Source organism: Ziziphus jujuba, chromosome 3, assembly GCF_031755915.1.
Source record: "Ziziphus jujuba cultivar Dongzao chromosome 3, ASM3175591v1".
NCBI classification, from domain to species: Eukaryota; Viridiplantae; Streptophyta; class Magnoliopsida; order Rosales; family Rhamnaceae; genus Ziziphus; species Ziziphus jujuba.
Window position 1 is genome coordinate 1,384,639 of NC_083381.1, and position 72,089 is coordinate 1,456,727.

General features: G+C 30.6%; 5 protein-coding genes across 17 annotated transcripts; 1 reads left to right on the top strand and 4 right to left on the bottom strand.

Moving 5' to 3' along the window:
- Window positions 1-8,591: 8,591 nt before the first annotated feature.
- Window positions 8,592-12,142, bottom strand: LOC125423617 (prefoldin subunit 5). Its single transcript, XM_048478308.2, has 3 exons — window positions 11,752-12,142; window positions 10,783-10,860; window positions 8,592-8,841 (listed from the first exon to the last, which is right to left on the bottom strand). Exons 1-3 carry the CDS (start codon window positions 12,076-12,078, stop codon window positions 8,758-8,760), a joined length of 489 nt encoding a protein of 162 aa, XP_048334265.1. The 5' UTR covers window positions 12,079-12,142; the 3' UTR covers window positions 8,592-8,757.
- A 6,449-nt stretch (window positions 12,143-18,591) lies between these two features.
- Window positions 18,592-22,459, top strand: LOC107410147 (transcription factor TCP7). 6 transcript variants are annotated; one of them, XM_060815941.1, is made up of 4 exons: window positions 18,593-20,704; window positions 21,229-21,285; window positions 21,745-21,841; window positions 22,247-22,459. In XM_060815941.1, the coding sequence occupies exon 1, from the start codon at window positions 18,880-18,882 to the stop codon at window positions 19,687-19,689; it is 810 nt and encodes a 269-aa protein (XP_060671924.1). In that variant the 5' UTR covers window positions 18,593-18,879; the 3' UTR covers window positions 19,690-20,704; window positions 21,229-21,285; window positions 21,745-21,841; window positions 22,247-22,459. The 6 variants fall into 6 exon arrangements, with proteins under 6 accessions (XP_048333958.1, XP_060671924.1, XP_060671925.1 ...); XM_048478001.2 differs by lacking the exon at window positions 22,247-22,459 and having other exon boundaries at window positions 18,592-19,766; window positions 21,745-21,915; XM_060815942.1 differs by lacking the exon at window positions 21,229-21,285 and having other exon boundaries at window positions 22,247-22,457.
- A 4,872-nt stretch (window positions 22,460-27,331) lies between these two features.
- LOC107407522 (uncharacterized) lies at window positions 27,332-31,542 on the bottom strand. The gene is made up of 3 exons (XM_048478283.2): window positions 31,404-31,542; window positions 30,646-30,811; window positions 27,332-27,677 (listed from the first exon to the last, which is right to left on the bottom strand). The coding sequence occupies exons 1-3, from the start codon at window positions 31,432-31,434 to the stop codon at window positions 27,422-27,424; spliced, it is 453 nt and encodes a 150-aa protein (XP_048334240.2). The 5' UTR covers window positions 31,435-31,542; the 3' UTR covers window positions 27,332-27,421.
- Window positions 31,543-33,583: 2,041 nt separating this feature from the next.
- Window positions 33,584-35,423, bottom strand: LOC107407521 (probable strigolactone esterase DAD2). 2 transcript variants are annotated; one of them, XM_025069813.3, is made up of 3 exons: window positions 35,190-35,423; window positions 34,516-34,961; window positions 33,584-34,414 (listed from the first exon to the last, which is right to left on the bottom strand). In XM_025069813.3, the coding sequence occupies exons 2-3, from the start codon at window positions 34,884-34,886 to the stop codon at window positions 33,985-33,987; spliced, it is 801 nt and encodes a 266-aa protein (XP_024925581.3). In that variant the 5' UTR covers window positions 34,887-34,961; window positions 35,190-35,423; the 3' UTR covers window positions 33,584-33,984. The 2 variants fall into 2 exon arrangements, with proteins under 2 accessions (XP_024925581.3, XP_015870295.3); XM_016014809.4 differs by having other exon boundaries at window positions 34,516-34,893; window positions 35,190-35,420.
- A 24,208-nt stretch (window positions 35,424-59,631) lies between these two features.
- On the bottom strand, window positions 59,632-68,399 carry LOC107407208 (putative pentatricopeptide repeat-containing protein At5g08310, mitochondrial). 7 transcript variants are annotated; one of them, XR_007242095.2, is made up of 3 exons: window positions 67,846-68,397; window positions 61,758-65,216; window positions 59,632-59,913 (listed from the first exon to the last, which is right to left on the bottom strand). XR_007242095.2 is itself a non-coding variant. In XM_048477485.2 (3 exons), the coding sequence occupies exons 2-3, from the start codon at window positions 65,123-65,125 to the stop codon at window positions 59,909-59,911; spliced, it is 2,547 nt and encodes an 848-aa protein (XP_048333442.2). In that variant the 5' UTR covers window positions 65,126-65,216; window positions 67,846-68,399; the 3' UTR covers window positions 59,632-59,908. The 7 variants fall into 7 exon arrangements, 6 of the variants coding, with proteins under 6 accessions (XP_048333442.2, XP_048333441.2, XP_048333440.2 ...); XM_048477485.2 differs by having other exon boundaries at window positions 62,584-65,216; window positions 67,846-68,399; XM_048477484.2 differs by adding an exon at window positions 67,582-67,672 and having other exon boundaries at window positions 59,632-65,216.
- Between the last annotated feature and the right edge of the window lie 3,690 nt (window positions 68,400-72,089).

Consider the following 72,089-nt stretch of genomic DNA (forward strand, 5'->3'; position numbering starts at 1 on the left):
TGAACAAGGGTAAGCAATCTTGGTTAACAGTTGTGAAGGCTCCAAGGGCTAAAAGTTTTTATTTGGTGTTTGAAGGACACCAAACAGGAGTTTTCACCTCATGGAAAGCTTGTCATCCACATGTAAATACATATAAATGAGATATATATAAAAGTTCTAATGATCTAGAAGAAGCTAAAAAAGCCTATCAAGAAAAGTTAATAATCAAGTTTTAGAAATAAAACAAAACCTTTCTCCAAATATTCCCGATTCCTTTAATCTAGAAATACTAGAAAATATATATGAACATTTAAATGGAGTATGAAAAAGTCATATCCAAGGAAATAGTAAAGGAAGTAGAAAAGTATTCTGAGTTCAAATAAGTAAACTAGCCCAAGGAATAGCCGAACAAACTGTGAAAATAAATAAGATTAAAAAACAAAATTATAGATTAAAAGAAATATCTTTCCAAATAACTACCCAAATGAATTAGAATGAAGATTTTTTTGTTAACAAATCAATAATTTTCTTAATTTAATTTCTTTCATAGAAAGTGATAATCAATCACCTTTCTTTGAAAAAATTAAAAGAATATGTCTATTTGAAAAATCTAGACAAGCTCTGCCTTGGCATTTATTTGTGTCAATTCAAGATAGGATTAAGAATATATTATTTAATACGCAACTAATATAAATACTACTGATAATCTCCAACCAAAACTCTATTTTTTCATAAACCATTTATACCTTGGAATTTAACATCTATTGAATGAGGAATTACTAATTTAATAATCTTTCAAAGCTTAGCTTTTGATCAACTTAAAATTTTTTTCCAAATGATCAAATCAATGGTTTATCATTTGGTAAAAAACCATAAGAAAATAAAATATTTGACATTCTCAATCGCTAGCACCGTTGGATGGCGACATAGAGAAATTTTTTTTTCAATTCTATCATATATGGTTGCTGACTGAAACAATAGAAGGGGAAATGAAGGAGGAACAACATCTGGATAATTTAATTTTTACTCAAAGTGTACATCCACAAGAATACTAGATCAACAGAGTAGAACATTTAATTGAAGCGGCAAGAGATTTCAAAGAAAATAATTTATTCAAAGTTACAGATAACAGAAGAATTTTCTTAATGCATCTACCAATAAATTATTTTTCTTCCAATGAACAAAAAATAAAGCTCAAAATCTATTGGAAAAGATAGCGTAGCATCTAGGTACTTTGGACGTTCTAGAAGATTTAGCGATAGAGGTAGAGAAAAAATCCATCTCAAGCTTATGTCAAATCAACAATTTCCGACACTATCTTTTTTACTCCATAGCAGTTCTTTTATAAATTATTGGTTTGACTCTAATTATTATATCATGATTTATTTAACTTTAATGAACAAAATCAAGGTGATTTATTCTATAGTTTTAAATGATTTTCTTCAAAATTTTCTCTAACAATATTATGAACACAATGGTTTTGAGCTATAACATCAATTATTTTTATCATTTCTTTTTTCTTTATTGGAAAAAATCCTTTTGAGCATTTGTGTTTATGGTAAGATAAAAAATTTATTTCAATTTTATTTTTTCTAAAGTTATACTTTCTTTATTGAAAGTTATGGGGAGATATTTTTCCATAAAATTATTTTCTAAAATAAAATCTTCATGCATTTCAAGAAAGACTATTACTTTTACAATAATAAATTTTTTGTTATTTATCCATATAGCTATGTTTTTAGCTTTATATTGTTTTTATAGATGATTGACTTTATATTCCAGTAATTCTTATGAGTGTTTTATCCATTTTTCTAGTAGAAACTGGGGTACTGACCTGATATGGATAAAGACTGAGCCGGTATGGCTTATGATGAGAATCTGTCCATACCCGCACAACTGACTAGCCACTGGGGTACTGACCTGATATGGATAAAGACTAAGCCGGTCACTAGGGTTCAAGCTAAGAGGTTCAAAGACAACCTTACTGCCTTCATATAGGGTGTAATTCATTCCCAAAAAGGCTTGTCCATACCTAAAGATACAAGATCTGTTTTGACCAGACAAGTGGTAGAGGCCGACACAAATTCGGATAGCTGCTTTCTTGTAAATATGGATCCTGGATAGCAACAAATGGTTCCAATTCTTCATGGATTCAATGAATATCGCTAAGAGGTCATGGAATCAAGTCAATGCAGCATCAAAGGCAAACAAAATGGGCTTGTGCGCATAGGAGGAGTTTTGGACTATTTTACTGTATTTTGCTGAGTTGGCTTTTCCTCTTTGATCCAAGCAAGCGCAACATGTGGGATTCAATGATCATCCTATTTTGTATCCTATAAGGTATATGGGGGCTGATTTGAAGCTAAAATTGGTCAAAGATTGGTCAAAGACAACTTAGTCAAAAAGATAGTATTTTAGTTTCCTACTTTGATTTTGACTTTTTTGTTTTAGGATATTAGTCTTTTATTTATTTATTTGCTGGACAAATCAACTTAGGAAAGTTATTATTTTCATTGTAAATTAATTAATTCCTAATTCAAACTAAAGAAATTAATTAATGCAAATTAGTTTAGGAAAGTATGTAAATTTCGACCAAGCTAGGTTTCTTAATCTTCGGTGGTAGGTTTTTGTTTCAATTTTTAGAGTTTTATTGTTTGTGACTCTAGCCTATTTAAAGGCTTATTTTTTAGGAAGAACACACCTTCAATATTATTCAAAAAATTAATTATGAGATAGAATTCTCTTAGTTCTCTTTAAACACTTAAAACACCATTAGAGAGTGAGTATTTTAGTTTTGATTTATCAATAGGGCTTCCATAACCTATTTTGGTGTCTTCATGATACCAAGGTTTCTAATCACAAGGTGGTTAGGGGTTAAGGTTTTTCCATAAGAACTTGAACTTAATTGAGATCAAGGCTGATATAATACGGATTTAGGCACGAGTCGACCTAAGTTCAAATCAGCTTATATCCTTGAAAATTGAAATTTCATAATACATAATATTGTTTAGATTTTCCTATTTCAAGAGAAAATATTATTCTTTATTTTTTTCTTTAAAATGAAATATTGTAGATTTCACTCATTTTTATTTCTTTGTTTCATAAGTAGTTTGTTCTTGGCATAACGGATATCTCACTATGACTAATTCTTGGTTGAATTTCATCATTTTTGAATGTTTCACCTTCTTTCTATTTTCCCTTTAATTTCAAATGTTTAAAATTTTCTAGTTATTTTGAAATAGGAATTTTTTTTTTCCATTTTAGGGACCTTTTATAATACAAATTATTTTCAGATGATTGAATTTCAATAATATTATATTGTAATTTTGTAGATTTTCCTGTAAGATTAGTTATTAACCATGGTTTTGGTATTTTTAAATCTTTCCAATTTAATAATTTTTTTTTTTATTTCAGCATCATATGATTGAGGTTCATATAGTTCAACTACACTTTTATCATATGATTTTATGGATGTTTTAGTTGTTTCTGCTAATTCATGAATTGTTCTTAATTGTATAGATAAATCTTATTGTTTATTATCTATACTTAAATTTTTTTATATGGATTTTTATTTTTATAGAATTTTCTAAATTTTTATTTGAAAGAGACATAAAATAGTTAGATTTTATATTGAATCCGTACTACTCCATTAACAAGATTAGATTGTATTTTGTCAATTAAAGCTTGAATTGGATTTTTTAATCTATTATCAAAGAGTATTGCTAAAATAGGAGTATCTAGACCTAGTCTAAAAAATGCTAGTTATTTTTATTTGAATTAGTCCCATATGTGCATATTTTACTTTTGGATTTTTTTTAACTCATCTTAAAATTTTTTGTTTGTTTAACAGAGGTATTTCAGCTGTCCATTCTTGGCTATATTTAGCTTGTGTATTGCTACTAAAGTGTTCAAATATTCTTGCAGAAAACATATTAAATTTTGGGATTTTATAAATACCCTTTTTTCTTTTATTTTTAACCTTTCTTTTTTTAAACGGTTAATTTCTTCTTGAGAAAGAGTTTTTCCTTCAACGTCTATTAAAGTTATTGTTTCATTTTCTTGATCATCTATTTATTCTGATTGAAGCATAAAAGTTAATTCTTCTTCAAAATCAGAAGTATCTTCTTCAAATTCTATTTAATAAAGTAATTCATCCTCATCTGAAATTTTTTCTCCAAATAATACTTCAGGATTTTTCTGATTCAAGTTTTCTAATTATTTTTTTGGTACTTTTCACTTTTTAGGATATTTTGATACGTAATGACCTTATTCATTACAAATAAAACATTTACATTTCTTTTTTGATTGTGAAGACTTTTTTTCTTATATATTTTTTATTTTTGGAAAAAAGTTTCCTTTCCTTTTTTCTTAAAAAGTTTCCATCTATATTTTCTAGATTATATTTTTGTTGTTTGTGGTTTTGTACATCCCATCTTTCAATTTTTTTGAAGAATTTTATCACAATATTTTTTATTTATAGGACTTTTTACCTGTTTTTTTAGCTTTCAATTCTAAGTATCTTTCATTAATTAGTTTTAGAACAAAGTTTATTCTTAATCCTATGTTGTCTAATTTGGCTATTTTCTTTAACTAGTTATCACAATTTTTAATGGCTAGTTCATCTTATGGGTTTGATAATTTATGGAAAAATTGTTGTACCCAATAATTGTTTGATCATAAAGTAAACTATAAAAATCTTTTTTATATAATTTATAATAGTCTTCAAAATAGCATATATACATTATTCTAGCTTAGATAGCATGTATGCAATATCTGGTACGGTTGTTTCATCTACCGTACCACAAAATTATTTTTTTACTAATTTATTTAAGGCTTCTAATAGTTTAGCCCATGTTTCTTCTTTTAACATATTTTCTTTTTGAGCTCTTCCTAAAGTTGTAGATTCCCATTGTTTTAACCAATGGAGGACTTCTTGAAATGTTCCAGCTAAATAATCTAAAATTTTTTATTTTATCCATATTGTTTGATAATTATTTATTAGAACAAACATTGATTGTGTTTATTCATCTATAACTTTTGCTACCTGTTTAAAAGGAATATTATCTAAGTTTAAATAAATTCGTCCTGCTATAGATTGTTTATTTAAATCATCTCTTCTTTGTGTAACAATAGTGGGTGTAGATTCACCGTGTAACTTTACTCCTCATGTTTCTCCTGTTTTAATCTACAATTCTTTCATTTTTTTCTTCTCATTCGAATTCATTTTTAAATTCTTTAATTGATTCTTCAGCTTTTCTTTTTCTAGGATTTTTCTCATCATCTGTTGATTTAGATGAAGTTCATTTTCAGATTCTGAAATTTTTTTGTAATGAATTAATTTCTTCAAAAGTTTGTTCTTCTTCTAATTTAAAGACGTTATCTGAGTGTTCTAAAAGTTCTTCATATTCTAGACAAACTTGTTTTATTTGTTCTAATATTTTGTTTCTTTCTTCTATGTTTAATTTTGGATCTTTGTAAAGCTTTCGCCAATAGTTCAATACTTTTTTTTTATATTTCGAGATTCAACTTGATTAAAATTTTTTACGAGAGTAGTTTCTCCACTAATATAGGATTTGGTTTATAATTAGTTGGTTCTAATATTTTAAGATCAGTTTTAAAATTTTTAAATCGAGCATTCATATTTTTTATAGTATAAAAGACGAGATTAGTAATATTATTTAAGCTACTTCAATATGCATAATATGAGAACATTTTATATTTCCTTGACATTCTAATTTTTTACCTTTATCCTCTTCCATTAATTATGGTACCTAAAACCTCTTAGTTTTCTAAAGGTGCTTAAAACCAGTTTTTTTAGAGTTCATAAATTCAACAAAATAGAAGACTAGACATTGAAATATGAGCTTTATAGAAAACTAAGTTTATGGTACGGGTGGGCAAAAATCGAACTGGATCGACCAAATCGATATATTTTGTTTGGTTTGGGTTGGTTTTAACCTATTAATCAGTTTGGTTCGGTTAAATATATATTAAAAAAAAAAACCGAAACAGTCAGTTTGAGTTGCAGGTTGGATGAAATTTTACCCAACCCAACCTGTACCAAACCAATCATCAATTAAACTAACATTTTATTTTACTTTTATATATAAATATAGTGTATAATTATAAAATAAAACTATTATTTTATTTATTGTGAGAATGAGATTGAAGAGTGCGGAAGAAGACTATTTAAAATAATTTTCATTTTTATGGATTGTTAATTTATTTAATTATAAGTTCCTTTTGAAATTTAAGATTTCAAATATGGATTGTATTCTATTTTATAATTAATAATGGTTGTAGATTTATTGTAGAATTTATTTGTTGGTGTATGATATATTTGTATAATTAGGTTGTAGTTGTAGACTTAGATTATAGTTGTATGGTTTTATGTTGTATTATTTCACTTGTATTGTAGTTGTATGGTTTTATATTGTATTGTAGTTAATAGTTATTTTATTTTATTTTATTTTTGCTAGGTGAGTGTATGTTAAAATTATTTAATTTCGATAATAGCTTGAAAAAGATACTTAATTCAAAATATAATGCATGAATATTATTGAAGATTGATAATTAAAAAGATCTAAAAAAACTTTATACAATTTTAAACCTAATGTATACAATTTCTATCTCAAAATAGTATAAATAAAAAAATTTGGGCCGAAGCCCAATATGAGGCCCAAACTGGCCCAAACCATTAACCCAACCCAAATCGACCAATGACCATCGATTTGGTTCGGTTTCGAGTTGAACGTAGCAGTCGGTTCGATTCGGCTTCATACCCAACCTAAACCGAGTTGGTCGACTCAATTTAAAAAAGCCCATAAAACCGAACCGACCCACATCGACACCCCTAGTATATGGGTTTTAAATTAATAACAGAGGATAAAGTTAAACTGGAATACAAAAAAAACATAAACAAATATATTAAAAATATTTAGAGAATTAAAACATACCTTTATAAAATAAAGGTTTTCTTGCATTGATACATATATATAAGGTTACACACACAATAATATAAGAAATCTCAACACATGAGATAATTTATAAGGCACAAATATCTTACAGGTTCTGATACTAATTACAAAAGAGAGATCTTACAAGAATAAAAAGGGATATTACAAGAGAAAGTTAAGGCTTATAAGAGAAAGCTAGGGCAACAGGAGTGTATTTAATTTGTTAGGCAAGTACTTTCCTTTTATTTTTTTGTTTTTAATTTATTATTACAAATTTTGTAGGGATGACAATTTACCTATTTGGCCAATTCTCATGGGAATCCATCCTTAATCGATGAGGTCCCCCATTTAAACAATGCAAGGGCATAGCGTGGGCTAAAAAAGCTTGTTTGGGATTAGAGTGGCAATATGTTCTTTGCCATGCATGTATTATTTTAATTTTTCTTATATTTTTATTTAAATATATGTAACAATATTTTAAGACACGCTTGGTTCACATAGTTATTTATGAAAATAAAAATATATATATTTTTTTCAATCAAGCTAAAAACACGCTTTTTTTTCACAAATTCTTCATGATTCAAACATCACTTAACAAAAATTTTGATAATAGCATTTGGACAACAAATCAAAGTGTTTTAAGTGAAATTGGCAATGACGAAATACCAAGAAAATTTTTTTCTAATCAAAATGCTTTGGGGCGAAATTGGTACTCATGAAAACTCCATATAATTATTCGGTTGTGAAGTTTTTAACATCTTTGAAATGTTTTAGTTGTTTATTTTTGAATATAATCAAATTTTGGAAAACTCAGCTAAACTCCCTATTGATAGATCTCTTAAACGAGAAGGAATATTGACAAATGGAGCATGGAAATGGATTCAAATGGTTTAAAAATGAGAGAAAATGTGTATGAATTAGCCTAAAACAGTCCGAAAAAGCCAAACGGTCATCATCAGCTTCAAATGGCCAATCCTAAAGCTTCGACCGGTGACTTGGCTAGAAATTTGGCCAGATTGGTTGCCGGAGGTGGCTTGTTCGAGGTCAGGCACATGCAAATCTATCGAAAAAATAGCCAAATGGGGATAACCCAATTTGGGAGTTAAAAAGGCTCAGGTCAACCCGTGGGTCTGGAGAGAGACTTCTCAAGTTTGGGGAACAAAATGATATTTTGAAATATGTTCACTGTTGGACACACTTACCAACGCTTATATAAAGTCTTGGATTGCTAGCATACAAAAATCAAGAATTGTTTTGGACATTGATATAAAACTGATGTTGAAAGCTTTTCAAAACCATAACTTTTTATCCATAACTCAAAATTTGACGTGCTATCAATTTATGAACTCATACTAACAAGCTCCACACACTAATACATTAATCGAACTAAAACCTGATCATTGAAAAAATCAACCTGAAACCCATATACAGCCCACTTCATCAAACTCGATCAAACTTGTACAACATGAATATTTTAATATAGGTTGTTACATAAAGCATAATCACCAAATAAAGGAAACTAAAATAAGAATTTCATGTCTATTTGCCTTTATACAAAAGGAATCCTGGCAACATAAGATCAGGAAAATTAGAAGAACACCTATCAAAAAGCAATTGATAAAATTAAATTAGAGAGTCAGAGGGCAAACAGAGAAATAATGTGGCAAACAAAATTTAATTGAGTCATATCGATTAAACTCTATGACAATTTCAAATTTTTAGTGAAAATATACATCTCTTTCGTCATGGTCTAGAAACATTTCTTTAGCTTGATCCTATGAATTTCATGTCATACAAAACCATTACAAAGATCATCGACTCCCTACCCGCTAGGGGACAACTGCTTCAATTTTGCTTGCAAAATTGCTCCAGCTTCATCTGATATGCTTTTCTTTTTAGAAGCAACCTGCATTTCAAATTTCGCAATTCTTAATTAGCAACAAACAATATCTATCCAGAAGAGTAAACCCTAATGATCAAAATTCACCAAAGCCACAACTCTGGTATAGTTTTGTGAGAACAATTGGGAAGAAAACAAACTTCAGGCCAGATCTCAAACATTCCCATGAAACATATGATATGCTAGTATCAATCAAACAAGAAAAACCATTTTCCACCCAAGTCATACTTGTTGAAGATACTTCGGGAAAGGTCCTCAATGAGCTGCCAATTAAATTGCTTCAAACGGCACTAATAGCTACTACTAATACTAAAAAAATATAAAAGTGATTTCAGATTCCACTCAACTTTTGGTCAGCAAGTGTCGGTTTCTAATCTAGAATAAATAATAGAGAACCTCACCTATATGAGAACCTAATTCTTACTGAATCGTGTCAAAATATGATAATCATATGCAAGAAACTCTAGTAGTACTAGTTGCATCTGATACTGAAAAGTTTGTTTTGGACAATAAATTTTGTAACTATAAGACTTCAACAAGGAAAGATCTTCCCGCATAGGTCATGCAACATTTTGACATAAATAGAATTGTATCATCACTAGCATAACAAAAAGAACTTTCTTCACTAACGTAAGAAAAGCAAATTATGGAGTTTCTGTACCATTAAAATAAAAAAATTAAAAAAAAAAAGAAAAAGAAAGAAAAGGAAAGAAAAGAAAAAGAAATATACATTAGTCCAAAATTTTTCGAATAGACCAGTCCAAGAATAAAAGTCAATTCGTCTAAGCCTTCATCTCAAGTATTTGGGTCAAAAGCAAACTATAGGATCACTAAGTATTTTCAAAGACACAGTAACTTTGGTAACTGTAATTCCAAAAGAATGAGGTTTGTCTCACACAGACTGAGAATTATGCATGCTCTGACCCCTTAAGGCCCCACCAAGAAGACCTTCAAAAGTTATGCTAGATTTTTTAGATTCACACATTATTAACTTCCATAACTGTGCGTTTGCTACTTAAACAATGAGGCCAATTTAGCACATATCCTCAAAGAAGAACTAAAAACAACCAAAGAACCCAACTGATTTATTAACAAGGATGGATGTGTTTTGAATACACATTCGGATTGTTGATGCAGGTCACTCTTAGAAACGAAAATAATATGTATCATACTATTTTAATCCGTTATTGTTCACAATTGCACTACAGAAAATGCATATGTCTCAACAGATTGGTTAGGTCTTTACATCCTTAGAGATATGGGGATAATAGACCTAAGAATAGACTTGGTTAGTAAAGCTAATGACTACCTAAGTATGTGCATATATTACAAAGTTACATGTTAGTTTTATAATTATTGGATTCTCTTTGGGTTTCTACTTTATATGTTGTTTCTCTTTTTCGCTCTACTTTTCATATGCCGGCAGTGCATTTCCTTGACATCTTTTTGTCTGAGTTTTAATTGTAAGAAGAATTAATTGATTCTCATTATTCCCACTATATCTCTTATTAGGCATTGCTTTTTCCTTAAAGCTCTTATTTGGAAATTTAACAAAACCAAATAATAACCCACACATCCAGAATGAAAACAAGGCTCACTAGAAAGTTTATGTTATTCCCCTCTAACTCCTATTAGACAAAACTAAGATAAAGATAAAACCCAACATTCAAAAGGTTTGAAGTTAAGGTGTCTGTCAGAGCTGTGAAAACATGCATAAAAATGAAGTTAATTCAAATTTAGTAATTAAGAGACTTTACCTCTCAAGATGATGGAACTTTTCTGATTCTATGTCTATCTTTAAAGTATATCTCTCATATGCATAGACCGCTTGCTAAACAATCTAATCATATTTTGCTTCACAGCTTGTACATTCATTAAAGATGATTTAAGCAGATATTAAATTTAACCATCAAGAAAAATTAGCAGTAGTTATTGTAGGAAACACACCTCAAGAAGTTGGTCAAAATTTGATTTCAGCAAGTTGATCTTCCGTTCACAATAGTCTTTGCCTTCAGCCATTGTTTTCTGATGCAGAGACAATCAATCATCCATATCAAGGATAGCAAATCCAAAATAACTATTGCAAAAAACATATCCAAAAACAACAAATACATATGCAACATGTGTGGAAGTGGAATTTTCTAAGATCAGGGTGCATACATATATATATATATATATACATTCAAACAAACAAGAGATCCTTTCTAATATCAGTTTATAACTTTAATATGAAGTTTATACTCAATGATTTCACCGCAATGCAATATTCCCAGTTGGTCTCTTTCAAAAGTTAAAATTGACAAAACAGAAAAGAAACCAAGATAAAATCGAATAAGTTAAAAGAGATTTTCTTGAAGAATGAACTATCTACATTCGCGCATACAAGAAAATCCTCCTTTCTAATATTAGGATTTGTAACATCAAATATGTACATCCCAGTTGAAACCTATGCCCATTGGATTAACCCCAAATGCAAAACACTCAGTTGGTTCTCTTCCTAAAGTTAAAATTAACAAAAACCAACAGAAAATAAATAAATAAATAAAATACAATAATGCTAAATATAATATGACGATAGGTTTCATATGACAATATTAATATGGAGATCTCATTTCAAAATAACCCCATCTAATTAACACCGAATTCAAAACATTCAAATGGATTTCTTTAAAGTGAAGTTTGACAATGATACACGAAGAATGAATTATTTACATACTATACACATTGACATAGACAATTAGGGTTTATAATCATCAGGGTTTAGTGTAATTATCAATTGGGTTTCTTTCAGAATTCAAAATTTAGCAAAAACAGAAAAGAACCCAACAGGAAAAAAAATAATAATAATAAAATAAAACAAAAAACGGATCTTCAACAGCAAAAAAAAGAAAAAAGAAAAAATAGAAGAAGACGGACCTCTATGAAATAACCAGTACCAACATCGACCAAGACTTTATCCGCGTCGTCGAGAGTACCAGCGACGTAAAGCGAGGCGGTGAGAGGAACGAGCATCTTCTTGCCTTGGGGACGGAGAGAGAGGTCGTTGAGAGCAGTAGAGGCGAGGTCGAGTCGGGTAGTGGCGGTTCGGATATTGTTGAGGCTGTCCTGCAGAAGATTGACTTCGAGATCCGTTTGCTCTTTCACCGCTTTCAGTTGCTCCACGCTCAGCTTCTCCAGCTCCGCCACTGCTACTCCTCCTCCTCCTCTGCTTGGGTTCCCGATTTCCACTTTCGACGACGCCATTTTTCTTTTTTGTTGTTTGCGATTTGGGAGAAAACGCAGCAAGACGGAGTTATCGGACTGAAAATGTTTCGGTTGGTGGTTAACTTTATACAAACGATGTCGTTTGGAGTGAGTTGATAGCTACTTCACACCCAAAAATTGATATTATTATTATTATTATTATTTTGCATTTGCACGCTTTGCAGTGCTTATGTAAAAGTAATTTTCTGTTTCTTTTTTCAGGAAAAAAAAAAAAAAAACTGTTAGGTTGCTTATATTTTGATAATATTTGATTTTTGGGTTTTGCTTATTTATTTATTTAGTTGTTTATTTAAATCATAACATTAAGGAAGGAGGATTTTTTATCCGGGTCAAGGTTGGAGGGTACTTCTATTTTGGTAATATTTGTGTTTTTTGCTTATTATTTATTTATTTTTATTACAATTTTGGAGGAAGAAGATTTTTCATATCTAGATCAAAGTTGGAACCTTAATGATTTACCAATGAGAATAAGCCTAGAAGTATACAAGTTTTTTCTTTCTAGTTAAGAAATCAAACATATATTATGAGAAGTTATTATATAATTTTTCTATAATTGGCATCAAAGCCCAATTTATGATGAGTAACTTACATATCTTTTTACAATTTTTTCTTTACATTTCATCATATTTAATAGGATGAATGGAAAACTGGCATCCATAGTAAAATTGTTGGTCAATTATACAAGATGAAAAGAAAAATTTTATTGTGAAAATGAACTTCATTTTATAATAAATAGAATTACCTTACAAAATAAATAAAATTAAAATGATGATTTTTCTTTTTAGAAAAAAAAAATCTATTAAACATTCAAATGATCTTTCTTTTATCTTTTATAAAAAGATAAAGTATTTATCCATATAGAAATCATTAAAGAAAAACAAAGGGTAAGAAATTTTATTTATTTATTATTATTTTTTTTTCTGGTTGAATGTTATGGTACTTTTTGCATCAAATATGTTTTAGCCACACATCTATCACAATACTTTAATATTGTAACCTACCATATGCATGAAAATGAATTTCAAAATCTGCCACACTTTTAATTTCGTTATATTAAGTGTGTACTTCTTTAAAATTATAGCATTAATAGCTTAACTACTTCAATTAGTGATTAAGTTTCAGTGAACATATCTAGCATAGTTTTCTCTGAAAAAATTACAACAATATTCAATCGGATTTTTGACTGTCTTGGCATATATAATGATGATTGTTGTTGTCATTATTCATTTTCAAAATTAAAATAAAAATAACATTATCCATTTCTTTCTCAAATATCTAATAGTCTCTAATCCCATGCCTTGACTTTCTAGTTTCTACAAGAAATTCCCAGAAAAAAAAAAAAAAAAAGTTATAAGAAATAATAAAAGGCCTACGTCATGAGAAATATAGGCTAAAGAAAGGTCTACGACGGATAACATACAAACAGTGGTATTTACCGTCAGATTCGTCCAGTATAAAGTGGACGGCTTAGATCATCATGTGTGATAATCCGAAACATTCGCGTAGGTCATCATTGTAGGGAAGTAACAGGTGGCGTGGCTAATTCGTAATTACCAGTCGAACCGAAACCATGAAGGTGGCAAATTACGTAAATAAAGGAGAGTCTAGGTGTGCTTTTTATTCTACTCCAACTTACTTACTGCTGGACTTCTTTAAAGCCAAAAGACTTGCCCTTCACGCGCTCCAAGTCGGAGTGTATTTTCACGCTACTCGCATATCACGTTTTTCTTTCTTTTGTAAGTTTTTATTTTCTATTTTCTTTTTTTTTAATAAAATTTATTTTAAATTCAATACTCATTAATGGTGCAAACTGCAAAAGCACGTGTGTATATATATATATATGTCTATTTTTTTTTATAATTATTAAAAAAAAATCAGATATTACGATTTTCTATGTTTAAGTACTCAGAGGATTTATTGTTGTAAAAAAAATAAAAAAAAATACACGGAGAAAGAATAATATGGGTTGTGCTAAATAATTAAGTTATCTATAAAATTAAGGTAAAAAACAAAAACACAAAATTAAATGCAATTTGTTATATATGTTTTTATTTTTGTTTTTTCTTTTTTTTTTAATAACCTGTCTGGTAAAAAAAAAAATATTGAAGGAAATTAATTTTCAAAAATTAGTTTTATGATATTTAGTTTTTCGAAAATATGTTTTGTTGGAATTTTTTTTATAGTATTTGGTTGATTATAGAAGAAAATAAAACTTATAAATAATTAAATAAGTTTGTGTATAAAAATTAAAAAGTAAAATTATATTTTAAAAAATACGTAAAATTAATTTTCCAAAAAAATTTAAAATAATACTTTTTTGGGAGGATTTACTTTTCATTTTATTTTTCTACATTATGAGATTTATTTTCTGCTAGAGCTCATAAATTTTTCTTTTTAAAAATTATCCAAATAAAAAAAATTCACTTTCGTAGAGAATTTTAGATTCATACTAACTTTACTATTACCCAAACACTCCATAAAAGTTTTTAGTTGTTTCAAATGTTTAACAAACTTCTATTTACTAATATTTAACATAAGTCAATTACACAAAATTAATTAGAAAAATAAAAAGTAGAAACTAAAAACTAATCCTCTTACTAAATAGCACTTTAATAAAGAATATATTATCCAAATTAGGAATGACGATGAAGCAACATACAAATCTCTTTCCCTATACCTTTTATGTGTTAGCTAGCTAGGCCTTAAAGTTTTAATTTATTATATTTTTCTCCAATCAAATTTTTGGGTAAATGGCAGTTAATGTAGGTTAAATTTAATAGAATTATTCAAATGCAAATATCTAAAATGGTAAGGTTTAAATTACAATAAATCGGACTAATTTGTATTTTAATCTTAATAAAGTAGGACATAACTATTAACCACTATTAATTAAAAAATCCAATTAAATTCAAGTGCATCAAATTAAAATTTGAGGGTCTATAATATTGCAACATTTTTTTAAAGAAAAAAGGGGGTTCAAATTACAATTTTTTCAAACTAGAGGATATTATAGGGTGACCATCCCAAATAAAATCTCGTTAAATTACAATAAAGAGGTATTCTAAACACTCTACAAAAGAATCACCAAAAGCCTAAATCCCAGTAAGAATAATTACATAAGGAAACACTCCTATCAATTGGGTGCAAAGAATTATCACATTGTTATTCCAAATTTATAATGAAACGTATCAACCAAAAATATAGGGAAAAAAAAATCTTGTTAATCTATCCAAAGAGGAAAGCAAATTCAAAATATCAAATTCCCATCTATCTTTTTCTCTAAAAAACTAAATATATATATATATATGCAAAAAGAAAAAAAAATACTGATAATAACAATGAAGGAGAACAAAACCAAGAGGTACTGATAGTGGAAAAGATATCAAAATCTAAGGATGAAGTGGAAACTATCCGAACACCAAATAAGGTTTTGCTTGTAGGATCAGATTAGCGTATAAGAAACTCCAACTTTTCAAGCACAAGAGCGGGTCTTGGTGGTATTAGTGAGAAAATGATTTGGGAATGCAATGTAGGAAGGAACGAAGAGATCGTTAAAGAAGGAAAATAAGCTCAAAGGTTGAGCTCTTGGAGGGTTTGAGGAGGAGCAAATCTCACACATTTTTTATTTATTTCTTCTAAATTATGCAAATTGGAAATTGGTGGAAAGATTTGCAGAATGGAGATTTGCAACAATGTGATTTCAAAAAAAATAAAAAAGATAACCAAGGGGAAAAGAAGATAACTCAAACCCTAATAACATAAAAAAGATAACCAAGCGAAACAGAGATATTAAGTACAATTTTTGGGAAAGATGTAAAAGTCAGTCCAACAACCCCATTAAAAAAGTCACGTAGAATGGTGGTGGTGGCTTCTCACTCTTATCATTGTACTCGTTGTCTTCCTCGTTCGCATTACTTTCGTCGTTGTCTTTGTTGCGGTTCTCTTGTTTCTTATTTTCACACCAAATTGTTTCTTTTTTTTTTTTTTTTTTTTTTTTTTTCATTCTAACAATTTGGCATGCAAGGAAGAAATAAAAGTACTGCAAGAAAAACGATTAGAGCAGTGGGAATGAGAAAGATGGCGATGACAATGGTGGTTCATGCTTCTTTCTTAGACCACTATTATCATTTCTTTGTGGTAGCATCTGTAGTTTCCTTCTCTCTACAATCCTAGGCCATTTCAAGCGGTGGCAAGTCATGTTGGCTAATAGTGTTTAGATTAATTATATATTAAATATATTAAAATTGTTTAATTAAAATACGATTCATTTATTTATTAATCGTGTTAGAAATTCTAACTAAAATACTGCCTATTTAATAAATAAATAATCCGATATGACTTGTATAACCTGTTTATTAAATTAGTAATTTTGGATCAATACAACCTATTTATATGAAATTGATCAAATTATATAAATTGACTTGATTAAATTAATTATTTAAAATAAACTAAAATTGATTTAATCAATTATTAATTCTACATTACAATACATATGTAAAATCTTATAATTATATTTACAAGTTTATACTAACTAAGTATATGATAATATCACAATCTCATATAATCATTAAATATATATATATATATATATACATGTAATAAATCTAATACTATTTTATTAAAAATAATATTCAAAAAATCTAATAGTCATATTTCCAATTTTCTACATCTGTAATACATTTAGGTATATTAATTTTTTTTTTTTGTGTTCATAAGTCGATACATTAATTAAAAATATTATATTTAAATGAATAAATATTTATTTTTTAACTAATAAAAAAATTAATAATATAACTTTAAAAATATATAATTTAGAAATAAATATTTATAAATTAAAATTTTACGAATGGTATATTTAATATTTAAAGTTATTATTTAAATAAATTATAACTGTGTAATATTGAATTTATAGATAATTGATATATTTAATTAAACAAATTAAGTTGGTCAATTTAAAAATTATATGTTTAATAATCAAGTTCAACAAATTGATTGAATCTATTCATAATAAATTCAAATTTATTAATTTTATGTCATTTTCAAATTATATTATTATGTCTTGATTCAATTTGTCATTCTTATTAGTAATATACCTAACAATTCTTCCAACCGTCTAGTCTTTGCCGCTTGGTCTCCCTTTTTGAAATGCAATTTTTTAATTTTTTTAAGTACAAATTAATAAATCTAACAGGAAACGTAAGTAAAAATTTAATATGCTACTATGATGGAAATATATTATATGTATATATATATATATATGCCAAAGGACGCTTTTTTTTTTTTTTTTTTTTTGGGTAAATGACCTACCAAGCCTAAATAAAAAAAATAAAAAAAAGAGAGAGAAATTAGTGATATAACAGTTATTACATGTTTACTGTCTGGACCACCCTTTGCTACTGTTTTTGGGGCAAAGATTTTGAATTAATTCTCATACCCCGGCCTCAATATTGCAAAACCATTAACAATGAAAATGGTGCTTCTAACTGTTGATTTTTGGACATCAATAACTATTTAATGGATCCTCCTAGATCTTAGAACCTATATTAAGTTTTTATTGTTAGTTGATTTAACTTAGAAATTTTCTATAATAAATTTGACGCTACAGGCATATTGTTGAATTGAATTGAGAAAAATATATATATATATATATTTTTTGTAATGAAAAATTGGACTATTCATTAGAAAGAAAGTGATCGACATCAGGTTGTACTTTAGACAATATATTTATTTAACAAAAAGTTTTATTTTAGACATATTTTTGGTGAATATTATTTTAAACAAATTTAATTTGTGTAAGAAATCGTTTTGAATATTTATCAGTCAAATTTTCTAAACTCTAAGCGAAATTATAAAAGAAAAGTAAACTCACATTATCCTAAATTTTAGTGGGAAAATTGTTTTCAAAAAAAAAAAAAATTAAAAAGCAAATTGAAACTCGAATAGAAAAAGCTTAAAATGCATTTTCAAAATTTTCCCACTAATAAAAAAAAAAAAAGTCCCTCACTCTACTCCCTAAACTTTTGGACAAGAATTAACCCAGAGATTTCTTAAAATTTTCCGAAAAAGTTCAAATTCCAAAAATTTTAATCATCCAAAAAACAAAATAATAAAAAAAAAAGAGTACGGAGAATGCAGTTTTATGGGACCCAAAATAAAATAAAATAAAATAAAAAATTGACAACTCCGAGTCTCCGGGCTGAAAATGAAAACCCCACAAATAGCAGAAGAGCGGGACCCAGTACTCAATACGCGTGCAATCCACGCGCCGAAGCAAAGAGGATGGGGAGAAAACAGAGAGGAAAAAATAATACGTTGTTGGTTTTTTAAGTGTATGTGAGTGTGTGTATGAGAGAGTGTGAGCTGTGTGTAGAAAGGGAAGAGAAGGGGAGATAGATAGAAAGAAAAAAGCAGTGGGTCCCACCACCCATGTGCCCTCTTCCTGTCTCCACCAGCTCCTGCCGCTCAATCATTAGACCTCTGCTCCTCTCTCTCTCTCTCTCTCTCTCTCTCTCTTCCCCCCAAACCCAAACCCAAACAACCCCCAAAAACCATCACACACACACACACACTCACTCTCTCTCTCTCTCTCTCTCTCTCTCTCTCTATATCCAAAACGACCACGCAGCAGCGCTTACTTTCTTCCATCCCATTCCAACCCATAAAATAAAAAAAATAAAAAAATTATATTTATTAAAAAAAACAAACGCAGCTAAGCATCAGCACCAAACTGGTTTTGGTTTTTTTTTTTTTTTTTTTTTTCAATTTCAATTTCCAAAATCCATGTCTAATTCCGACGGACCTAGTAACGGCGTCACTAACGGCGGCGGCGCTTCGGTTGCCGAGCCTCAAAGACAGCAACAGCAGCAGCAGCCGCCTGGTAACGGAGCTTTAGCCGTTAAAAAACCGCCCTCTAAGGACCGACACAGTAAGGTGGATGGACGGGGTCGGCGTATCCGTATGCCTATAATATGCGCCGCCAGAGTTTTCCAGCTCACCCGTGAGCTTGGCCATAAGTCTGACGGTCAAACCATTGAGTGGCTTCTCCGTCAAGCCGAGCCGTCTATCATAGCCGCCACTGGCACTGGCACCACTCCTGCCAGCTTCTCCACCGTTTCCGTCTCCGTCCGCGGTGGCGGCGCCGGAGGAGTCTCCGCTTCACTCTCTTCCTCTTCCACTTCTTCGGCTTCTTTAGACCATAAGCCGCTGCTGGGTCCCACGCCTTTTATACTCGGCAAGCGCGTGAGACCCGACGATGGGGTTGCCAAGGACGGTGATGGCGGAGATGGAGGGGTGTCTGTTGTGGGTCCGACGATGGGCTCCATGGTGGGTCCGGCGACGACTACGCCTGGTGGCTTTTGGGCCCCGCACTTCGGTCAAGTGTGGAGCTTCGCGGCGGCGGCTCATCCGGATATGGTGGGTCAGCCGGCGGCGGTTTCGCAGCAGCCGCCTTCGTTGTTCGTTCAGCAGCAGGCAATTGGAGAAGCGTCGGCGGCGAGGGTGGGAAATTACCTTCCGGGGCATCTGAATTTACTAGCTTCTTTGTCGGGTGGGCCAGGAAGTTCGGGTCGGAGAGACGACGACCCTCGCTGATTTTTCGGGGGGTTCCGAATTTTCGGGTCGCCGGGGTGGGGAAAGGTGGAGGTGTGGCTCAGTATGTATAAATATGTGTATGTTTACTGGCTTTTTTTTTTTTTTTTTTTTTTTTTTTTTTTGGTTGTGTGTGCGTGGGGATTTGAGAGGAATTTTTTTTTTTTTTTTTCGGGTTCAGTGAATTTTTAGGGTTAGAGTTTTTATTAGCTTTTGTTTTGAAAAATTAGGGTTTGTGGAAATTTGGGAATTTTAAGCATGTACGAATTGCAATTCAATTAGGGTTTTAGGGGTTCAAAAATTGTTTTAGGATTTTGGAGGGGTTTTGTTTGGAAAGGAAAGAGGGAGCAAAGAATCAAGGGTCCTCTGGTGGTGGAGGGTTGGATTCGCTATTGTAATCTTGAAGTTTTCTTTTTCCCCCTCAATTATTTGTTGTTATCCAGAATTTGGGTGATTTTTAATATTTTGGACATTTCATCAATTGGAGTAATCTTAGAAATAAGCAGCGTGTTTGGGAAGATGTAGTCCGTTGTTGTTGCTGGTTTTGTGGAAAAGTGGAGATTTTTCTTCACACTGGGTTATGAGTTTGAAGTTTGAAGATTTGGTGTTTGAGGAAATGTCTCAGTCTCCATAAAAATAGGTGTGCTAGCTTTTAGTCCTTGCCATTGCAGCAATTAATGAGCTTGAAATTGGGTGGTTCGATACGTGGGTATGCTCATTTTGTAATCAAAATGGCCCCCTTGAAAGTCCGATGCTTGAAGAGTATGGATGTTGTTGCAATGCTATGTTGTTCCTTGCAAATTGCAATAGCGAATGGGATGATATTATCAAACTCTCTTGGCTGCAACAGTATGATATCGGGATTGGCAGTTCTTGAAGAGGTTGCAAGTTATTTGGATATGGTTTGGGATTGGTTCTTGTTCTCTCTTTCTGGCTTCATACTTTATGTTGTTTGATTGAATGATCTTTGGAAGGGTGACTAGCATGTGAAGGATAAAAGCTGTTGGCTCCTCTCTCTGTAAGACTACTGTTTTTTGAGAAATTTGATCCGTATTCATTAGCCATTTCTTAGATTTATAAGCGTGAAAAATAATGTGTTCTTGTATGTAAGTGGATTGTTTTTGGGTGAATGTGGTGTGAATAAAAAAACCCATCTGTTTTCATTGATTCCTTCTTCCTCTTCTTGTTCTCCCTTATATTCTGCCATTTTCTTCTTTGCTCACTGTATATATGGTTATGTTATGCTATTTGTTCGATATACAAGTTGTTTACTTTGTACCCTTGAAACAATAATGTGAAGAATTTTGGGTGAAGGTTTTGGTCATGAAGATAAATGAAGTATGTTGGTTTTTTCTGCAGAACGTTGCCTTGTTTCTGAATCTATGAGACACTATTCAAATCATTTTTTTTTATCGACATGAGTGTTTTATATTTGGGGAATCTGAATGTTTTAGATTTGCTAATTCATTTATATAACATCTACATGAAAACCGTTTTAGCATTTTATTCCCTCCCGTTTGATTCTTTTGGGGTATGTTTCAGGGCAAAAGTTTTGCATACCTAGAATCGATGGACTACATTTGCCCCGTCATTGGCAAGGTGGACTATTGACTTTTAGTGACTTAGTTGAGCTGTTGCTATTGACATTTATCCTGTCATACACTTCAGTGATATATATATATATATATATATATATATATATATGCTCTCTTTCTAAAACACAAGTTAGCTTGATAAGAATTGCTTAGTGGCGACGTACATAGGCTTCCACACATAGTGGATGAATGCGCATGCGCTTGAATTCAGATCTACTGTTTCCGTGTTAGTCTGTCTTAAAAGTAGTTGTATATCAAGATTCTAAAGTGCATATTTAGAAAATGAGTTCAATCAATGGTTGGTTTTTTATGATGGAGTTTTTGAACTTTGAGTTTTCTTTAACTTGGTCATTGAGCTGTTCCACCTGTGTTGAAATCTCAAATTGTAACGTTGGATTCGGAGTTGATGCAGCTCTGCCAAGTAGTTTCCCTCATATTTTACTTAGTAAATTTTGCCTTTCAGTTTGTCCACGACTTAGGAAGTGGGACGGGAGCTGTTCAGCTTGAAGCTTTACATGCTTGTATTCAAAATTTTCCAATCGGAAATGTCCCCCAAAAAGGTGAATAATTTTGTTCATGGTGAAAATAACTTGCAAGTGAGAAAGACTTATGGTAAAAAGTAGCCAAGCTTCAATGTGTTTTTTATTTTTTTTTATTATTATTATTTTTTTCACCACAAAGAGGTGCTGGATGTGGAAGGTTGAGAGCTAAAACCTGATTACCATTTCATGCACATGTACTTTTTGGCCATATTAATTATTGCAAGAACAAAAGGGTCAGAACCCAATTATTGAGGGACCCACAAATTAAATTCCATGGTGAAGAGTTAGTATGATTTATTGAATGTGGGACCCAGCTTGCAAAACTTGATTACGTTAGACAGCCTGAACTCTGCAAATACAAACTGATTCGTGACCCACTTTTGTATTTATTTATTTTTATTTATTTGCTAATTATCTCTGTAGGGGACCTCTGTCTTATGGACCTGGACCATAGTAAATGGGTCACGTAACTCAATTTGAGGTGTTTTTGTGGGCTCTTGTAGCCACAATAGTATATCAAACAGAGACTCCTGATTGGTCAGCTATTACTGCTTCATTCAGATAATCACCCACTTGTTGGTGGTTGCCATTTATGTTGGTTAGTAGGGTAAGATGTCTGATTATCCATTGTTTATAAAAGCCTAATTCGAACTCTATCAACTTTAGATTTCAATCAATAATCAAGAAGAAATATTTTGTTGGCTTTTTGGAATAAGTGTACAAGACAAATTTTAGATTTTTAGAATTTTGTAGCTAAACAAGTTTTTGTTTCATTAATTCACCCAAAAAAGTTTTTGTTTCATTGGAAATATATACACAGCAAAAGCCAAAAACATGACCCATTAAATTGGGAATTGAGTATATTAGAGGTGATAGCGTTATTAACAAACTTATCCTCTAAATGCTAATTGAGGATTATTTGATGGGTAGGATGTTGTAAGCTTAGGATGAAGAGGTAGTAGTGGGGAGGGGCATATCAGCAATGTTTGCATAAAGGCCATCCAATTGAAACAAGAAATAGGTTTTATATTCAAATGGTATGGTCCATTGTTCTGGTGCTAACAACATATGTATTTTTAAAAAAATTTAAAACTATATTATCCGAGATTCTTAAAATGACACCTATATAGATGAGAATAACTTTTTCATATATTTTTCTATATTGGTAGGAATCTAATTCTCTAGGTCTATATTTTTCCACTTCAAGTATTCAAATAAAAAAAAATTATCACTTTTCCAAGGGAATTAGATTTCCACTAACTTTATCTTTATTTAAACATGCCGTAATTATTACTTTATCTAATGATTAACTTTTTACCCTATAAAAGACTTATTATGATCTAATTTATCTTTGAAGAGGCAATATGACAATTTTAAAGTATAGAGGATAAAGCGAAAATCGTATACTAGCTAAGAGATAGGAAAGGAATCCTATTTAAACCTAAATTCTAAATTAGGAATATAATTAGAAGAAATATTTGCAATTTGTCATCTAAAATGTATAAGATATTACATCCTAAACTTATATATGTATATCAATTCAATTCTAAACCAAATTAATTTTCCAATTGAAGTGTATAAGATTCAGATCAATACTTAATGCTTTCAAACAAAAAGAAAAAAAGAAAAAAAAAGAAAAAAGAAAAAAAGTTATTCATCACCATAATGATGAAGCATAAAGTGAAATTCATATACCATATGCTAATTTATTTTTTTCTTTGAAAAAGGTCACAATTCACTTGGTTGCCCCAAAAACTTTAATTTTTTATATTAAATTTTAGTTATAAAAATGAATACATAATTAAATACATCTAATTAGTATTTTCCATATATATGTATATGGGTTCTATTTATATTCTACATTTAACAAATAGTAAAACTTTAAGATAGAAACAGTCTGAACTTTGGATTTATTTGCATTACATTTCCTAAAGCTCATAGACTTTTTTGGCAAAAAGAAAATAGAAAATCTATGATTTTGTATTATATATAACGTGGATTTATTCATAACCCCACAGATTTCGTGGTCGAAAGACAAAACATTAAAAATAAGCAGACAGCTAAATCCCATATTTAGTAATCAGTGGTATAATAACATTAAATTAATCAAATTAATGTTTTGACCAGAAAAAAAAAATAAAATCAAATTGCTGTTAATTGATTGGTAATATTAATTTTTTTTTTTTTTTTTTTGGGGCCAAAAATTAAAGCATGTCAATTAACTTGACTGACGGCAAGGTCAGGTCTGCCACTGCAAGGACCACCGGAAGCCCATGAAACGCGGTTTCTTCTGCAATATATAATAAACAATATTAAAAAATAATAATAATATTATTAAATTCCTTCAGCACACGAGGGCATATATTCCATATCCTAATGACGCGTTTCATGCTTAGCTTTTTTGATTAATTTAATTATAATATGGTTTTTCCCTAAAAAAAAAACTAATAAAATGATTGATTTACATTTTTTTCCCAACCACCACATTAATTTAGTAATTATTTTAACCAAATTGATGATGGGAAATCGTGCCACGGATGTTTTTTTGTACTTAAACAATTATTTACAATTCAATCTAATTTTCATAGGTGTCAATAATGGAACATTCTTTCCTAAGCTCCATGATAATACCTCATCACCATCATCATCCTCTTCTCTTTTTTAATTATTTATTGTTTTATTGTTTTTGTTTTTTAATATCTTATTAAAAATAAAAAAAAATACTATAACTTTCACCAAATGCCCAAACAGTATGGAATGGCACTTAAAAGGTGTTCCTGGAATTGTGGTTTTTGTGCGTATTTGGGTACAAGGTGGCCCTCACAATTGACCTTGGTTTTATACCATATCTTTGTCCATTATATGAGCTTTTTATGCTTTTAATATTTAATGAATTTTATTATTAAAATAGGATTAATTTTAAAATAGCTTTTTCTTTTGTTTTGTTTTGTTTTGTTTTGTTTTTTTTTTTTTTTTCTTTTTTCCTTTCCAAAACAGCCGTTTTGATTTTAAACTATTTGCAGATATGCATATTTATTTCTTAAAACTATAAACTAGTCCTGGCATTTCAATTTACATTATCAGGGCTAAATTATTATTAATTTAATTTGCAATTGAACATTTCAAAACAAAAGAAATATATGAAAAAAAAAAGGTGACATCGTAATAAAATGAACGGCAAAGTAGTGTTTGTAATTTTAAAAAATACAAACACATTTATGAAAAACTATTATAGCATAAGGGATGTTACAAAATAAATATAGGCTGCGGTCATATACTCATTCCATGAGTGAAACCACTATAACCTAGTCTCCAATCATTTTGAGTTCTAATCTTTTTTTCTTGTATAATTTGATTTGCATGGTCATCTAGACAATTTTTTTTTTTCCCTTTTATTACTATGTGAGTAACGTGTTAATTTGATTTTGCTGCGATTGAATTTTTATTTTTTGTGCTTTGTATATCATGGGAACTACCATCTCTTAGAATGATTAAAAGAAATGTGGATGATCCTCATGGTGATTATTTGAAGGAAGCAGACTTGAGTTTTGTGGGTAGAGACTTTTGTGGAAGGTTGGAGAAATGTTCTTTTTGAAGGTGACTCAAAAGAGCTTACCCACAGTATTACTATGAAAGATGCCTGTTTACCATACACTTTTGCTACTTTGATAGAAGTTATTTGAGAATGTTTAGTGTTTACATAAGTTTGATTCTGTTGAAGTTGTTTTTGTTTCAAGAGAATTGATTAAGGGGGCAGATTGGATGACAAGATTAGCAAGTTATAAAACTTTGTTTTTGTGGTTGGGATATCTCTCTTTCTTAATTTTCTGACCAATGATTACATCTAATGTATTGATATTTGTCTATTTATAACATTATTCATTCATATACAAAAAAGGCCATACACTTGCAATAGATCCAGCAAGTGAAATATGGGTTGGAAATTGGACCATCTTCTTCTCAATTTTACGAAGCAAAAATAAAATTATATGTGAATGTGTATAAAAATGCAGTAGACTATGGAAACAATTAGAAAAGCAGCCAGCCTTTTATACTGAGTTATAAGAATATGAAAACCTGCTATGAACAAGAAGAGTAATTGAGTACTTGTTGAAAGAGTGGTTGTTTATTCAATGTTTAAATATTTGGTATTTTGATAATCTGCAATGAGTAAGATTCTGTTGTTGGGCATAGAAGCACTTTGTGGCCCAGATCAGAGAAATAAAAAGGGAAAATAGCAGCTCAATTTATTATTTTATTATTATTATTTTTCTCTCTTTGGGATGGACATTGAATTGGGGATGTTGAGGTATTTTTAACTCCCCATCACCTGAGATTAAATTGAAGAAATTATTGCCATTTCAACTGTTCCACAAGCAATGTCTATCCTATTATCATTTATATAAATATCTGTTAAAGAATAGTAGAATAAAAAATTTTTAAGCATATCTTTTAAAAGGTATGCATACGTATGCATGTAAATGTTATAAGTGGATACAAATTAACAATTTTTTTTTTTTTTTTTTTAGTGATATATATGTGTTTCTTATAATCACACTTTAGAGAGAGAGAAAAAGGGGCATGTTCTGTTAAGTTCTTAATCATCATATGGGTTGAGTATATTTTGAACCTCTAGTTTGTTCTCCATTTTAGTTGAGGGTCCTAAATTTTAATTTTTAAAACTGAATGTTTCATTTTTCATTTTGGTTTCAATTTAAGCCTCAATTTTGATATTTTTTTTTTTTCAATTGAAATCTTTGATTTAGTTTTATTTCAATTTAGACATTGTATAATTTAACCTTTAAGGTATGGAATTCTATTTAGTTTTTAATATTTTAAGTTAAATAATATTTTTAGCTTTGTAATAAGATATTTATTTTGAGCAAAATTTTCATTAGGTTTTATCCATATTGAAAGAAAAACTATTAAAATTGGAAATCTTAATTGAAAAAGGAACCTAAATTGAAACCAAATGAAAATGAAGGCACTCAATTGAAAATTTTGAAACATGAAGCATTTAATTGAAATTGGGGGCAAACAAGAGTTAGTCTATGAGAAGGATAAAAAAATTGATTACGTTTTCCAAGGTTTCCAAAAAATCCACTTCAGTCGTTTTCCTGCCTCCATTCGCAGGCTGCTAGATAGTATCCAATAGGTAGACTGATTTTAAATTCAATAGTACCACTTTTTTTTTTCCCTTGCAAAATAATTAAGAAGAAAGAATTCCCAGAAATTAAGAACCCCAAAAAAAAAAAAAAAAAAAAAAAAACCCTCAAAATTGTCCAATTAATCCAACAGTCTCTCATATTTGGAACTATCAATTTGATGCTATGGACTTTAATCCTTCAAGATTAGGCATCAGAATAATGACACCAACAGATTTTTCTTAGGAGAATTCAATCACAATTTTAATCAGTATAGCCACGATAGTTACCCTCAATTGTTAGATTTCCAACATAAATTGGAAAATAAAGCTATTGAAATCTGCATGCATAATAAAGCAGCATCACAGCATAATTTTCGCGATTATGTATTAACTGGAGTTATAATCTAACTATAAAATTCCATACAATGCATGGTTAATGAAAACTTAGCAGGTCAAGACTCACTTGGAAGAACATTGAAGAAATGATAAACTTCATCTTCATCAATTACTCCAACCTCTGTTGAGCAAGTTAAGCAGCAAACTTGCTTTAGTTTTTCACCACCTGCAGCATTTACTTCACTCTCGCCTGAAACTTTCCTTTTCTTTCCCCTTTTAGGTCTCGGAATGCTTTGATGGTTAGGTCGTTCATTTCCAACCTTGCAATTAACAACAAAAATTGCTCTGTATTGGGTCACATATTTTTCGTGCCTAGAGAACATCATCCTCAGTCAGTTGTAATCTATGTTCATATAATCTAACAAAACATTTCATAATGATCCTTGAAAACAATATTTTAAATATGGCATCTACAAAATTTCAGACAAATACATTGAAAAAAATACCAGCATCTCAACTTTTTGACTAACAAAATCCATATCTTTTGACTGCTTCTGATCATATTGATCAGCACAACTTTAACTCCACAAGTCTCACTCCTAATCTTCTTCTTCTTTTTTCTTTTTCTTTTTCTTTCTTTTTTTTTTTTTTTTTTTTTTTTTTTTTTTTTTGAATATTCTCTTAAACAACAATTTTTTTATGAAACGAGAAGGGAAAGTTTCTCAGCACAAGATATATTGTGTCTAGTCATCACAATTTTCATCTAAACTCTCCCAGAGAAATTCCTGGTTCCACCACTAAAATTTTATCTTAACTATTGCCTCACTCATGACCTTCACTGCAGGCAGATCAATGGTTATGCTGAATATAATATCAAACTCCACTCTACATTCAACATACTTAAAGACAATGATCATAAACAAACAATCATTTTCCTGTAACTAAATCTCCAATGCTTCTATTACGCATGTAAATCATTTCTTCACCAAAAGTATTCACATGAATTGGATTTTTTGAGTTGGCATAGTAAACAATGATAAGTTCCAAGATCCACACTACAACCCAAGTCATATTATAGCGCTTACAAAAGGAAAATCAATTGTTGAACCCCTCTAACACTAAAATGATACATCATGACTACAAATCAATCTGACAAAATTTGCTCATTTCTGTTGCTTTGTTCCACACAATGTTTGTGCTGAGTTAAGTTGTTGCACAAAGTCTACCTGATATGACCTGTCCGGCTCCTCTCTGTCCCTCGCAAGATCTCACATTTGTTTCTTACTCTTCTGCCCTCCCTCGCCCCAATTCACATCCACAGTAGATTCAATTAATACTCCCAGACTCACAAAGAACAACCAGTTTGGATGTTGCATTTCATGTTCTTTAGCACAACCAAAGCTAGTCAAATAGCAATCCCCAAAATTGTCTAATATGTTCCGGCACCCTCCTTTTGTATAGTTAAGCGTATAAAAAATTGGAAGATATTCAATAATCTTGGTTACAAAATTTAATAACTTATTTCTACTATTAATTTTAAAGAATTCATGGTGAAAAATAATGAATGCTTTTTATGAACTTTTTGCAGAAACAAAAATATATATATATATATATATATATATATATATATATATATATATAAGAAGAAGAAGAAGAAAACATAACTCAGAATTTGCTCATTTATTGATCAGCTGATAATTTCAATTTAACAACAAACAGAGAACAAAAAGGAAATTCTCATATTATTTCCTAGAGTCAGTGACAGGCCTTACAATGAAATCTTTCACAAATTATTAGCTCTTACCTTGGTCCTTTTGAACGTCCCCTCTTATGCTTAGCTTATGCTTTCTTACCAGTTCAAGTTATCAAAATTTGATAATTTACCTATGTTCGAGCTCAAAAGATTCTTGAACCATTTAGTTTAGGTACACATACAAGCTTATAATGTCCAAATTTTTTATTCAAGCACCAATATCACAATTTGTTAGTCGTTTCAGGGTATTTATAAGTTTCTAGGCACAAAGGAAGCTGTTGCAATGGTGCAAATTAGGATAGTTGCTCAACTTTGGTTAACAGCTATTCTATAGTGTTCCTAGATGGCCTTCTTCATGCATATTTCCATCATTTACAGCCCTAAACACCCTTAGACTTCTACAACACCATAAGATACTTTTCAGACTAGATTTTGACATGTTTTCAAATGGTTCTAATAAAATCTTCCCATCTCCACCCAAGCAATTCATTCATAATCACATATTCACAATGCTTTAAATGATGGTTGTTACCTCAAAAAGTGGACAAAGCAATGCCAAACCTGGACATTACATCTAGCAATTTACTTAACTTACTCTAGGAAAAGTTCATAAACTCAAATGTGAACTATGAGCTTCAAGGAAGAAGCAATATCAGTCAAGAGGTGGTCTAGCAAAGCCATAACTCACAAATTACTACACGAACTGTATAAACAAAAAATTTGTAAAATTAATCTATATAACAGTTTGACTTTTACCCATCCATCATGAAGTAGGAACCACATGAAAGAGGTGATTAATAATATTTATGAAGAAACTGAAGGGAGCAATTCAATCAACTGAATTAACCCTGTAAAAAGAAAGACATTACTAACCTATCTAATTCTTTATGACAAGTTCAAATTAGACTTACTAGAGTGGATATAGGAAAGCCGTTGGTAACTAGGTTGAGATCATTCTGATAATGTGTTCAATTTTATTTTATTTTATTTTTTTATTTTTTTCAGTCATTAAATCAGTCAGAACTCCATTATAAGGGTCAGCATATAAACACGCCAAGTTTGAAGCATGGTTGAGCTTCACTTGCTTCCAAATAAGGCACTATATGTTTTCAATATCTTTAGAACATATTGATATTTAAATTTATTTATCTTTACTTAGTTAATAATACATAATGGCATGCTTAATAATATACCATTTAACGTTTAAACTACTTGTTCATTTAACCAAAAATTTGAGTCTGAGTAATTTGTTCAATAAAGCTAAGATCCAGTTAAGCTCAGCTTGTACAATAATTTATTCAAGCTCAAAATTTGCAGCTTAATCATCCTCTAATGCATGTCCATTCTAACTCTAACACCCACTTCCCATTAGAAGCCTCAGAAAAAAGATAACATTTGAATGGACAATTGAAAGGAGGAGGAGGTTTGGGGGGGGGGGGGGGGGGGATTGTGTGGGTTGTTGGTGTGTGGTGTGGGGAAGCCTTTCCATTTTTCCATATAAAGTGATGTCATAAAAATCCTTTTTATAAGCACATACAAGAAGATACTGCCAGTATTGTACTAATGCAAAGAATCAACTGCAATTACCTTTGACACTCCAAGCATAGGGTTGTAAAACAAGCTGGACAGCTAAGCACCGCATCAGAGATAGGACCATTCCTTCGTTTATTAACCCATAACTCATCTTTATCATCGAGATCAGGATCATAAAACTCAGGTTTCACAGTGTAGTCAATTTCATCATCATCAGAAACTGGAACCACAAAACCAATCACCATAAATTATGTGGTTGACTTCAACAGATAAACTTATTAGCTTCCAATAGAAAATGATTTTGACACAAGATTACACTCAATTTTGATACTAGTGTCAGTTTGGCCCCATCTTAAATGGTGTTTCCCCTTACTGTACCCAATTTTTTTTTTCAGTTCACTTATTCAACTGATAACTCAATTATAATATGTTGGTGCATACAAATGTGCATACCATTTTATCTATAAGTACAATATATTCCAGCAATGTCATGCATAAATTTTCTTATATAATGTCGGTTGACAGTCAAAATTTCAATTTATAAATATATCACAAATGCAAGAGTGAAAAATCACAGACTCACTTTCTATATGCCAACAAATTCTTAGAACAATAGATTAAATAGTTCGTAAAAGAATGTCATGTTCCCAAAACTCAGAGAGATTGTTCAAACAAAAATCTCCCATATGAAAATTCATGCTAAGGTGTAAAGTTCAACGCAATTTGTAAAAACCAAAAACCCAAAACCCAAATAATTTAGGATTACGATAGTATCTTTGGATGAAGAAAGTGAAGAGGAAATTCAAAATTACTCGTTTGCTGAGAATTGGTAGGCGAGTTCATGGCGTCCCTGTTGCTAGTCCCTTCCCTCTCTCTCTCTCTCTCTCTCTTTCTCTTCCCTTCTCTCGCTCACACCCTCTCTCACCGTGTAAATGGAAGTGGGACAATCCAATGGGTTTATTGGGCTGGTGGGCTTCAAGTTGTGGACTTCCCGCTCTGGGCCTATAAGCTACTTGAGATGGACATATTTTATGGAAAAGAAATTCAATTTGCCATACCAAAGATATATATATATATATATATATATTTGAATAAATTATCTAAATGCAAACTATCTATTTTTTCTGTTTTTCGTATGACTTGAATTCGTATTTTCATAGATACAAATAGAAATACTTTATCACTGAAGCTAACCCATTTCGTTCATACCAAAAATATTATGTATACTCTTTTTGTTAATGTGAAATTATTACAGTCCAAAAATCCAAAATCCATATTTCATAATTTTTTTTTTCTAATATTGAAATGCAGACATTTGATTTTTGACGAGAAAAAGGTCACACACTGGTCCTACTAATCTTATGAACAACCTATATAACAATGAGATGTTACTTATGTGTATTGTATAGAATTGGGTATAAAGTAATTAAACTGATTGAATCAATCAAGCCGAATCGATTTTGTTTGGTTTGGATTGGATTATTCTTTCAATCCTAATAAATGGGATCCGCATAAATATAATTTTTTAAATATCTTTTAATTATTTAATTTAAAATATATTATATATATATAGAAATATATATTATATATATATATATATATATATATATATATATATATATATATATATATATATACTTTTTATAAAGAAATATATAGTTTTTATAAAGAAATTAAAAAAAAAAAGATTTTTAGGTAAAAAATGAGCTAAAGCTCAAACCGACCAAAGTGAACCCCAAAAAACCAAGAAAACAAGTTCAGAGGCCAACCGTGTGACTTATAAAATTTTCCAATGTTTCTATTTGTATGGGTGTACCACTCCAAATTTATGCAAAATTTAGAGAAATATTAAAAATTAATATAAAATAATAAAATAGAAAACTGTTTTATACTATTTTATTTTCTTTTATGCCACACCAAACCCAGACCTGAAGCAAAATTGTCCCTTGTGCACCAGAAAAAGTCCAGGCCCCTGTGAAAACTACAGGTTCTATAGTGGAGAAACAAAAATAAAAAAGGAAGCAATTTGGTTTTGGCTGGTCATGCCAAAGGCTAATCCGTTTGAAAAACTTATAAAAACCCTATAAGGTAGAGTATATATTATAACATAAAGATATTTTCTTTCTACATGGAGATTACGCAGAATCAATACACATGAACATCATGGAATTTCTTGTGTAGAATTTTTACATCGTTCTCAAAAACATATTAAAGTGTGTGAAAAATTGTCTCGCATCAACCTATTACAAATATGAACTATTCAAATCATCCAATATGCATTAAGTCTTTAAATTAGAAAATAAAAGCAAATTTATGAATACAACTAAATAGAGAAGAGATTCTCTTCTTCTTCAAAAGAGTTTAACAAAATAAAACAAAATAATTCTGAAGAATAGCCTTTTGGTTGTCTTCAAAGTTCTCCATTGTAACTTCTTTCAAATCATGTCAAAGCTGAGTCTTCTCCTTCTCATACTTATAATGAAACAGCAACTCCAATAAAACACACTGAACATTTTATAAGCTTAATGGAAAGAAGAAAACTAACAATAGCTCTTATCACCAAATTCCAAATGGAAAGAGTTTATCCAGATATTGTTCATTTATAATCTTTTACTTGAATACGAATAGTATAAAAAGATCCTTGATATATCTAGAACTGAACTTACATCCAATTAGATTTTACTACTAATTCTCCTAGCTCAATAATGGAAATAGTGTTTGGATGACAAGTGAGCCAAAGCAAACTAGCAACCAATTGCAGAAATCTGTCCGTTGGCTCCAAAAAGATCATTTGTACCATCGAGTGCTTCAAGTTATACAATGGAGCAACCAAAATCTTTCTCAAACTCCTCAGGATAAATAAACTCTTCACCAACCTTCTTTGCTAAAGAAACAAACAGATAATGAAAAAGAAGACAAAAATGCAAAAAAAAAAAAAAAAAAAAAAAATCAAATTAAATCATCCATACACATGCATACTTACACCACGAGGGACCACTAATGCAAAGTTAATGTTTAGCAATGTTGAGCAAAGCATTCTACAAAATTCTTCAAACTTTTAGAAACAGTTCTGCCATTGACGGTAGTGCTGCTCGAGCATGACGACTGGTTTAACTTTGGAGGTGATATTTATTAGAGGTGCACCAATAACATTAGTACCAGGTGCACAAATAATAATAGTAACCCAACATATATTCGAATGAAACCAGCCTTTGGAGTTTCAATCTAATTTTAGACAATTCTACACAACAAATCAACTCCAGACTATTTAGGTCATCATCTTCACCCTTCTTATATTTTTCAGAGGGTTTTTTTGGGACCCCACTAAGGCTATAGCAGCAGACAAAAGTAAGGAGGGATATGGTGCTAAGCTAGAAATCCTTTTAAACACATTCACTGTGAAAGGGCTCGTTGGAGCTTCCGAGCCAATAGAGCTGGTGCGCTCAGATGGGGCAAGTGACCCTCAGTTTCCAGCATCTCCACTGTGTTTTGGCCACCCAGATGGTCCCTCAGATAGTCTGCAACAGAGTTTGGGACTGAGGTGTCATTACTGGTTTGGATTATGCAACAGGGTACCTTCACCAGCCCCAATACTCCCCTCAGATCACTGTTGAATACTGTTCGTGAAACATAAAAAGCGATATCAGGTCGCATATTGAACAGGGTTCGGCTGAATTCTTGGACTGCTGCAGGAACATCGGCCCCAACTGCTAATGGTGCGTAACCGTCAACCCAAGCAGCGTAATTGGCCTCCATTGCTGAGAACACTTTCTCAATATCCCCTAGCTCAAACCCACCATGATAATCCTTGTCATTCAAGAACCTTATCCCGCAAATTCAAAACTCAATCAGTAAAAAAGCAGAACAATTTTCAATAAGGAATCTCAAACAAAGAGAACCACACAAATTTGACATTTTTATTACCTTGGAGAAGCACCTATGAGTATGAGCTTGGAGAATAGATGGGGGCGTCGGATTGCAGCTAAAATCCCAATCATGGCGGAAATAGAGTGACCCACAAAGGCGCAGCAATCAACAGCAAGAGCATCAAGAATGTTAAGCAAGTCGTCCACGTAGGCATCAAGAGTGGAGTAGCGTTGGAAGTTGAAGTAATCAGGGTTGACGCTGCCGGCACAAACAAGGTCATAGAGAATGACGCGGTAGCTGGGGACGAAGTAAGGCAAAATACGCTGCCATACCGACTGGTCGGTGCCGAAGCCGTGGGCAAGGACTATGACTCTCTTACCTGACCCAACCATGTGGACATTAAGAGCCTCCAACAAGTTGCTTTCCATAGTCGAGCTTCACAAAAAATGAGAATTCATATAAAAGACTTTTTGGTCACCAAACTCCACCGCCGGCAAGCCATTCTAAAAACACACACACACACACACACACACACACACACATATATATAAAGAAACACATTAAGCCACACAATCCATAAATTAAAACCAACCATAAGCATCAATCCCTAAAATTTAACCCCAAATTCTTAAATTAAACACAAAACCAGCAAAACCCATCAGCCATAACCCATAACTTGGAGTTCAACAATGCAAAAAATTAAGAAAAGATCATGGATGAAGAGAGCATACCGTGGGTTTTGATATAATAATTCCCAGATGCTTCACCTGTTTTTAGCAGAAATTTATAAATTAATAAATTGAGACAAAGTGATAATTTCTCATAGGTAAAGCACCTACTCCTCAATAAAAGGAAAAGAGACAGAAAAGAATGGAAATGAAATCAGTGTAACTAGCCCTTCCTCATCCTGAGAATTGTAAGTCTACGACTTCTAACGACAACATGAATTTTTTTGCTTAGTCACACTGCTGTCATTTTAAATTATTATATTTTTATTTACTTTAAACGGTAAATTTTTTTTTTTTTCTGAGGGATACCTAGAGCAGACGAAGGAAGTCGCTATACAGAAGGTGAGACGGTACAGCGACCTAAATAATTTCATGAATTTTAGTGCATTATTTATTTAAAAAAATATTTTACTCATTATTTATTTTAAAAAATATTTAATTTAGACTTTTTAGATTTATATTAATTTTAATTTAGTTTTTTAAATTTTAAAAATTAAGATTGATATAACTAAGGTATAGATTAAATTATTTTAAAGAATATAAATGAAATAATAAGGAATAAAAATGAAAACTATTTGAAATTTGAAGAGAAATAAATAATATTTTTGAAATATCAAAAACTAAATTAAAATTAATATAAATCTAAAATGTTCTAAATAAAATATTAAAAAAATTCTCATACTGTTTTTCTAACTATTATTTTTATATTATTTTAATCTTCTCCAAATAATTTTAACAAATAAATCTTATGAAATAAATTATATACAAATGGTATGCCTTCATTAGAACTAATATACATGTACATATATATATATATATATGTATATATGCAAGTCTAATTTGACCAAATGTATGAAACAAAGTCCAAAATGTGTCATTAGCTTGGAGTAAAATAATTTTTCTACTTTTCATTCTTATCATCTGTGTCAATGTTAGGGTTTTTTTTTTTTTTTTTTTTTTTTTTTTTTTTTTTATAATTTGTGTAGTTAGATCTACAAAATTTAGTAATCAACAATTTAATATTATTATTAAAAGTTATATCAAGGACTGGTTAATATAATTTATTATCCAAGCTATCGTAGATTTCTCACATTTTTGTCTTAAGCTATAAAAATTCTATATTACCCTCAAAAATCAAAATTATTGTTTTTTATAGTTTAGTCTAGAGATACATTTTTTATGGACAAATTTAATGAAAACGAACCTACGCAGCAAAGCAAAATTGGTTTAAAAATTGTTTTGTTCTATTTACTTTTATTTTTGTATATTATGTATGGCTTATTTAGTTAAATTTATACATAAAAAAATTTTGGTTAAATTTATTGGAGAAAATTGGATGATTATATTAAAGAGTATTGTTCATGAGTAGCCCTAAATTATAAGGGAATTCTCTTCTTGATTTTTTTTTTTTTAATCTCATTTTGGTTCTCAAATTTATGAAAAAAATTAGGGTTAGTACTTATTTTGAGTAATGCTACAGGCACTAATTAGTTTACCAATTTATTTACAATATCTACATATATCATTATTTGATTGATTAATATATTAATATAACCTACTTATGTATAAGTTAACATTTAAAAAGATAATTGTAATTAAATATAAACCAATCATATAATTACATATGCACACTTAGTAAATGATTTGGTAGACTAATTGATGCCACTAATTTATGCCTATTTTATTTTCAGCCAATTATACTAACGAAAGTGGCATGTGTACATCGTATGCACCTTCACTTACGAATAGAATGGTAAAATACAGGGATCAAAGTGAGGTTTTGCATAGCTCATAGACCAATAGAAAAAAAAAAATAAAAAAATTAATAAATTAAAAATTATAGAAATTTGAATAAAATCTATATAAAGATTAAAAAAATTAAAATAAATATTTATCCATTAAATAAATAAATAAAAACGGTTTCAAGCAATAAATAAATGAAGTAAGAAAATAAAGAAGTATTGTATCACTTTTATTTATTACTATTTTCTTTAGAAAATAACTATTTTATAAATTTTAAATATATTATACTGTCGAAAATTTTAGAAAATAAGTTTTAAAAAAATAAAAACTTAAAAAATTTATATGTATATCAAAGAAATATTTCTTTTCGTAAAATAATAAAAAATTGTAATTTGTCTAAAAAATGAATTAGAAAACTTGACGAAAGCCTATAAATACACATTTTATTTGTGACTGTACAAATGTATCCTTTTCTAAAAACTATTTATGGGGGATAATTATTTCATAAAGTTAATGTACATATTATACTTTGACGAAATTTTTAAAAGGAATAATTTTTTTTAAGAAATAGAATAAATATTTTAAGTCAGAGAAACATTTAGTATTGTAAAAAAAAAAAAAAAGTAGGAAAAAAAAATTACTAGCACCGTTTTAGGCATACAAGTAATTTTGTTTTAAATATGTATTAGTCATTTTTATCCATTCCAATTTTTATGCTTTAATTCATTTTGTAATAAATCATATGAAAACTATAATGCCAGTCAAAATTAGCATAATCATACTTTACAGGTTTATAAAACAAAAAATGTATTTGTTTTAATTAGTTTTCAAAAAAAAAAAAAACTAGAAGTATTATAGTTTTTTTTCCTATTTCCTTTTTATATATTAGTTTAAACAAAATTTAAATTTTTTGACTAGTTATGAAAAGAAATGTTCCTTTCATATATATATATATATATATATATATATCTATATGTATATATAGAATATTTATTTAGATTTTTTTTAAAGATATTTTATGTTTTTAGATTTTTATTTTTAATATTTGTTATTAGATAGTAAGATGTAGAACTTCTCATATAATTCCTTTTTGCGAATAAAATTATTAAATACGTTTGAATCCAAATCTATTTTTTTCTTGTAACTTTTATAACATGTAACAATTTTTATTTTTTTCATATTTTGTAAAAAAAAAAAAATTACTTTCATATATGTATTGCGTTTCCAAAATTTTATTTTCAAAAAACCTTACATTCTAAAATTCTTGAATTTACAGTATAAAATTTCTAAAATAATTGTTTAGAAAAGAAAGAAATTAAAGATTCTGTATAATAATAAAGAAAATGTGTATAAATATTATATTATTCCCAATTCCTTTATTTATTAATTGAAACAAATTTTAATTTTTTTAATTCAGTGGATAGATATGTCTTTCAATTTTTTAATATTTATCTAGATTTTTTCAAATTTTTATTATTGTTAAAATAAACTTTAAAATTTATTTCCATTTTGATTCCTAAATTATAAAAAAATATTTCATTTTAGTTTCCTAAACTATACTTAATCTCATAAGTTCATGTAATTAGACCATTTTATTTTTGGTTTACGATGCACATGACATGCACATGACATTTCTCTTTGCAAAATGGAATAAATACAAGGTTACTAAAATTGAACTTTTTCATTCATTTGAGGACAAAATAAGATGGAAAAAAATAAAATAAAATTCAGAGATCAAAGTGAATAATTCCAAGACTAACAGCGAGAATTACTCTATATTACACTCTAGAAAGCAATAGCTTGGGAGGTAATTTGACTGCTTTTAATAGTCGAGATAAAGTAGAAAACGTGCATCATTTAGGGTAAAATAATAGTAACTCATAATATCAATTATATTGACATATAAATATATATATATATATACATATATAAAAAACTTTTATAGTGCGGATGGTTTACATGCGGATCACATATAAAATTGGTATTTTTTGAATAATAGCATCGATTTTGATATGTATAATGCATAGTAAAATCGATGTTATTATTCAAAAAATATCAACTTTAAATGCTTCATATGAACCGTTCATACCGTAAAATTTATATATATATATATATATTTGATCACCCATATACCATTTATTTTTTTTAAGAAACCCATCAATTTAAGAGGCCTGCAAACGTACAACTACTAATCAAGTTCGTATTGGCTACAAATTAAATAGGCAAATAATATTCAACACATCATAGGAAAGGAGTTTTATATAAATATTAAAATAATCTTAAAACATCAAAAAGTCCATCAAGATGTCCACCGAATAATAAGAGTTATTTTTTTTTATTAGTTTAAGTTTAGTTACTTTTATATTATTTATTCATATTTAAATTATATTAATTTTTTAATTAATAAAATAATAATATATTATCTTGTAACTGTTCTGATCATTTTCAATTATCTTATACCCTTTTTTTTGGGCAATATTAAATTCATTATAACTAGAAAACGAAGAAACCTCAACCAGCTCAAGGTTTGAATTTAAAAGAATGTATTCTCAATAGTTTTTGGCTAAATTACACAAATATTCTCCTTCGTTTAAAATTTTCATATATTTATGTAAGCCTGTGTCAACTATAAAGTCAATAAGTTTTTGCGTCGGTGGTCCTTTCCATAAAGTCAACGGTAAGCTTTTGGTTAGTTAGTAATAATTATTCGGTTATTTTATTATTATTATTATTATTATTATTATTATTTTTTCCATGGCTTTCGAACATATATAGTAATATCACTCTACCTAGGCGTAAATATCACAACCAAAATAGCTTCCAATTAAAGAGCTCCACATGTCTCAACGAGACACTCTAACAGTAAAGTCAATTTGTATCCAAACACGGTTTTGTTTGATTTATTTATTTATTTTTCGAACATGGTTTTCTTTATTTATTTATTTTAATAAAAAAAACTCTATTTCATTTCATTTCATTTCATTTTTTTCTTCTTTATTTACTAAATTCTTGCAGATGAGCACCATTTCAATAGAGTGCTTTTGGTTGGGTGGTTGTCATTCTTCCTATAAAATCAGAAGGCGGGATGTTAAGCATGTCCATCGCCAAAACGTACAATTTATAATTTGCGGCAATTAAAATTTTCTTTTGCTAAATGAAATTTGCAACAATGAATTAATCAAATGGACCATTTATTTTTTTTATTACAAGGGAAGGAAATTTTTTACCCGAATGATAGATTTTAACCTTGGATTAAAAGTGTATTTTAAAAGATACAATCATTGGACCAAATGTATAAATACAACTGTGACATTTATTTATGAGACTACAATATTACATAACAATATTGCAAAGTAGTGATTCATCAAAAAATAATACAAAATAGTGAAACATACTTTCATAAAATGGTATTGCTGTTTATTATCATTGTGGTAAAACAATTAATAAGTTTTAAATTAATAAAACCTATAAGGAAAAAAGATAACTCATAACACTTTCATAAGATCCAAAACTACATTTAATCCCCCAAAGAAGCCACCAAACTCCACATTCATCATCATCATAAAAAAAAAAAAAAAAAAAAAAGAAAAACCAAAAGAAAATAGGACACAGAGCATGCAATCATTCATCTATATTTTCCTGCAATATCCAATTCCGGGACCATATGCCTTCGCAAAAATTAAATTCACATTCTAGATATAATACATTGACATCACTCAACAATGCAATATGGAAAAAAGCCCTGGCCCCCGGCCAGAATAGATGGACTAAATAACTACACTGCCACCACCACCATAACCACTAAACAACCCTTTATGCTCCATGCCCATTATATAGTCTCACTCAACATTACAAGTCATTGCTCATTTTCTATCCAAGTTTGGCCCATCCCCATAATAAATTCATCATTTAAAAACATTATATTATATAACATAATGTTTAGTCTCAATAATTTTGAGATCCGGTGCCATAGGAATCAAGATCATTACGTATCAATGGTATACCTGGCAATTCGGGTTGGTGGGTCGTGTTCGTGTCAACCCATTTAATAATCGTGTCAAAAATGTCTGACCCGAACAGACTCATTTATTAATTGTGTCAGGTACCTAAAACACTAACCCGACCTGTTTATAAACAGGTCAACACGACACGACCCGTTTAACACGATTATTTTAACGGGTCGTGTTGACCTATTAACCCGTTAACCTGAAATTGACCTATTAACCCGAAAACTAACCTATTAACCCGTTAACCCGAAAATTAACCTATTAACCCGAAATTTTTTTTTATTTTTATGTTTTTTTTTTATTAAAGATGTATTTTTTGTTTTTAAAAAATTAGTAATAGAAAATTATTTTTATAAAATTTTTAATTTATAATATTTTTTAGTTATTAAATATTATATTAGTGATAAAATATTAATTTAAAATTAAATTTAAATGGGTTGTAATAGGTATATAATCGTGTCGGGTTGAAACTGACACGTTTAATAAATGGATCGTAACGGGTCAATTTCAAGTTAAACAGGTCAACCCGAAAATGACACGATTAATAATCGTGTTAAACGGGTTGACCCGATTATGACCCGAACCCATTTATAATAAACCCAAACCCATTTATTCCGTGTCGTTTTCGAGTCGTGTCGCCGTGTCATGATCCAAATTGCCAGGTCTAATCAATGGTCATCTGTATACAATTTTAGCCATCCCCATAATACCTTTATAAGAAATCAAGTTTTCATTTTTTGTTATTACAGAGTGAACTGAATGTAGGATGGAAGGAATAGTCATTTGTATGTTAAATGTATATAATTATTCTGTGGACTTGGTATAATTAATTACTCATTTACAAGGTTTATTTGTACTATTAATGAGACTGACGTATTTACTGAATCATGTAATAGAGTTCTTGGGCACACACTTTCTGTAATATTTCAGTTGGTTCATTAGATTGAAGGATCGGTTCTCTTTAGAGGTCTATTTGGCTTACTCATATTTTTATTATTATTATATTATCATTAAATTATTATTTCGATGTGAGTTAAAATAATGGATAAGTCATTTTATTTGCACGACTTCAGTTTTTAAAATGTTGAGATTTTATTGATAGGGCAAGGAAGAGAAGATACACATTGTATTTTCATTAGGGTTTTAAAAGATCATTCAAATCAGTAAGAGAGGGGTTAGAAAGCATTGTGTCCATTATATGCACTGCTATTACATGTTTCTATTTTGTAAGATTGCATATCAAGATTATTAATTGCTGCGTTTAGAGATTTGAAATTTTACAATTAATTGTTAATCTTAGATGTAGTTTATTATGTATGTTTTCGATCCATATTTATTTACTTTAACAATTGGTATTAGAGCCGCATACATAATAAATTTTGAATTCCTTGATCTGTTATTATGTTAGTTGTGTGTGTATATGCATCGACCATTGATTTGTGAATATATATGTTTTTATTTTTGTTTTTCCTTCTCTATAATTATATATATATATATATATATATATATATATTAGATATTGAAAATTATGTTGGATTTGGGTAGCTATTATGTGAAATTCTATATAATATATATATATATATATATATTTAATTATATATATATATTTATATATATAGAGATATATATTTTGTCAAAAAATTTGTTTTGTGATTTCTGTTAAAATTTATTTTTGATAAAATCATGATCTAAGTAATATTATTTAACATTTTTTTGTGTGGAATGGAATAATTTTTAAGCCCGAAAAAAAGTAAAATTGTGAAACCCATAAAAAAATCCATGACATATTCAAGTTGATTGTTCATTGTTTTGGGTTAGAATTGGTCCAAATTGGATTTGGCTTTCGCTTGCTTGTCATCGGACAAATGGACTACCACCAAAACAGTTGGAAACAGGGGCCGAAAAGGCATTTTCTAGTCAGGTTGAAACCGGATCGCGAGATCCATTTTGCAACAAGTGGGTTGACCCACTAACACAGCTAGTTTTGGAGAAAGAATAAACGATATGTCATTTCTGGCTTGCTGAAATCAGCATAATGCTAGACGACGTGTCGGTGGTGTTGACATCAGCATGATGTCAGATGACACGTTGTGCACATTTGCTAATGTCAGCATGATTATCTCAGCATGATGTGTGCGCTATCATTAGCATAATGATGTTAGTGTAGTGTATGTAACCCTTTGATGATGTTAATGTGATGATGTCATCATGCTGACTTCATCATACTGATGTCAATAACTCCGTTTAAAAAAATTAAAAATTTATTTATTTATTTATCAAAAAAAAAATCCATTCCAATTTTTTGATTAAAATACTTATGGCCAGAATTAAACATTATTGGCTTTTCCTAGAGAGGCTTTATACCTATTTGGTATATTAGTATAAAATTTTAGGTACTCACTTGTCGTGGTAATTATTTTGCCCACATTATACATATTAATGTAATATGTATTGACATAATATAGTAAATGAAATTTTAGGTTCTTACCTATCGTAAGACCTAATTTTATCCAATTTATGGGTGTTATTGCAATATTAACATAGTGGATAAGATGTTTTAGTATTTACCTATTTCATAAAATTGCCAATATGTTAATTATTTCTCACTAATTAACCAGGATCTATACGTGTAATTAGACTATCATGTTAGTTGTTTTAGTTACTTTGTAGGACGTTTGGAATGACAGTGGAAGTCAATTGAATGCTATAAATCATAGGTTCTAAGTTATCCTATCGATGATTCAGTTGAATGCATTAAATTATGGTGATTTGGTTTACCGTCTCTGGCCCGTATAAAGTGTTATAAAGATCCTAGCGATATTTATTTCTGTGTTTTATGTTGAGGGCCTGAAAAATAGTAATTGTATTATTTTATGTTTTGAATGCTTTGTTGTATTTGCTATTTTCACAACTAGTAGCACCCCGAATGTTCTGCCAATGACTGCTATGATAAAGCTGGATAGGATAAATTAGTAGAAGTGAAAGAAAACTCTGGTTAACATTTATGAAGTTGGATAGGTCTTTGGAGATGGATCCACCACAGATGCCAATTGATGAGAGTAATGTTGTATCTAAGAAATTGTATGAGGATTAGAAGCATTCTAAGAAGTGTTGTATGATGATGATAGAGAGCAATATGGATAAATCCATATATGCAAGTATTCCATAGGTAGATATTGCAAAGAAACTTGTTGAGGAAATAGGAAGGAAGTTTATTAAGTTTGATATGAATGAGAAGTATTATTACTTGGATCTTTTGAATAATACCAAGTATGATGGAGTTAAAGGAGTGAAGGAGTACAATGTGACTTTTTTCTTATTATAACAAGCTTAAGGATCTTAAAATGGACATTTGAAAGGAATTCTTAACTTATTCTACAATGACGAGCCTCCCATCTCAATTTGATAGTATATGGTTAAGTTTGAATATCAAGAAGGAAGGATGTAACATGGAAGAGTCGATTGCTATTCATGTCAAGGAAGAGAATGATATCAAGTTAAACAGGTCGAGATCTGCCACTATTATCACATCAAATGGACAAGTATAAGAAGTTTTTCCAGAAGAAAGGACAAAGGTTTCAGCCCAACAAAAAGAAGTTTTCTAGCAGGAAGTCCAGATGACATAAGAGTGGTGCTTATCTTTTAAGGGAGAAAAAAGAATACTTCAGCAGAAAGTGCAACTACTGCAACAAGATTGGACACAAAAGCAAACTGTTGGAAACCAAAAAGAAAGTAAGAGAAGAAATGTAATATCTTGATGATTGAGACCAATATTATTGATGTGCCTATGAATACTTGGTGGTTAGATACTGGATTAACAATTCATATTATTAATTCGTTACAGGGGATGATAAATCAAATGAGGCTAACCAGTCTTGAACGATATGTTTACATGGGAGATAGCTCAAGAGTTAAGGTGAATATCATGGGAATAATCAAGTTAAAGATTTCCATATGATATGTTATAGAATTATAAGAAATTTTTTATGTACCCTCAATAAGAAAAAATTATTATCGGTTTCTCTTTGGATGGTCAGGATTACAGTTTATTCATTGGTAATAATAGAAATGAACTATATAAGGATGATAAACTTGTTTTTTTGAAACTTTATGTGGCAATTTATATCAACTTGAATTATTTAGTAATGGTCACAATTCTTCTATTAATTTTGTTGTAACTCTTGTTGTTGCTTCCAAATGCCCAAGAGTTAATGATAATTCCTTGATGTTATAGCATAAGCATTTGGGACATATTTCTACATATGATGAAATACTTTTTAATCTTGACTTCTCTGATCTGTTAACTTGTGTAGAATATGTAAAAGGAAAGCTAACTTCCAAAGCTAGGAAGAGATAGCTAGGTGTGTAGATATTTTGGAGTTAATCCACACTGATATATGATGACATTTCATTCCAACTGCTTTGAATGGTTATAGATATTTATTACCTTCATTGATAACTTCTTTCATTATGGACATATTGAGCTTATATGTGAGAAGTTGGATTCCTTGGTTACATTTAAGGAGTTCAATGTAAAGATAGAGCTTTAAAAAAATAAGAAGCTAACAACTGTAAGATCTGATAGAGGTGGTGAATTTTACTGTAGATATGACGAGACTAATCGGAACTTAGGGCCATTCCCAATTTATTTGCGTGAGTGGGTATTAATGCGTAGTATAGTACTCCTCAATAGAATGGTATAGCTGAGAGGAAAAATCACACCTTCTTAGATATGACAGGATTGATCGGAACCTAAAGCCATTCCTAACTGAGGATAGCTGCTTATATTCTAAATAAAATGCTGATCAAATTTGTTGTTAAAACCCCTTTTGAGTTGTAGTCAGGAAGAAAACCTAACCTGCACCATTTTCGAGTACAGGGTTGCAACGCTAAGGTTAGAGTTTATAATTCATAAATTAAAAAGTTGGATCCAAAAACCATCAATGGTTATTTTGTTGCTATTGTATGGATTCAGTAGTTCCAAATTCTTTTGTCCTTCTCACACCACCATGATTGTTGAGTTAGATAGGGCTATTTACTTTGAAGATAATTTTGGATTTGATAATAGTAAGGTCCAAGGGAGCTCCAATTTAGAGAAGAAATTGCTTTCATTCCCAATGTTGTTGTTTCTAATGGAGATGTTGTTGATTTAGTTATTAATGAACCAACAGTTGATCAGGGTGTATGGGTTATGGAAGAGTAAGATATTCCAACTATTACAGATGTTGATGTGCCTTTAAGAATGTCATAAAGGACTAGAAAATCAACTTTTCCTAATAAATATGAGGTTTGTCTGCAGGAGCATGAGTTTGACATAAGTAATGAGTTAGATCCAGTCATTTATGAGGAGGCCATACGCAGTTCGCACTGGTTGGATGCAATAGAAAATGAAATAAAATCTATGGCGTCGAATGGTGTATGGGACTTAGTTGAGTTACCGGAGGATAGCAAACTTATTAGGTGCAAATGGATCTTTGAGACTAAGAGAGACATCAATGGTCAAGTAGAGAGGTTTAATGTTAGACTTGTTGCAAAAGGATTTAACCAGAAAGAAGGAATCAACTACACAGAGACATTCCCCTCTGTATCTACAAAGGATTCTTTTCGAATTATTATAGCAACTTTGGCTCATTATGACTTAGAGTTGAATTAGATGGAGATCAAAACTGCTTTTTTGAATAGTGATTTGTATGAAGATGTGTATATGGTTTAACTAGTTAGCTTCCAATAAACGGGGAATGCTAATTTAGTTTGTAAGCTTAAGAAGTCTATTTATGGCCTTAAGCAAAGCTTTGAGACAGTGGTATCTCAAGTTTGATAAAGTTGTCACAAAAAATGACTTTAAGGATAATGTTGTCTATAGGTGCATATATATGAAGGTTAGTAGGAGTAGCTTCATATTCTAAGTATTGTATGTTGATAGCACACTCTTGGCTACCAATGATACTAACCTATTGTCTAAGATAAAGCAGATGTTGTACAACCATTTTGATATGAAAGATCTTGGTAAGATTTCTTTTGTTTTGGGCATCAAGATTATTCGAGATAGAGCTAATTATATGGTGAAGTTGTCTCAGAGAGCCTCTATTGATAGGATCCTTAAAAGGTTGATATGCACATTTGCTTGTTCTAGAGGTATACTGGCCACAAAGGGTGAAATGTTTTTTAAGAACCAGTGTCCCAAGAATGATAAAGAAGGATGACAATGAAAAATGATCGCTATTCTTCTACAGTTGGTGATTTGATGTATGCTTAAGTTTGTACACGGTCTGACATAGCTTTTGCTGTAGATTTATAAGTAATACTGGTCTTATCCATTACCAAACAGTTGAGAAGATCTTTAGGTATCTTCAATATTCTAAAGATCATATCTTAATATATAGACTCACCAACTCTATTAATGTAGTTGGTTAAAGTAATGAAGATTATAAAAGCTGTATCTATGATAAGAAATCTACCACTGGTTATTAGGACTGTTCAAAAAACCCGGTAACCCGATAAACCCAACCAACTCGACTCGACCCAATCCACTAATAAAGAAAACTGATATAATCTGGATGAGTTGCGGGTTGGTTTTTTTCAACCTGAGTCCATCGGGTCGGGTATTGGATTACAAATTAAAAAACCCGAAAAATCCAACCCAACCCGTCGTGTGGTTGGCTTATGCTTAAAGAAACAGGTTGTTTGGTGGGCTCACTTGCTATATTGTATCATGGGCTTTAATAAAAAATAAAAAAAAGTTTAATAAAACAAAGAATCACGTGTTTTGCTTTTCTCTGACTTCTTGCCCTTGATTTTGCTTCTTTCTCAGTGCCTCTTCTCTGTATTCTCATCCTCTCCGTCTCCTACCTTAAAATTTATATCAGAAAACGCTGATCTACCGTTCTACCTTTTTTCCTCTTGAGTCAAAAAAAGGTTCGAACAGATCTCACTCTTATCGTTTCTAAAGCATACTATTGTCTTTTTATTCATGTATTTTTTTTTTTTGGATTTTCTGTCATTTTAGATAGTTTTTGCCTAATGTTTTATTGACATATCCTGCATAGTTATAAGGCTGCAATAATATTTTTAATATATTGTCAAATATTGTTTTTCTATTTTTTGGGGTGAAGTCGGGGTGGGTGGGTTTAAGTGGAGGACTGAATAGTTGTTATGTGTGTATATGAGACATATTGTTCCTTTTGTTGGCTGTAAAGATTGTTTACAACAGTACTGCGTACAATTGGTTATGAGAACACTGCCACTTTTATGAAAAGTTGGAACTTGTTTTGATGTTCATGCATTGTCTAGTAGTTTACAAGGGATTGAGATCTTCAACAATTTTCCTGATAGAAGCCATCTCGTTTGAAAAACCATTATTCTTTTTCTTTTTCTTTTTCTTTTTTTTTTTTCTGCTTGGTTTATTCTTTTGCCATGCTCTAGTTTGTTTTTTCCAAATGAAATGTATAAGAGAAGAAAATCCTAATCTGTTTACAAGGATAGTGTGGAAAGATTTGTTTCCCTTATGGGTTTGTCCATTGAATCTTGCTTACAAAGATAGTGTGGAAAGATTTATTATGAGTTTATCCATTGAATCTTGCTTTCACCTTTTGCCCATGTTACTATTTTGACTATGCCACAAGTTAAGGCTCTTCGATCCCTAACTTAATTTTGCCACCAAAAATTGTTCAAAAACTATCAGAAGCAGTATTTAAGCTTTAAAAAAGCTGCTCCTTGTTTATTAAAATTTTGTTAAATAATGATGTAGCATTATATAATTAATTTTTCCTTCTATCATTTTAGGACATGAATAATTTATTATCCCCTTTGTAGTGGTTGGCACTTGGCACGATTTGCAGTAGAAAGTCACCAATGGCAATTATAATTCATTTGTTTTCTGTCTCTTTAATCTCTTCTCATGTAGAAGTCTTTTTATTGTCAAAAAGTAGTACTGTTAATTTTTTTTTGTTGCTTTGTGACTTTCTAATGGAATCTTTATTATGGTTTCACTTTCAGATGATCATATTTATTAATTATAGTTAATCTGAACCATAATTTTCTATTTTATTTATATGGTTACACTTGGACAAAGAAATAATTTATAATGATTTATATTTTATATATTTGTACATATTTGCTTATTTATTCTATTATTATTATTATTATTATTATGTTAGCTAGCTGTTGCTATATGATATATTTTCCTTCTTAATATGATTTGATTCTTATAATTGTAATTTTAATGTTTAGATGGATGAAATTCAATCTAATGCTTCTAGAACTCCACCAACAACATCTACTACACCAATTAAAGTATGTAGCACTACACCAGCCACTTGCGACATACCAATAGTGCCACCACCTTCTTCTTCTCATGTACCTCCACTATCCACTTTGACCAAGAGGAAACCGGTAAGAACTTCCAAAATTTGGGCTCATTTTAGTAAAATTGAAGGAAGTGATAGGTGTAAATGCAATTATTGTGATATGGATTATGTATGTAATACTAAAAAATGTGGGACTACTACTTTGTGAAATCATTTGAGTCAATGTAAAAAGAATCCACATAGAAAAGAGGATATGAGTCAGAAGGTAAATCTGGTAGTAGTAATCTTGTTGCTATGGGATTTAGTAAAGAGGCTTGCAGGGCTGCATGTGCTAGAATGGTTATTAGAAATGAGTTACCATTTACATTTGTAGAAGGAGAGGGGTTTAGAGATTTTTGTAGTGTGGCTTGTCCAAAATTTGATCCACTATCTCGAGTTACAATTGCTAGAGAAGTGTATCAGCTTTATTTGGAAGAGAAGAAAAAGTTGAGAAATTTATTTATGAATAACTCACCAATGGTTAGCTTAACCACAGACACATGGATTTTTATTCAAAATATTAATTATATGGTTGTCACAGCTCACTTTATTGATAGTGAATGGAAATTACAGAAGAGAATATTGAATTTCTGTCAAATAGCTAATCATAAGAGTGACACAATTGGTAAACTAATTGAAAGTTGTTTGATTGAGTGGCGGATTGAAAAGTTCTTTACTATCACTATGGATAATGCATCGGCAAATGATGTTGCCATTACATACATTAGAAGGAGGATTAAAAATTGGAATGGTCTTGTCTTAGATGGTCAATTCCTCCACATGCGTTGTTGTGCTCACATCACTAATTTGATTATGAGTGATGGATTGAAGGATCACATTACTTCAACTGATCTAATTCCTCGTGCTATGAGGTATGTTAGATCCTCACCATCAAGGTTAGCCACGGTTGAAGCATGTGTTAAAAAAGAAAAGATAGAGTCTAAAAAACTCTTATCTTTGGATGTGCCAACTAGGTGGAATTTCACCTATTTAATGTTAGAAAGTGCAATTAAGCTTCAAAAAGCTTTTGAGATAATGGAGGAAGAGGATGGATACTACCTTACTTACTTTGGTAATGAACCACCAGTAGAACAAGATTGGAATGATGCTAATTTGTTTTTGAAATTCTTAAGAAGTTTTTATGATATTACTTTGAAATTCAGTGGCTCTTTGCATGTGACATCTCATTTGTTTGTGATAGAGTTTTGTAAAATTCAGCAACAATTGAATAGGTGTATTTTGGAAAAAAATGAACCTTTCAGTACCATGGCTGAAAATATGAAACTGAAATGTGATAAGTATTGGGGAACAATTGATAAGATTAACAATTTATTGTTTGTTGTTGCTGTTTTTAACCCTCGATACAAGCTAGAATATATGATTTTTAGTTTTGGCAAACTTTATTCAAGTGATGTGTGTGAAATAATGATCAAAAGAGTGAAAGAAACTTTGGGTCAATTGTTTGATTTTTATGCTGCAAGTGATACATCAACAACTGATAGTCAATTTTCCAAGAATATCAAAGAAACTAATTTTGAGGTTTATGAGAGAGACAATGATGATGAACATGATTTATTGTGGGAGTACAAGAAAAGGAGAGTGGACAATACTTTAAAAATAAAAAATGAGGTTGATAGAGATTTAATGGAACCTACAGGTAATTGCAACAACCAGCTGTTTGATTTGTTGGATTGGTGGAAATTGAATTCCAAAAAATTTAAGATTCTATCATCTATGGCTAGAGATGTATTTATTGTCCCATTATCTACGGTAGCTTCCGAAACAGCTTTTAGCACTGGAGGATGCATTTTAGATCCATTTCGAAGCTCACTTACTCCAAAAATGGTGGAATATTTGATTTGCTCTCAAAATTGGCTTAGTGCAATCCCACTGATATCTGTGACCATGCCTATGATGAATGTTTTGCTATTTGTCAACATCTTGAGTTAGGTAATTTTTTAACTTGTTAATTTAACATTCTATTTTAATATTTACATTCATTAACATATTTAAATGAAACTTTTATGTCTTTTAATACTTTGTTTTTGTTTTTTTTTTCTTCTTTTAGAAATAGGAGCTACTGGAATTTCTGATTAATGCATGAATAAATTATCTTTTAATTGAGTTTGGTGGTAAGCAAACTATGTTTTAATCATATGTATATATATTTTTATTTTTTTATGGTTATTTGTGTTGTAAAATGTAATCAATGGGAGTGATGTGTGTTGTAGATTGAAGCAGCTGGAATGAGACTTTAATCTAGCTTTGGAATTACAATGGCTTGGAGAGATTAAAGCTTTGATTGAATAATATATATATGTATATCTATATATTTATTTAATATGTGTGTTGTATTAATTTGTGACATGTTATTTAATATTATTGAGTTGTAAAGAGTTTATGATGACTATTTTTTGTTGTAATTTGATTGAACAAGCTTGGATTTAATGTGTTTGTTTTAAAGTAATTTGATTTTTTAGGGAGTTCAAAATTAGTAATTGTCCTTAGTTTTATGAATATTTTATGAAAAATTATCAACATTATCATTTGGGCTTCAACCCAAGTTGAGACCCAATTTTTAATATTTAACATTTGGGCTTAGGCCCAATTTAAAGCCCAACCCGATCATCCAACCCAACCCAACCCAATTTGTGATAGCCCAGACCATCCCCATGCGATATTATCCTCTTTGGATCTGGGGAATCCTCTTACAACCTAGCCCTCAAGGTTTTAAAAGGCCTCGTAAGGGAAAACTATCTACACCCACTTATATGGAATGTTTCATTCCCCTTTCCAACCGATGTGGGACTTCACAATCCTCCCCTCTTGGGGCCCAGCGTCCTCGCTGGCATACCGATCCAGGTCTGGCTCTGATACTATTTGTGACAGCCCAGACTACCCGCATGAGATATTGTTATCTTTGGGTCTGGAGAATCCTTTTACAACCCAGCCCTCAAGGTTTTAAAAGGTCTCGCAAGGGAAAGGTATCCACCCGAGTCGGTTATTGTTTTCCTCTCAACCCGACCAACCCAACCTAAGTACACCCCTAATGGTTATATATTTATCATAGCAGGAGGAGCTATGTCTGGGTAGAGTGCCAAGTAATCTGTAGCAGCTTCCTTGACTATGGAGGCAAAATATGTGGTGTGTTATGAGGTGACTCATCATGCAATTTGGCTTTGAAATTTTATTCGTGATTTGGGAATAGTTGATTTCATTGAGAGGCCTATCATGATGTACTGTGATAATTGCAGTAATATCTTTCTCTACTAATTTAAAAAGTACTTTTGGTGTAAGGTACATTGATGTAAAATATGTTGTAGTGAAGGAGAAGGAGAAAGATAAAGAAGGCCTTATTACTGTTGTTCATACGCTGATTTACAAAATGATGGCAGATTCATTAACCAAGGCCTTACCAATAGATATGTTTGAGGAGAATGTATTTCGTATGAGATTGTTAGGCAGTTAAGATTGCTATGGATCAGTGAGAGTTTATTATGTATTCTGCAATAATGTTCATATTGAGTGTTGCTTATTTTTCTTTGATTATTGTATTGATACATTGATATATATGAATCATTATTTATTTATGAGATATTTATTAGACATATTATTGTTCCTTATATTCACAACCCTGTTTAAGACTTTTAGTCTATATATATGTGTATGTTGATCTACATGTGCTATAATAAGTCTTTACTGTCTAGTTTGAATATATTGTTGTATCCTGTCGGTATACAATGTGCTCAGATGAAATTGTATCGTGTGTTGGGGGAGTGCACATGGTAAGGTAAATCTCTACCACCTAGACTAAGTTGATGGCATGTAAAATGCTCAATTGAAATGGTATCTAATTTTTTGGAGATTTACTGAGAGAATTTTTACTATTTAGTCTAATATATTATTTTGCTTTGTTGGGATGCTATATATTTAGATGAAATAATATTTTATTTTAGGAGATTCTATAGTAATTGAGTTTAGATAATACATATGTGATGATGATTATGCAATTCAAAGGGAGAATGTTAGATATATATAAATATTATATAAACTTAACATAATCAATTATTTATTTATAGGGTTCATTCGTGCTATTGATGGTGACTGACTTATTTACTGAATTATATAGTAGGATTCTTGAGCATACACACTCTATAATACTTTAGTTGACCCATTAGATTGGAGGATCAACTCTTTTTAAAGGTACTTAGCCATATTTTTATTTTTATTATTATTATATATATTATTAAATTATTATTTTAGTGTAAGTTAAAATAATGGATAAATCATTTTACTTACACGTGATTTTAGTTTTTGAAAGGCTGAAGTTTTAATAGAAGATACATATTGTTTTTTAATAGGATTTTGAAAGATCACTCAGATTAATAAGAAAGGGGATTAGAGAGCAATGTGTCTATTATAGATACTGTTACTATGTATATTTCTATTTTAAAAGATTACAAATCAAATATATCAATAGTTGTGTTTAGAGGTTAATAATTTTCTAAATAATTATTAATCTTAAATAGAATTTATTATTTGTGTTTTTTATCTGTATTTATTTATTCCAACATTATAAACATGCATTTTACATTTATATTTTAAAAAGTTATTAGTTTGAACCATCAATTTCTTTTTTAGAATTAACAAAAAATATTGTATTCGAGATAAAAAATTAATTTTTTATGTATTGTAAATTAGATTATGTGAAAATTAATAATTAATGAGATTATTTATATGCATTGTACCATATGAATTGAGTTTCATTTATACGTTGACATGTTGCTCTTCAATGATATTACCCCAAAAAAAAAAAAAAAATATGGTTGCTCTACTGTGCTTTTATCTTTTTTAGTTCTATGTCTGTCTGCCTCTCTCCAAGTCCATGCCCTTTTCGAAGTGTCACGCAACATTTCAACTCAATGCGCATTTCCATGCAATTTTGTCCGTTTCAATAATTATTCAACATTTAAATATTATAATTATTTTGTCGGTCGCAATTTTTTTTTTTTTTTTTTTGGGTCGGTCTCAATATTATGTGTTCAGGACTTTGTCTTCCAAGATTCCATGGAAATTGAACGGTAGATGGGCTTCTTGTATTTCCCTTTTTGCCTCCATTCAGTTTCATGTTTTGTACATCTTCAGGGAGGGCAACAAGTAGGCGGACTTGCTATCTAAAACGGCGGTTTCAAAATTCTAATTTCTGGTAAATTGAGTTCCCTAGTCATTGTATTTCTGCTTATCATGATGATGTTTTAGGTGGCTTTTCTTATAGGTTTTGTAGCTATTTTCACTCTGTATAACTTTTTATTCTACTTATTAAACTTTTAGGGTCGGTTTTGAAAGGTGCCAATCTAAGTTTGAGATTCGATTTTGATTTCCTGTCAATCTGTTATTATTATAACTAAGAAAGGATGGTTTAACGATATGCTTTTGACATCCACATTCTTAATACAGTGGATTTAAATTATGTCCTCGTTTTTTAAATTAAAAATTATTGTAAGTTTAACCAAAAAATAAAAAATAAAAAAACAAAACATTTAGATATTATGTTATACACATCTCAATGATTTTGGGGCCTGTTCCATATAGGTTAGAAATTAGGATTTATCATAAAACAATACAGATAATTAGGATAATTGTGCTTTGAATATTCATTTTTTAAATATTGTAATTTAGATAGTGGATTTATAAGTTGTTGCAACTTAGTACAATTGAGATTTCTTTTTGGCAAACACATGAAATATTAGAAGGTTTAAATTGTAATTGAACAAATAACAAGTACTAAAAATAAAACACTCTAAAACTAGAAGTTTTAAATTGCAACAAAAAATATAGTTATTACATATTTGCGAATCATGAAGATGAAGCAATTTAGCCATCAGTGGCCACAAAAAAAAGGTATGACGGGAAAGAATTAGTACCGGTTTTTTGTTTTTTGGGTATTTTATTTAGTACCGGTTTTGGTGAATGGTTGCGTATATAAACTTTTCCATTGCAATTTGCGCTAGAAAATTAAAGCAGTAATTGCGTTCACTAAAATTATTTTTCTTTTTTATTTATTTAAAAAATAAAATTAAAATAAAGTTGTCTCTAATTCTGTCTCTCATGTCTCAAACTCAACTTTCTGAACAGCCTTGGCCATATTTCGCAAACTTTATTTACCTTTATCAACTTCATTATCATCTCCTTCAACCATTTCCACTTCATCAACCTTCTTACTAGCACAACTAGCAAATTCTGTCAAGCACCGCCATATATATTTTCACGTAAATTATATTATATTTTTATTACTAAACTAAAATAAACCCATTGTTGACAAATTTTATAGTTGCTAACTTTATAGCTATTACTCCGCCGCAAAAGCTTTCTTGCCATAAGCAATTCTGTCAAGCATCACTATAAAACTCCGCCACAGAGCCTTTCATGCCATAAGCAAATTCTGTCCAGCACCAAAATAAACTCATTTGTGACAAAATTTATTGTTTTGAACCTCACAATCTCTTTTATAAAAGATTTAGCAACTAAGCTAAACTCATTTTATATTTAATTGTGTAATTTTTTTTCTATTCAACGTTAATTAATGATACTTAATTTTTGTTAGATATGAAGGTTAATTATAATGTTAAAGAAGAAGAAAAAAAAACAAAACGTAAGTATTAAATTAAACAAATTTTAAATTCCGTTAATTTTTCAATTTTTTTTCTTCAAGATTATATAGTTTTTTTTTTTTTGATAAATACTTATAGTTGTTTAAAATATCTAATAAATTATAATTATTATTAATTAATATTTAACATAAAATATATTACATAAAATTAGATAAAAATTAAAAATTTAAAACTAATCCAAACGATAAATAACTTCTTTTTTTTTCTTTTTTAAAAGTTTGATATGACTTAAAAAGTGTGATATGACTCCATCCTAAATTCACATCTGTCTCCTCGACAACCATTCTACCACTCAAAAAAAGTTGGCACCTTATCACATATACTCTCTCAAGTCTCACCATTCAATTCTCACCATCATTCACTCCTTCTTCAAGCTCCTTTGAAAACTTTTTATTTGTTTATTTATCTATTACCTTCGATTCTTATAATCCAGTGATTATTTTAGTCTTTCAGCCGAAATATCTGCCCCAGATTCCAATGCACAAAAATTCAGAAATTTTACAATAAATAAAAATAAGAATATGAAATCTCTAATTTTCTTTCCCCCTATTCCTAAATGCAAATTTTATAAATTATTCGTATATATGATCAAAACTGAAGGAAAAGAAATGTGTATCATCAACATGGCAAGCATTCAAGTACGCCACTATATACGTTTATCAAGAAAAAAAGTACGCCACTATATTATTACCAAAAGAAAGTACGCCACTAATTCCCATCACGCCAATAATAAGTGATACAAGAGGAATGATTCAGCAGGCTAAGCCTACGTGGGCTCCATGTGTTTATAGAGTGATCTATGGTGAAATCACGCAAGGGGAAGAAAAAATTGTCGATATTGTCTATCCATATCCGTAACACCGATAATGGATGCAAATATATTCATCCAAATTTTTGATGTAAACGTTGACATCGAATTTTATAAATGATATTGAAAATTTATCGATAAAATAGAAGATTTTATATAAATTTTATCAAAAATATTGACCGATATATCAATTGTTGATGGAAAATATGGATATTATTGAAGATTATTGGTGGAAGTTGTAATTTTTTAATCATGCATTAAAATGTTTTATTATTTGAACATGTTTTATAATGAGAAAGACTTGAAAAACAATGAAGAAAAGAATAAAAGGATCATATTTTGCTCAATAACTAAGCTAACAATCATTAAGCCAATTTATTAGATATAGTCATCAATTTAAACCACTAAATAATTATTTTTGATATTAATAATGTATTATGAATTATATTTGAGAACTAAATATATCTTAGTATTATTTATCAAATTTATTATATTTTGGTACTTACAAGAATAGTATTTATTTTATTAAAATAACTTTAATATTTGTGAACTATTTTATTTATTTTATATACAATAATTGTATTTTTTTATTTTACTTTGTTAAATATTTTCTACATTAAATATTTATAGCTTTTGTGGTTTTTTTGAGATTTTTATCGACATTTCTATAAATTATATGCTTGACATTTCCATCACTAGAGTGGACAATAGGCAAAGATGGAATTCTCAATTTGGAGGAATTTTCAAGAGATTATGGAAGGTAAAATTCATTAAAAACTAAGAGTCCGTTCGATATAGCTGATGAAAATAGAATTTTAACTTGTAGAACTTTGTATAATAGATCTTTTTGAAAAAGAACTTTTATTAAAAACTTAATAAATATTTGGTTATAAATAAAAAAGTTGCATTAAATGCTCATTAAATTTTCATATAAGGTAAAAAAAAAAAAAAAAAAACTTTTTTAGATAAGCTTAAAATTCTGATTTTTCTAAAACAGCTTAAAAAATCTCTTTTTTTTTTTTTTGTCAACAAGTATTTATTAATTTTTGCCAAACATTTTTATTTTTGGATAAAAAAACTTTTGACCTTTCAGTAGAGCTTTTAAACAAAACAAAAAAAAAAAAAAAAAAAAACTCTGCCAAACAGAGGCTAAAGCATCTCTTGTGAAAGCATTGTATCATTGCATTTTACATGTTACCTTACCAGGTAAAGTTAAATTAGTAAATAAAATGGTTTGAACGACCTTGAATGTTGGTTATGTGGTTGTGGTGATGAAGACATGATGCATTTTTTGGTGAAATGCAGTTTTGTTTAAGCAAGTTTGGAAGTAAGTGGTGCACTAAGCTTGACAACTTGCCAAGATATCAAGGACTTAGTTTCAATCTTGGTAAGCGGTTCATCTTTTCTTAATATTCCTCCTCAGGATCAAGATCAATCGACTCTTTTTGGGATTTTGCTGATTGATCAATTTTGGAAAGCTAGAGACAAGGCTGTTTTTAAAGGTTTTACAGTTGATCCAACGGTTGAACTGAATGTAATTCGGAAAAGATTACAAGAATTTGAGGCTGTTAATTGTAAATCAAATCTTCTACAAATAATCAATCAAGGACTTCTGTAGTTTGCAGGTGTAATCCTCCATATCTCCATTCTTTTAGTTGAATGTAGACGCATCTGTTAAAAAGGATGGTGCAGTTATTGCAGTTGTGAGAGATTCAAATGGCAGAGTAATAAAGATGTGGCCTTCTTGGATAGCAAGTGACAATTCTGAGGCTGCTGAATTAGCTGCTTTTCATTTTGCAATTTCAAAAGCAATTGATGAAGGTTGGAAGTGTATAGAATGTGAAGGGGATGCTTTTTCAATCGTTAAAGCTCTTGCAAATTGATGTTTGAATAATCTGCATTGGTAAGCAAGTTCTTATGTGGAGGGATGACTATGTATCAATAATTTTTTTGAATCTTGTTCATTTAGTTGGTCTCCTAGACAAACTAATGATGTGGCTCATTTTTTAGCTGCTTGGGCTAGGAATGCTAGATTTTTTGGTGAGATATATCCTGCCTTACTTCCCTAAGTTGATATTTTCTTTGTTTTGTTTCATATAGTATGATTTTTTCCGCAACAACAACAACACACACACACACAGAAAAAAACAAAAAAAAAAAAAAAAAGGGCTCAGGAATCAACATTGAAAATAAGTTCACTTCTAAAGGCAATCAAAAAAATTAAAGATTGGAGAGATGATTCCTTGAAAACGATCCCAAAGAATAAATGCAAGTAGAGCAAATGTCAGTAATGAAAACAATGCACAATATAATTATAATATGAAAACAACATGTAAGCTCAAGCTGAAATTCAAATTTCATGTTAGGAAAAACATAGTTCCCCAAAACAAGGTTTTGTTATGATAGTTTACTCAACAGAAGAATATAAGTAGTTGATCTAATCAGATGCACAATAACCCCTGCTTATGTTAAATTCTAAAGCACGTTAAATCTTAATTCATTCAAATGCCTCTGCACCCAACCACACATACACACATAAAATATCTGAGTAGGTGTACACTCCATTTGGTGGTACCGGTAAAATGGAGCTTTTAATTTAATCTAAAAGCAAACTGATAGCAAGTTATAGAAATATATTTGTTCATTCCAAATCCTATCTTTAACATATAGACCCTGCCCATTTCAGCTATTATCATATATGATCCTATCATTATTTGTGTAAAGACTTGACTTCCCCAACAAATTATAGAAATCTACTTGTCCATTCCAAATCCTATCTTTAACATAAAGTTGTTTTTATGTGTTATAGAAAATCATCTCTCCTATTTTAAGAGTAAAATCACCACAGAAAAACGTACTCAAACTCATAAGTTAAAGATGTGAATTCTACATAATTTGTTGATTTAATATATGAAATATTTGAGGGTTAACTACAACTTTAAGACAAATTTCAATAGAAAAAATACCAAATGGAGATACATACAAGGTACTTTAATTTCTAACCTAAAACAGTTAAGATGCTTTATGAACAAGTACTTCCAAGTATCAGTAATTTGAAAACCAGAACTTTCAAGAGCCTTGAAATCACTGCTGATTTACCAAATGTGCATCAATAATAGTCCCATTATTCATCAATGAGAAGAGTACCTCAACCTGAAACAAAACCAGACCTTTGAAACTTTTTTCTGAACGTCACATAAGAAAGAAAATACATACATGCATACGCATAATGATAGAATGCAAATTCAAAGCAAAAATTTATAAGCTCTGTAAAAAATGTTGATATTTAAAGAATCACCAACTGAACCTGCAATGTACAAATTTATAAGCTCTTTTTATAGATCACCATATAACACAAATCAAGGAGATTTCGACAAACAAGAAAACTAGTCCTAATGCTGTATTCGCTCAGAAATTCAAAAGGGAAATAAAAAAAGAAAAAGAAAAAGGGTGCACTCAGTTATTTTAGCTTCACATCTTTAGATTCAGAGCTATAAAAAAAAAATATATATATATATATATATACTAATTTTGAAATTATCGGAATCATAATTTCAGCTCTCTATGCCATTGTTCAGTGAGTGTGAGAAAAAGAGAGTTGCCTGTGCCTGGTGTCCTTATATTTCGCTAAAAACTTTGCCAAATTAAACTCATGCATCTCTTATATTTTCTAAAGTATAGTGATTTATTATCTTCTATAGACATGCTTGTGACAAAGTACTAACCTTAGGTGAATTTCATTGAATGTAAATCATTGGGTGAATTTCATTGAATGTACAGCATTGGGCAAATTTAGCTCAGACATAAACTCTATTGCTATAAATCTTTTTAATGGCCATATACAATTGGGATCAGGGTACTTGTATGATAAAACCTCCAGCCAGCTAACACATGTCCATGGCTGAGTAGAGAAAGTACAGGGATAAGTTAATGCTTCGTTTTATATCTGTGAAGATGCAGATGCTGCATTAGGTATGCTGAATTAGAGCGTAGCCATTGTGTACAAACACTAATTTCATGCAAGTAATTTTTTAGCACTAATGCTAATTGAAAGACCCACTGTGCTTCTATAAAACTAATTTCATTCCATTGTGCTTTGTTTTGAAAAATGGGCCTTGGAATACCCATTTCATGCACAAGCACTAATTCGTTAACACTACCTGAATCTGGACATGCCCAAAAAAGATTCTTAACCCTCTCAAAGTCATATGGGAAGATGTTTAGACTAGAGAGGGGCTGGAAATGGCAAGGTATAGGCAAGCAACCATTTGTAACACCATGCATATTAAAATATAAGCAAAGCTCAATCTGCCTAGTCTATATATTTATGCTACCCTTTCAGTCTCCCTTTAGATAAATAAATGACTAAAAATTTTAGCAACAACCAAAACCAATGTACTGATACATAATAGTCCAAATTTGAAGGAGCCAGAAATAGGAAAAAGGAAAATGATATTACAAATAATTACAAGAGAGATATATTACTAAACAACAGTATTCATTCATCAAGTTGATATAAAAGGGAGGAAGAAAAGCAGACTAGGTTGCTTTTCTTTTTCCCACTTCAACCAAGCATGCCAGTCCATGGTACTAACTATATTCTTACACACTCTATGCATTTCTCACGCAACAAGACCCCATTGTTCTACCCAAGATGTGAAAGCCCTAGAAAAATCCTAATCTAAATAAGCTGGTACATAAGGAATAGGCTGAGGTCGATCTGGGAAAAGCCCATATTCCAATTCATTCAGCATATCCTTTTTAGAAAACTTATACAGGGTAACCAAATTCCAAAACCCCAATAAATTGAAGATTCAACAATACATTATAAAATATCAGATCAAACTTATTCATCAACGAGCAAAACTCAATGAACAAACAAACAGATAATTATATATCAACTGCCTAATTCAGAAAAAACCCATCAATAAGAAAACAAATTTTTTTAGCAAACAACTAAAAATAGAAAAGAAGATAGAACATGTGAGTATGTTTACCTCTATTGGAGAGAACAACCTAGCTGCTAGCTCTTTTTTCCTAATTGCTTGGTTCGTCTTTAGAAACCCGAATTCTCAGCCAGAACAAAAAAGAAGAAAAAATAACACAAAAAAATTGATGCAGCAAATGGAGAGGAAACCATTGAAAAGATCAGTATCCAGTAGGGAGAAGAGCAAAGAGAGGGGAAGGGTGGAGGATAGGATGGTGTATAAATATACTGGTAACACAAAACCGGCTGCTCTCCTTTTCTTTAATTGTTTTCAAAAATGACCCAAAACAACTTTTTGCCGTTTTCTGTTTCTCAACTTTGTTTTATTCTCAAAAACAATGGCCAAACATCTTAATTTGTGAGTAAGACCAGCTTTTATTTTAAAATACAAAAAAATATCTTTTAAGTTAATTGCCAAAAGACACTGACAATTTGTTGTTTTTAAAATCAGAAAATAAAATTTTAGTACAACACCAAACAAAGGGTAAGTTTCCTTAACACAATTTTTAATTCCATTCATCACAAGTCAATAAAGCTTTCTTCTAAATATCATCTGCCAAATGAATGCTGAATTCTCTTCTAATATATTCCCAGCCCTCAACTTGTAATATTTCTCTTCAATTTGTACAACATGTCTAATAAAGTCAGAACGTTGAAAGGAAGAAAATAAAATGAAGGAAAAAGTGAAGTATAATATATCTTTCTTCTTGTTTGATAGGAAACAAAAGGTGAAGTATATTCCACTTCCATTATACCCTCCTATTGGTTCCATTTTCATCTCTCCTACCAAAAGGAAATCTATTGACTCAACATGGTATAATTGAACTTGGACTAACCTTTACTCCCACTATCTGAGCAAGTAATTGTCGGAATGCTTCCATTTGCAATGAGAGATTTAACACTAGAGGAGGTTCTGTCATCTTCTAACAATTTTGATATGGCATCTCTCACTATAGAATGCTTCTTATCTAGTGGATCTGGAATAATTCCTTTGTCAGCCATCTCGTTCAAAACTTCAAATGCAGAAGGCAGGTTCAAATCAGACAGAAAAGCACTTAGTAATGCTACGTAGACATAAATATCAGGTTTCATTCCATTTTGTTCCATGTTTCGAAGATAAACTAAAGCAGTGTCAGGCATCCCACACTTGCAAAGACCATTAATAAGAGACATAAAAGATATCCTGTTTGGAGCACACCCTTTACTACTCATGCTATTCCAAAGCATGAGAGCATCAGTAGACCTTCCAGCAGTACATAACCCATCTATTAATGTAGTGTAAGTAATTACATTTGGCTCCCTCTCTTCACAAAACATCCTGGAGAGGAATGACATAGCTTGATCAACATCACCAGTTTTGCAACATCCATCTATAAGCAGATTGTAGGTAACAACCGAGGGAACCAGCCCCTTCATCATCATTTCATTCAGACAATCCTGTGCTTCTGAGATTCTTTTGGTTTTACAAAGCCCCTTTATTAATGTGTTATAGGCAACCACATCAGGAATATAGCCATGGGCACAAATGTCTCGGAACATATGCAGAGCAGAATCAATTTCTTGAAACTTTATTAAGCCATCAATAGCTGCAGAATATGCAACTATATCAGGTAGGAATCCCTCGTCGACCATGTTACAAAGGAAATTACATGCTTCAACCACCTTTCCATGATTGCACAGTAATTTTACAAGTAAGGTGGAATGCTTTATCCAAGGTTGATGTCCCCAGGAACGCATTTTTTTCACCAATCCAAGTGCTCCTACAACGTCTCCTCTTCTACAGAGGCAACCATATATAGAATTATGAGTAAAATGTGTCGGTTCCAATCCTAATTCTGCCATCTCTCCTAGAAGCTTATAACTTTCCTCCAATCTATTTGCATTGCACAGTCCATCAATGACATTATTATAGATAACGATGTCTGGTTTACAGCCTATCCGGCTCATTTCTTCAAAGAGGATTAAGGCCATGTCTAAGTTACCATTCTTCAGTAAACCATCAATAACAATTCTAAAAGAAGTTGTAACAGGGTGCACCCTTTCCTCTACCTTGAGGAGCTTACCTACATCAAAAGAAGCATTAGATTCATTCCCCATCATTGACTGAAGCAGTTGATAAGCTTTATCAACTGAACCCTTACTCACAAGACCATTCAGAACAGAATTGTATAGCAAAACCACTGCTTCTTTGTCAATTTCTTTCCGTGTTTCCTCAAGTATCTGAATCATTTTCCCTTCATCAGAACACGATGATATGAGCTTTGTAAGTATTCCAAAATCTGGTTGGATTCCCAGCTCCTTCATTTCTGAATACAAATACAAGGCTTTATCGAGGTCATTGTTCTTGCAGAGTCCTCCAATTAGCACGTCATAAAGGGAAACATCAAGAGCAAAACCCAACTTCTTCATTTTATCAAACAGTTCAAGGGCCTTATCCACTCTGGACTCTCTCACAAACCCATGAATTAAAACATGAAAAGTCTTCTCATTCATTTCAATATTTTGATCCACCATCCTTTCAATCAACTCACATGCCCTATCTACCTCACCCCACTTGCTAAATGACAATATCAAGATATTGAATGAATGAGCATCAGCCCAACCCCTCTCATACATTTCATTAAAGACATCCAGAGCCTTTTCAAACTTACCCACATTGCAGTAAACCTTCAACGTTGGGGTCAAAACATACTTATCCGACTCCCACCCAAAATCTCTGATTTCTTTCAATCTCATTTCAAACAAATCAATAGAATTAGACTTGGAAAGAGCCTCCAACAAACAAGTATAGCTATAACTATTTGGAACACATAGACCCTCTATCCGAACCTGATCAAACAAAAAATTAGCCTCACCAACCAATCCCACAGAACCCAAACACCTTATAAAGAAACCCAAAGCTCCGGGAGACATCAAACAATGAGAGTCAACAATATCCAACGCCAAGGCCCTAAGTGGGGCATTTTGTTGAGCACGTGATAAGATGGATGCCATAGCATTATAAGTATAACAATTATGCTTATAACCATACTGATTTGAGGCCCAAGTGAAGAATATCTGAGCTATTCTCCAACTCTTCAAGCCATTTAACACGGTTTCAACAACTTTGGTATTGAGAACTGGGGTAAGGTTCTTCAACTCTGGATTGTCAGGAGAAAAGGGCTGTTTTGTGAAGATAGAAATGAAACCATTGGCAGCGTTTTGGAGATCTGTCCCAAGAGACAAGCCGGAAGTGTTGTTGCTGCAGAAGGATCTAAAAGACCGTGATGTTGGGGACCGATTTTTGGTCAAGATGAGTAAGAGAAAACCATTTGGGTCGACAAACTTTATTGTTCTGCAGATAATTAGATGTGCTTTTGAGATTGATGAAAGTGTCATCAGAACAAGCGTTTTTAAAGATTCTGATGCTCTCCAGTAATCATGCTTGAAGAAATCTTTTGATTATGCCAAATCCAATGCTATAATTAATCTGCAAGCATTCAAAAAAGAAGATTTCTTATCCTTTCCAGGCAATTTATTTAGGTGGGCATCTGTTTTTCTTTTTGTCTTAAGTCTAAATATTAACATCACAATTTAAGTAAATATCTTAATATAATACCAAATTCATTAAAACAATTAAAGGATGTAAGAAATAATAAAATCAACCGAAAGCTATAAAAAAATATATTAAAAAGTATAGAAAAAAATTAGAAAACATAAAAAAAAAAAAAAAAAGTACAGTTATATACCAAACAAACAAATTATAGGGGCAAAACTAGATAATAAATGCATGAACTACATTGTAATTATATCTCACATAAATAAAAGTGTTTGCCAAGGGTACTTAAAAATTAAAGATTGTATTCATCCCACCAAACCAAAACATTGTAGACTATTCTTTCCTTTTTAGGTCACCATGCTTTAATTGTATTGTCATTCAAGTTTTTAACACCAAGGAAAAAGAAAATGCATCAGATAAAACAGTGATATTAGAGAAACCAACTATGATTTACTAAAGAAGACCATATATACATCAAATAAATTTTTTATTAAAAAAGATACATTACATTATCATAATCTCAAATAAATTTTTTATTAGAAAAGATACATTACATTATCATAATCTTTTCCTGAATAAAGATCATGGAATTCTTGCAGTTTTACAAATATAAGAAACACTATAGCCTGAATATTAAAACTAACAATCTAAAACATACTACGGCCTATGAACTCTTTCATGTCAGTATTCTACCATTTGGGAAGGATGCCATAGGTGAAGGTCAGCAAGGTTTTGAGCTTGGTGCTGATTCAAAATCATCGATATTCACTCCATATCTATTTGTGAAGATGTAACTGAATAAGTAAGAGGATTAAGTACCAAACCCAGTTTAAATGCCTACGACTGATAAGAATGTCCTACTAAGACATTGGCAAAAAACCAATGGACCTAAGTGGAGTAGTTTCTCCCTTGAATTAAATCATATACGGTTCTCTTTATACATCCTCAATCAAAATCAAGTTGAAAACTACTAATAATTAGTTTACTCTGGAGCATTGTATGTGGAGCTCCAAAACATAAAAAAATCACTTAACGAAGACATAGTTGCATCAACAGCAAATTTAATTAGTTTACTTTTTTCATTAATGTTGACTGATGCCAATGCTAAATTTAACTCTGCTCCACCAAACTAATCAACAAGACCAACATGTATTCCTCATTTCAATATACTCAAAAAGAAAATTTCCTGCAATATTCACAGAACAATTGAAAAAAATTGTCAAAGAATTTTACCTACATAACAATATAAGAAATCAAAAGATTAAATATATCGTCTACAATGGCTCTTCGATGTTGATGTTTTGCCTCATAATTAGGATGCTATTTCATCAGAAGCAGTGAATATATGGAACTTCCAAGTATGATGATTGATTATTAATTTAGTTTTTAAACTGATCATTTATCTACATATTTTTTGGGTATCTTATCTCAAAGCTTTGAAATAAAGCATATAGAGACAATAAGTTGACAAAATCGTCCACCACCAACTGCAAATTGAAAAGCTTATAAAAATCACACAAAAACCCATACTGATAACTGAACTGTGTTCATAAGAAGCCATAAGATTTAACATTTAACTACCATACACTTGTGATTAGGATACAAAACTTGAACCATCAGCCAACACATATACGGAAACCTTATAAAAAGACAAAAAACTGATTTAGCATTCATCCCATTAAAAGAGGAGAGTTTTTTTATTGAATTTTATTTTTTAGAAATTATAGATTGTTCCAACATTAACATAGAGATGATTTTAGAATATTAAGCATACAAATAATGGAAAATTGAAGATTCTATGGATCATACTAATAAAAAAAGAAATGAATTGACCTTAAAACAAATTCAGAGTCTTTGTTGCAGGGGAAGAAAGTTTAGTTTTAAAAATGCCAAAAGTTTCACAGTTTGCATACATCTAGACATTATAATAAATGACCTTTTAGCTCTATGTCTAATTGTGAAGACAGGACTTCATATGAGGGCATGTTTTTGGCATTTTTTTACTTTTCCAGGGTCATTTAAAAATAAAAAAATAAAAAAATTAAAGGTTAATCAATTTAACAGAGAACAACAAGGAGCACATACATACTGAGAAATGGAGATAATAAATCAAGCCTTTTTAAATTTTACAAGAACACGCACACATTATGCTACAAACAGAGAGTTTTAATTTGAGACATTACTAACATTTATAGCTAATTTATAAATGACCATAACGCAACAATAAAGTTATCAGTTAAAAAAAAAAAAATTAAAAAAAAAAAAATCAACACCGTTCAGTAAAGAAATCAAACACCTTATCTGCATAACTCATGGCAACCCACAAAATCTTTAATGGTCAATAAAGCGGCTTTATATGTGAAGCACATAGTTGTACTGAACAACTCCTATATAAAAATATACATATATATTGGTTATCATCCCACACCTAAATGTCAAAACTTCGAATATAACCAAATTCAACATAAGACTGAAATCAAAACCCAGAACCACTTCTAAAGACCAAAAAACAAAGTCATTGCCAAAAACCAGAAAAAAAAAAAAAGTCCAGGACCCAGACCAGATACAAAGTTATCCGAATTCCAAGCTTCAATACAGACTGAGAAAGCAAAAATGAGGAGCTCACTCACTGCCAAAAAGCCCAGCTACTGCTGTTGCTGCCCAGACCCAAGTGGAGCAGCAATATAGAACACGCTGTCTGGACTACGTGACTTGTGTGGAAACACGGGTTTATGTGGTCCCGACCATCTAAACGCGAAGAGCTCACCTCCTAAATATCTGAAGAATTTTTTTACCATATAAAAAAAAAAAAAAAAAAACCTATCTGAAGAATTCCATTTTGACATTTACTTCCTGGGCTTCAATTATTTTGTCCATTTTTATGCATGATTTGAGTTCTCGATTTAGTTAAAGAAAAATAGGAAAATTTTGAAAGTGAAATTGTTTCGCTTCCAAAAAAGAGAAAGAGATTTAAATCTTTATCTTTGAAGAGGATACAAGAAAAAAAAAGAAAAAATGAACTTTTATTTTTATTTTTTTAATTAAAAACAATGGGCTTCAGAAGTTAGATGGCATTGCGTATATGATTTATATTTATTTATTGATTTTAGGAGAAGCTATTCAAAACATTGTGAATAACTAATAGGGGGCGTAAATGAAAGTCGAGTATTAGCAAGCTTAAACTCCACTCGCATAGAGTGCTTAAGCTGGGTTTGTGCTTATTAAAATTTGAAATCAGTTCAACTTGTTTATGGATAGTTTAAGTTGAATTCAGTTCGGTTATTACAATATGAAAATTTTAAAATTTAAATATTTGTTTTTGAAAATAAAAATTTTAATATTAATAATTAAAATTTCCTTTAATCTATTAAATTTCTAATAAAATTAATTATTTTTTAAAATTTTATAAAAATTTAAAAAAATGTTTTTTTATGTATGATAAATAATCCATGTGTTTAAATTTATAATATTATTTTTATGTAAATACATATAAATAATAATTCAAGCTAATTTATGAATTATTCACAATTTTGATTTATTGTTTAGGATTAAATTGTGATCCTCATTTATGGTTCAAAATTGGCTAATTTTTTTTACAAATCAAGTTAGAAAGCTAAAATTGAATTGAGTTTATAGCGATCATGAGTTGCTCGAATTTATTTATAGTAAGGAAAACAAATTAGGTAAACAAAATGAATAAATATTAAATTCATTTTATTATGGTGATATATACATGCACACACAAGGATTTCTCCATTTCAATCATAATTTAGCTTAACAAAATCATGTCACATTTGTTTTTTGATCCAATGCCTATTATAGTTCCATATCATCACTATTAATTTGGAAATAATCATATTAGTCATTGATTGATATTAATTTCTATATGATTTATAATTAAAAATTATGCAATAAAATATGTCTATCAAAAATTAAATTCTAATTGATTACTCTTAGGGTTTGTTTGGGAAGTATTAAAGTTGAGAGGGAAAATGATTCTCAGAATTTAGTTTTCTGGGATTCAATTTCTTGAGAAATAATTTTTCTCCTGGTTTGTTTGGTAAGTAATAAGCTCTTCTGGTTCAATAAAAATCCTCAACATCACAACAAAGAAATTGTTTAGGATTCTTTTGTTTAGTATTGCATTGGATCAGTTTGTACAAATTTTGTACCTTTGTCATTGAAGTCTCTACTTTCATTAACTATATTACCCATGGACATAGGTAATCTAAAGAGTTTGAAAGAGCTTGATGTGAGAAAAACTGCAATAAGAGAATTGCCATCCTCCATTGTACTTCTAAAAAACCTCATAACACTATCTTGTGGTATTAGACACATAAAAGAACCACTTGATTGGCAAAATATGATCAATACCATTGTTGGCAAGGGTTATTTATTTCCAAATATTGGTCTTTATTCTTCGAAAAAATTGGATTTAATTGCTTGTAATCTTGGAGAAGGAGCAATTCTAGAAGAAATTGGTCGCTTAGTTTCTTTAGAAGATTTAGATTTAAGTAAAAGCTCATTTGTGAGTCTACCAACCACTATGAGTAAACTTTCCAACCTTAAAAGCCTAAGGTTGGAGCATTGTGACAAGCTTGTATCATTGATAGAACTTCCTGCTAGTTTAGCATTGATAGTGGCAAATCAATGCACTTCATTCAAAACATTCTTATATTAGGTACTAATAAAACAGGGACAACACATGGATTCATACTTTCTCTAATATATTCCTTTTCAAGCAATTCATCACTTACTTGACTTTGTAGTTTCTTTGTTTTCTTAGGATTACTTTTATATGCAGGCCTATTAGGAATTATAGCCTTAGGAATAAAATCTATTTGATGCTCGATCCCTCGAATAGGTGGTAAACCACTAGGAATATCCTCTGGAAAGACATCATCAAATTCCTGCAAAAAAGAAGATATAGACCTTAGCAATACAAGCTCTTCAGAATTAGATAGATGATTAAAATAAGCATCTTTAAACATCATGACCAGCATAGGTTTATTACATAAAAATGCCTTTTTAACTTCATCTTGGCTAAGATAGAAATTTTTCTTTTTCTTCTCTCTCCTCTCTTTCTCACTCTCTGATTTCTCTTTTTTTCTGTCACTCTCGGCTTCCTCTCTCTTTTTCCTCTCAATCTCGAGTTTAGAAAACTTACCTTGGTTGTGTGGTTCGGCCTTGCTTTTTTCTTTGGTAGATGAAGTCGTGGGTGGCATGCTTGTCTTCTCCTTTTGCCGTTTGGCCTTCCTCCTTTGTTATATTTGTAATTGATCTCTATATACTTCTTTTAGAGTTAATGGCTCAACGTTAATCTTTTTACCTTTAAATTGGAATACAATGGCATTTTCTTAACTATAATGTATGGTGTTTTTATCAAATTGCCATGGTCTTTCCAACAAAATATGACTAGCTTGCATAGGTACAACATCATATAAAACCATATCCACATAACTGTCAATGCTAAATTTAGCCTTGGCTTGTTTATTTACCTTCATCTCCCCACTATCATTTAGCCACTGAAGTCTATAAAGTTCGGACTGTTTGGTTGTTGCTAACCCTAATTTCTCCACCATAACGTTATTAATAACATTAGCATAAATTCCACTATCAATGATCATACTACAAATGTTATCTTGAATGTCACATCTAGTATAGAAAGTTTTTTTTCTTTGCATTTCATCCTCATCCTCGTACATGGTCAAGACTTTCCTTGACACTAAGCTAAGCTCAACTCTTGAAGCTTTTAAGGTCACAGGTTCATCTTATTCTTCATCTTCAATTTCTTCCTCTTCATGTTCGGCTTCAACTTCATCATTATCGGACTCCAACTCTCCATTGTCTTTTAACACCGTTATTCTTTAGTTTGGACATTGATTGGCATGTTGTTCTCGGCCCTTACACTCAAAACACACAATATCTCGAGTTCTAGATCATTTAGAATCAAACTTACCACTCAGTTTTGGCGCTAGTATGTGTTCGGCTAGATTGTCCTTCCTTGGCCGATCTCGTCACCTTGTTTCGGTTTTAACCTCGGTTCAAATGGGGGATTGCTACTTCAACCACTTGTTCTTGACTTCTCACTATTTTAAACCCCTTCAAACTCTGAGCTAGTACCCCTTCTCTTAAATTGATTCAAAATTTTGATGGTCATATGTAGCATCTATTCCAACTCCATGTATTGTTGTAAATCCATTTGATTGGCTATCTCTCAGTTTAAGCCCCCCAAACCATGCCATTGTTGCTTTACGGTCCTCATTCTTGCTCAACCTTATCATGAGCATCTCCATCTCCTTATAATAGTCCTCCACGGTCCTACTTCCTTGGGATAAATATTGTAGTCTTTGGTGCAACATCCTGTGGTAATGGGTCGGCACAAATCTCTTCCTCATGGCTCATTTCATTTGTCTCCAAGTGGTTATTAATTTATCGCCAACTCTCGTTTAGGTACCTTGCTCATTATTCAACCATTGTAGTGCGTAATGCTCAAATTCCAAAGAGGCTAACTTAACATTTTTAGCCTCCGAATAGTTATGACAATCGAAAATCATCTCCATTCATTTTTTCCATTCTAAGTAAGCCTCCGGATCACTTTTCCCTAAAAATGGTGGTATGTTGACTTTAATATTTCCAAAGTTATCGTCTTTTTCTCGGACTTGTCTCCACGATTTTGCCTTCCTTGGATTGCAAAAATATCTTTGAACTCCTCCTCAAGATTATCTCCAAATTCACCTACTCCAACTTCTTCCCTAAAATGTCCACGGCCTCCTCGACCTTAACTACGTCCTCTATGAATTT

What these genes read in the sequence shown, in the direction of transcription:
- LOC107407521 (XM_025069813.3), bottom strand. Translation starts at nt 34,886, where the DNA reads ATGGAAAGCAACTTGTTGGAGGCTCTTAATGTCCACATGGTTGGGTCA. An exon ending in CTCATAGGTGCTTCTCCAAG is followed by an intron (nt 34,415 to 34,515) that starts GTAATAAAAATG and finishes TTGCGGGATAAG; the next exon opens with GTTCTTGAATGACAAGGATT.
- LOC107407208 (XM_048477485.2), bottom strand. Translation starts at nt 65,125, where the DNA reads ATGACACTTTCATCAATCTCAAAAGCACATCTAATTATCTGCAGAACA.
- LOC107410147 (XM_048478001.2), top strand. Translation starts at nt 18,880, where the DNA reads ATGTCTAATTCCGACGGACCTAGTAACGGCGTCACTAACGGCGGCGGC.
- LOC107407522 (XM_048478283.2), bottom strand. Translation starts at nt 31,434, where the DNA reads ATGAACTCGCCTACCAATTCTCAGCAAACGA. An exon ending in TACCAATTCTCAGCAAACGA is followed by an intron (nt 30,812 to 31,403) that starts GTAATTTTGAAT and finishes TTGTGGTTCCAG; the next exon opens with TTTCTGATGATGATGAAATT. An exon ending in CTATGCTTGGAGTGTCAAAG is followed by an intron (nt 27,678 to 30,645) that starts GTAATTGCAGTT and finishes GATGTTCTCTAG; the next exon opens with GCACGAAAAATATGTGACCC.
- LOC125423617 (XM_048478308.2), bottom strand. Translation starts at nt 12,078, where the DNA reads ATGGCGTCGTCGAAAGTGGAAATCGGGAACCCAAGCAGAGGAGGAGGA. An exon ending in GTACTGGTTATTTCATAGAG is followed by an intron (nt 10,861 to 11,751) that starts GTCCGTCTTCTT and finishes TCTCTGCATCAG; the next exon opens with AAAACAATGGCTGAAGGCAA. An exon ending in ATTTTGACCAACTTCTTGAG is followed by an intron (nt 8,842 to 10,782) that starts GTGTGTTTCCTA and finishes TTTGAAATGCAG; the next exon opens with GTTGCTTCTAAAAAGAAAAG.